General features: G+C 40.8%; 2 protein-coding genes across 4 annotated transcripts; one reads left to right on the forward strand and one right to left on the reverse strand.

The window, feature by feature from the left end:
* Nucleotides 1-14,137: 14,137 nt before the first annotated feature.
* On the forward strand, nucleotides 14,138-17,417 carry rsph9 (radial spoke head component 9). Of its 3 annotated transcripts, none has more exons than XM_085373223.1 (5): nucleotides 14,138-14,364; nucleotides 14,480-14,654; nucleotides 14,859-14,988; nucleotides 15,401-15,544; nucleotides 17,257-17,417. In XM_085373223.1, exons 1-5 carry the CDS (start codon nucleotides 14,138-14,140, stop codon nucleotides 17,415-17,417), a joined length of 837 nt encoding a protein of 278 aa, XP_085229349.1. The 3 variants fall into 3 exon arrangements, with proteins under 3 accessions (XP_085229349.1, XP_085229350.1, XP_085229351.1); XM_085373224.1 differs by having other exon boundaries at nucleotides 14,480-14,648; XM_085373225.1 differs by having other exon boundaries at nucleotides 14,480-14,645.
* A 318-nt stretch (nucleotides 17,418-17,735) lies between these two features.
* On the reverse strand, nucleotides 17,736-23,030 carry mrps18a (mitochondrial ribosomal protein S18A). Its single transcript, XM_085372696.1, has 6 exons — nucleotides 22,808-23,030; nucleotides 21,593-21,624; nucleotides 21,203-21,307; nucleotides 20,988-21,111; nucleotides 18,243-18,315; nucleotides 17,736-18,144 (listed from the first exon to the last, which is right to left on the reverse strand). Exons 1-6 carry the CDS (start codon nucleotides 22,953-22,955, stop codon nucleotides 18,000-18,002), a joined length of 627 nt encoding a protein of 208 aa, XP_085228822.1. The 5' UTR covers nucleotides 22,956-23,030; the 3' UTR covers nucleotides 17,736-17,999.
* Nucleotides 23,031-72,089: the final 49,059 nt, after the last annotated feature.

Here is a 72,089-nt window from a genome sequence, read left to right on the forward strand (position 1 = left end):
AAATGCTTCATTTAAACCTGGGCAAATATTCCTCTTTTTTTCACTTATTATTGGAAACTTATGCTGTGTCTGCGCATTACCGTGTGTCTGTCCTTACACTGTTGTTTTTTTTTTTTTTTCCATGTTTAGCCAACCAGCTTTAAATAGCCCTCAAGGTTTGCTAGTAAACAGCTAAACAGCTTCTATTAGTACCAGCTGGGATGGTGGCTTAGTGGAACCATTTAAGCAGTTAATAAGGATCGTTCAGAAATTATCTGGATGACAAGAAATACTATTTTATTTTAACTGGCATTAAAATGAGATTATTTTAGCTGTCTTGCCAAGACTTAGGAACTTTGATATCACTCCCAAGTATATAAGAAAAAGAATAAGCAAATTTAAGGAGAGTGGGTAAGCCTATTGATTATAGTAATTACTGTGTTTGAGTAGATTCTTGGGGCCCCTCATCAAATGAAAGAGCAGAGACTTAGCTAGTACTTGCATACACAATACAATTTATCCACTGTTAATCCAAACCCTCTCTGGCTGTTTTGTATAGGTGTGTAAAGCGTTGAACTCAGTGCCCTAAATGCATTCTTAGTATTGTTGACGTCTGTGCTTTTGTGTACCACAGATGCTATTATGTCACTTCCCTCCCTCTCTCTCAGTATTCAGTTAATTGTGCACTCCCAGGACACTGAAGTTAAGAAAGAGCCGCTCTGTGTGTTCGGGTGTGTGGATGTATGTGTGTGTGTATCAAATAAGAATTAAGCCCATTTAGTGTTTTGAGGGTTTGGGGTCAGATTTCCTTCATGTCACCACCAAGATCGATGGAAGTGACCTCTGACTGCTGCAATTTGTATATAAACACAGTTCTGGCCAATCACAACATCTCGTGGGATGGTGCCAACCAATGAGAACCCCTGGAAGCATCATGCTCTGTGGCACTCCTATCTTTTGTCCGTCAGGATTAGTGCCATGGCAACGCTGGTCGCCTGGGAGGTGAGTTTCCCAGAGCAGCAGGACAAGCACAGAAGCAGGCCGCTTGAGTCCAAGTCTTAACTTCCTCTCTGGCCAAATGGAAAGCTGGACTGAAGCAGTGTGTATGTGCGTGCGTGTCATTCTGTAAGTCCAAAACTTCCACCAAGACTGCCAACTCTAATGAGGTGCCAATTTGAGCCACAAGCTCAAAGTGTGTTTTGTCTGTGTGGGTGAGTAGGTGGGTTGATGAGGGGCTGTCCTTGTGTGTTCTCTTCTCTGTGGAGCTCTCTGTAGAAAAGTCACCCCACTCTCATTCTCTTGGACTACATTAGCCAGAAGGGCGGAGGGCCAGGCAGCTGAAATCACCGCTGCTGACGAAGCATGTGACTCCAGACCGAGGCCCCTTTGTTTGGATGGTTACAACCAACACACAGTCCTGGAAATGCAGCGTGACAAGGGAATAGACGAGCATGAGAATGAATGGACGGCAGTAATAATTAAAACCTGATTATCCGTTTTGTGATTGCTGAGAGGAAACATCTGCAAGGGTCTGAGAGTTACAGCCCTTTGGCAAATAAGATGTTGACCACAAATGTGATCAGAAATGGGGTGAAAATCCAAAGGCGTTTACATTTTTTGAATGAATCCTCCATGCAGTTGTTTTTATTGTTAGTAAACGAATTCACGATGCTTTCACAGTATTCACAGGGTGCACACACACCCAACCGCTTCTATTTGATATTGAATTAGCTGAATTGGCAGTAATTCTACGCAGCTGTGAAGAGTGAGTGAAGTGTGAGCGCTGAAGCTAGTGTAAGTGAGATACAGTTGCAAACCTTTATGCTGACTTGATTACAGTAAATCTGCTGTAGAGTGAGTGAACTGGACCCCGCAATTAAAATTAAAACTACTGCATGTAGAGAAGGAGGTAATTGAATGATTAGTGCATTAAAAAAAATGATTATAAATGTGACCAAAAATATGGATTTATTTTCTCATTGGTTATGACAGCTGGGTAAGAATAAAATATGTGCAAAGGTGAGAAGTGAAAACAATGCCCTGTATTCTGCTGTGTTGTTTTCGTGTATGTATGTAATTGAGGTTTCTAACTCAGAAACCCTCACATTCTTGGATTGCAAGGGCATACGAGTCATATGGCACAAATTACATAGTGGAAAGCTCAGCTGTCAGGCAATGTAAAGGCCTACAATGGGATCATCATGGCCAAGATTTGCCCAGCAGACTGTCCAGAATCTTTCATTGGACAGTAGCCAATCATGTTTTTCTGTGTAACTTAAGCCAAGTTCATGCTGCTTGTTCTGGCTAAGACTGCTGGATGTGAGCCAGGATAAACCAAACAACCGATGTTCGCTTAGTGTCTCTCAAACAAGATTTGCTTCATACAATACTCAATAAGGAGGCCAACACTGCTGAGTCTCTCTATATACTGTAAATACAGTATATATGCTCAGCCAATGTTTTAGGAACAGCTGTTCAAATTAATACAATAATGGAATCGACCAATCACAAGGCAGCAAAACAATGCATTTAGACATGTAGACATATTCAAGACGATCTGCTGGAGTTCAAACTGAGCATCAGTATGGGGAAGAGAGGTGATTTAAGTGACTTTGAGCATGTTGATTTGAAACAGGTATTTCACAAACTGCTGATGTGCTGAAATTTCCCCAAACAGCCATCTCTAGGGTTTACAGAGAATGGTCTGAAAAAAAGAAATATCCAGTGAGGCCTGTTCTCTTGGTGAAAATGTTTTTGTAAATCCTTGAGGTCAAAGGAGAATGGCCATACTACTTTGCGCTGATGGGAAGGTAGTAAAAGTAACTCAAATAACTATTGGTTACAAAAAAGGTATGCAGAAGAGCAGCTCTGAAGGCACAGCATATCCAACCTTGAAGGAGATGCGCTCAAGCAGCAGAAGACCACACTAAGTACCACTCCTGAAGCTACAGTTCGCACAGGCCCACCAAACGTGAAAAGGAGAAGGCTGAAAATTGCTGCTCATCAATTTGATAAGCCTCGATTCCTGCTGTGACATTCAGAAGGTAGGGTCAGAATTAGTTGTACAACATGAAATTATGGCTGTACCCTTCCTTGAATCACTATGGTGATATAACAGTGTGCAGGATGTTTTCTTGGCACTACACTTTTAATATGCCGATCTCACTATTGTTCCTGACTATATCCAGTCCTTTATGACATGGCTATCCAACTCCAGTCCTCGAGAGCTACTGTCCTGCAGCTTTTAGATGCATCCCTACTCCAACACAGCTGAATCAAATGATTGGATTACCTCGTCAGCATGTCATCAAGTTTGGCAAAGGCCTGGTAAAAAACCACTCATTTGATTCAGGTGTGTCAGAACAAGGATGCATCTAAAAGCTGCAGGACAGTAGCTCTCGGGGACGGGAGTTGGACACCCCTGCTTTATAACAACTCTGATGACTTATTCCGAAAGATACTACACCATGTGAGAAAGCTCAAATATCTGTACCACAAAGAAATAAGGTCCTTCTGAAGCCAAAGGTGGGTCCAACCCAGTGCTTGCAAGGTTTATCTAATAAAGTGACCAGTGAGTGTGTGTATATTGTTAGAAATAAACTGGTATGAATACCAACAAATAAAAGAAGCAACAGACAGAGGCAGAAAGACAGGAAGGGATCATCATTTAGAGTCAAACCCTTTTGGTTGGAAGATGAAGACTCTTTGTTAATTGTTACAAGATGGCTGGGTAATTGTCATGGTGAAAGGGATGGTGGATGGTTGCCCATGTATTTACAAAGACATTTAATGAGCAAACTGGTAAACAGATGACTGATCAGATGTGAATCAGCATGGTAAATGAAAGGAGTTGACAGCATAAGAAAGAGAAACCAGATTTAATTGTTCCATGTAATCTACAAAAGATGTCCAAAAGCTCTATATTACAAATAGAAGACAGAGAGAAAGTAAGTTATTTTTGAACTGGAAAAAGAATAACGGTAGAAACTAAAGAGGAAAAAAGTTTGGTCTCTTCACAAAATTCTGACCTTTAAATACACAGTTTTACAAAAAGTGATTAAACCAAGCCACAGCAGCTTAGCTGATTGGGAGGCATCTCTCTATCAAAATAAAAACCCTTTGTTGCATCATCTTTCAAAAGCAAACAGATTTGACTGTCAAATACAGATAGCACAACTGACTGCAAATATTCAATATGATGGTAAAAATCAGACAGCACACACTGACACATAGCACCCTTTCCCTCCTCTCCTACACTAGATTATGTCATGCCAAGACTGCCTTAACCTTGAAACAGACAAATGAAGAGACTGTTTGTTAACTTTTAAGGCCTTAGATCCTGGTTGTTAAATTGCTTGACACCCATACAAATATATTTTCACAATCCAGTAAACTGCGATGATATATTGTCTGTGAAAGGATGATATCTCATCACTAATTATGCATATTTAGTGAACTGTCATACACAGAAAATGACTGTGAGCCCAGGAAAAGCACACTAAGCTGGTTTGCTAGCATTGCTATTTTCTCCATGTGCAAATCACTCATCGAGTCAGAGAGATCTAAGCTTGCGTCCTACCAGATGTTTACAGTGCTTAACCAATTATATGCATAGTTTGGTCGAAATTGCCAAACCAAAGTCTCTGGTTTGGGTCCTCTGTATGTCTTCCTTTCTTTGAACTTAAAGGGTGAAAGAGAGTCAGTGCCTAAAGCGAGCACAGTCTAAACTAAATTGATTTATTATTAAATTTATTGGACTTCTTATGATTTATTTTATACTTTTTTTCAAGTACTTGTTATTTTATGGATTTTAAAATATAAATATAGTAATATGATATCCTATATTACGCCCTGCATTAGAATCATACCTGTGTCGAACTTCAAAATGATACACATTACTAATAATGTCTGTCTTTGTTTCATTACACATTAATAAAACAAAGATTATGACCCAATAATACAGGGTGGGCCATTTATATGGATACACCGTAATAACATGGGAATGGTTGGTGATATTAAAGTCCTGCTTGTGGCACATTAGTATATGTGAGGGGGCAAACTCCTCAAGATGGGTGGTGATCATGGTGGCCATTTAGAAGTCGGCCATCTTGGATACAACTTTTTCAATAGGAAGATGGCCATGTGACACATCAAACTTATTGGTAATGTCACAAGAAAAACAATGGTGTGCTTGGTTTCAACGTAACTTTATTCTTTCACGAGTTATTTACAAGTTTCTCTTTGTTCACAGCCATTGACATGTCGAAGAGGTTAACACGTGAGGAGCGGATCAAAATTGTGTTGATATCTGGTGAACGCAGTATCCAGGTCACCCTACGAGACCACCCATCTCCCATGCTACAGTTAGCAAACTGCTTGCTAAGTTTCGTGAAAGTGGTTCAGTGTTGGATTTGCCAAAATGTGGACGCAAGAAAACTGTCACTGATTAAGAAACATCAGTGGCTGTCCTAGCTTCATTCAGCAAGAGCCCACAGCGTAGCACTCGCCGCATGTCACTGGAGAGTGGCATTAGTCGAACATCCCTTCGGCAGATATTAGCTACTCACAAATGGCACCCTTACAAACTCCAGCTACTGCAGCATCTCAACAAGAATGACCCAGATAGGCGCACAGAATTTGCAGAATAGGCAAAACAAAAATTGGAACAGGACCCTCAGTTCACGCAGAAGATTTTGTTCAGTGATGAGGCAAACTTTTATGTGAATGGTGAAGTTAACAAACAAAACCACCGCTATTGGTCCAACACTAACCTACATTGGATGGATCCCTCCAAGACTGTTGGAACAACAAAAGTGAGGGTTTGGTGTGGTATATGGGGTACAACGATAGTGGGTCCATTCTTCATCAATGGAAACCTCAAGGCCACTGGATATTTGAAATTGCTACATGATGATTTGTTTCCCTCTTTATGCACTGAAGCTGGCACGTTCCCTGAGTTTTTCCAGCAAGATGGTGCACCACCACATTATGGGTGCCAGGTCCGAGCATTCCTAGATGAACAGTTTCCTGGAAAGTGGATTGGTCGTCGTGGGCCAGTTGAATGGCCCCCAAGGTCTCCCGATCTGATCCCCTTAGACTTTTATCTTTGGGGTCATCTGAAGGCAATTGTCTATGGTGTGAAGATACGAGATGTGCAGCACCTGAAACTACGGGTACTGGATGCCTGTGCTGGCTGAAGAGGGTGAAGAGTGGGAGAAGAGGGTTGCACTGACAATCCAACACAATGGGCAGCACATTGAACACATTTTATAAGTGGTCAGAAACTTGTAAATAACTCATGAAAGAATAAAGTTACGTTGAAACCAAGCACACCATTGTTTTTCTTGTGACATTACCAATAAGTTTGATGTGTCACATGGCCCTCTTCCTATTGAAAAAACAAAAGTCGTATCCAAGATGGCCGACTTCTAAATGGCCACCATGGTCACCACCCATCTTGAGGAGTTTGCCCCCTCACATATACTAATGTGTCACAAACAGGACTTTAATATCACCAACCATTCCCGTGTTATTACAGTGTATCCATATAAATGGCCCACCCTGTATAATGCATACTTTTGTACAATTAAGTAGGAATGTAACCCGAGCCAAAATATAGTAACAGGTCAAAAGGCTAGTTTTGCAAAGCCATGCCACTTTTCATGTAAAATCATCTGTATGAGGGCACTTGAGCCTGAAAATCTAACTGTATTCTTGAACTCTTTGATACACCATTTAGAAAACCTGGAATTGTGCTCGGTCTTTTCCATCGACAGTATAAATAAAGGACATAGCCACCATGACATCAACAGGTTGACAGCAGACCATTTGAACTGAACTAGCAACCAACTTTGACAGGAGGGCTCAAGTCACTTTGCTATTCCAAAAAAGAAATAAATAATGGATTTTCACTGCACGCTTACAACCATCCACACACAGTACATTCGCAGTGAAATGTAGTCACAGTTTTCTCTCTTAGATTGCAGAGGCAAAGCAGAAGACAAACGGGAGAGATTGGTCTGGAACCTTGAAACCCGTCCATGACGCCAACGTTAGACACTTCAGCATTCTGAAGCTTCAGTGTATTCATTTCGCTGCCACCATGTTGCGTTTTCCAGCTAGAGGTTAATTTATACGAATCAGAGGATTGAGTGATAATTCATCAGGATAACTAACTTGGTTAGCAATCTGTATTCAAAGACTGTGCAGGTGCAATGCAGTCATATTGAGTAAGTCAATGTGAGTAGGACTACTAAATGACTAGAATTTCACTCACCAAAGCTGTAGCTTGCACTTCTCAGGCTGCACATCCAGTATAATATAACCAGCAACTTGACCGGGTTTTTTTTATAGATTCATTTTTCATTAATATTTTTAATCCTGCTGTAGGTACATACAGTTAACATGACACAGTGCTAGGTTCTAAACATCTACAGCAGTACTACTAATCAATATAACACTGATGGGGATTTTTTTTTACACAATTTGCCAATAATACAGTTTCATATGTAAAGAGCTGTTTTCAGCATTTTATTACTTCTTTTACTAAAGACACGGCTCTAAAAGAAACACTCCCCATCCCTACTTATATGATAGTAAATATTTAGTAACGTACCAAATATTTATTTAACTATAGAAGCAACAAATTTTACAATTCCTCAGCCAGGAATGAGTGCAGAAAGGTCAAGGTGTCCAGGAATAGTGCTGCAAGCTGCAAGAGGCTGTCAGCATATGTAAAAGAATAAAATATAGTAAAAACCTTTTTCTTTTTTTGTTTAACTAACAAAAAATTGTGTGTTTTAATCTTGCCCAATTTGCCATGTTAAACAGTGGAGGAAATGTGAGGTTAAGACTGTAAATATGCTTTGTAATACTGTTAAATTGAACATTTTAACATCAGACTTTGTGGATCTGATCCATTTTAGAGCCAGCCTCTAGTGCAGAGGACATCAAACTGATTTTACATAATGGACCAAACTGGCTTTTCTGTCTGTGTAAAGAACACTACACATTTAATCCCTTTAGATATCTCAAAATAACAAGAAAGAAGTGTCATTTTACCAGCATCTCTCAGTTTTTCTACATGCTATTGAAAAAGTGCGATGGTAATCTCCAAAAAGTTGATTCTGTTCATCTGGACGTAGCGTAGCGTCATCCAAGTGACTTCTTCAGTCTCAGCTGACTGCAGGTTTCCCCAGTCTTATAAACAGTACATTTGCATAATGACTGAACCCAGCCCACTGAAGGAACGATGGGCTGGGAGGTCAGTTCCTTAATCTTACAGTTTTTTCTGATGGCTTAAGCACATTTTTTGTAACTATTGGCTATTTTTGCAAAACTCTACACACAAATAAGGAAACTCTTCACCCAATTAGCAAAACATTGTAGTTTTCTTGTAAAAGCGAATAACCCTTGCTTAACTCTCCACACCTTTGTAAAAATGGTATTTTGGTATCCAACAGTTAACACAAGCCATCACATTAATAAGCACACATTGCACCAACTACACACTGATGGTATGAATGAAAAACACATCTGGCTTTTGCTTTCTCTGTGCACAAGGTAGGCCATGTCAGATTGAGCTCATACTGTTGTCATAGGTCCATAAACATAGACGGATCCAAACTTCAAGTACTGGTGTTTATTCACACACAACAAAACAAACACAAGTGTTTATTTCCAAGTCAAAACAAAATAGTAATTTCACTGAGGAAAAAAAGAAATCAGTCTACATCGTGTCGTCTCTCTGGGTCCGGTCACAAAGTTTTGTCTACATCACATGCAATGTCCTCTAGTCCAAGCACTGGGGAAAATATCTTCTGGAATTTTACATCTATGGTATTGTTGTGTTTCTCATTGGCATATGGCAGTGCTACAAATCTTAGTGCAAAGTGACTGTACTAACCGACTCTCATTTCAAAATGTCCTTATGATGCTTGCTACAGTGTAGCGGCTCAAGTTAGGTTGAACCCGTTGGCCAGCTTCCCTCAGGGTCACTCCATGGATGATTACATGGTCCACTATTATAGCTCTGATGTCATCAGCAATTCTATTTCTTACTCTTCTTACCCTTCCTCTCCCCCCTCCTCGTCCTCCTCTTGCGCCTCCTTGTCCTTGTCGTCCTCTTTGTCCTATTTCTTCACCTCCACATCCTCTTCCTCGGCCTCCTCTACTTCTCACCCTTCCTGCTCCCTCCATTGTACTCCACACACAGAGCTTAGCTGTATTATAGTGCTTAGGCTGATTGCAAAGTGAACTAATTATCTAAAAAAGTTTTCACATGTGACAGTGTGCCAGACAGTTGGCAAAATAGTGTAAATAATGGCCATAAATGTGTATAATTTTGCTAGAAGTGCGTTGATCATTTGGAAATTGAGTGTAAAGCAGTGAGTTGTGTTTACAGTTCTGCAAAAAGAGTGCCGTGCAGTGGATTGTAGCTACAGGTTTTCAAAGTGTGTTACAAAATGGCAAACTGAGTGCAAAGCAGTGTTTGTGCTTTTAGTTTTGCAAACTCAGTGAGTGGTTTTGCTATAAGTATTAATAGTTTTAGAAATTGTGCTATAAGAATCACAGTTAGGGTTTAAGCATTCAGAAAAAACTGTAATTATGCAAATTCTCATGACCATTGATCAACAACCACTGACCAAAACCCACTGATCAAAGACCACTGATCAATGGCCATGAGTACCATTCACAGAGAGTTGGGGAATGGCTGCAATCACAGCATTGTAAGATGGCGAAAGATGTACCCTTAGGCCCCCTCCTCGATTCAGAGATGGTCTTTCCCTTTTCACGTAAATGGCCTCCTTGACTCCACGCTCAAACCAGTGTTCCTCCCTGTCCAAGATGTGTATTGAAAGAGTGTCCACTGGCCTGTAGGTGTGAATAGACTGCAGAGTCCTGGCCTGACGAGGTAGCTGTTCTGTGTTGTGCCATCCGCTTCGCCAGAGGTTGTTTGGTTTCCCCGATGTATAAATCCTGGCAATCCTCCTGGCACTTAACAGCGTACACTATGTTACTCTGTTTGTGTCGGGGGACCCGATCCTTGGGGTAGACCAGTTTTTGGCGCAGCGTGTTTTGGGGTTTAAAAGCCACAGAGCCCCGGTGTTTAGAAAAAATGCATCTCAACTGCTCTGATACTCCTGACACATATGGGATCACTAGAGGTTTTCGCTTGGGCAGCGGTTGTCCTTCTCCGTCCCAAAGCTCACGCTGAACCCTGGATTACAGACTCTGTTCGTGCTCTCAGGCGCACCTGTAGGTGTGCTGAGAGAAAATGGAAAAAGGACAAGCTGCACATTTCTTTTAATATCCTCAGAGACTCTCTTTCAACCTATCAGAAAGCCGTTAAAGAGGCCAAGTCCTCCTACATATCAAACCTGGTTAGCAGTAGTGTCCATAAACCTCAGACTCTGTTTCGTGTTTTAAATTCCATTGTAAATCCTTACACATCCACCAGCCTCACACCTTCTGCCACCCTCTGTAATGACTTTCTAAAGTTCTTTGTAAACAAGATTTCCTCCCTGCAGTCTGTCATTCCATCTTCACCTTCCAATCCCTGTGTTTTGTCTTTGTGCCATTCTGCCTTTAATCAGTTCGAACCAATCTCTCTCTCTCAGCTGCATGAAATAGTCTGCAAGGTTAAGACTACCAACTGTTCCACCGATGCTATCCCCTGTCGGCTTCTGAAGCAGGTTCTGGACTCAGTCGGACCTTTCCTTCTGGTCCTGATCAATGCCTGCCTCAGTTCTGGTTGTTTTCCAACACCCTTCAAGCACGCTGTTGTTCAACCTCTCCTTAAAAAGCCTAATCTAGATCCATCCCTACTCTCTAACTATAGGCCCATTTCCAACCTCCCTTTTCTGTCTAAAGTACTGGAACGAGCCGCCCTCACGCAGCTCCAGCTATTTCTTGACAATAACAATCTCTATGAGAAGTTCCAGTCTGGTTTTAGAGCTCGGCATAGCACAGAAACCGCCCTTCTGAGAGTTTTTAATGATTTGCTTTTAACTGTTGACTCTGGTTGTGCTGCTGTCTTAGTAACCCTGGACCTGACAGCAGCCTTCGACACTGTTGATCACAACATACTGCTATCCCGCCTTCAACATTGTGTCGGTTTAAAGGGCACTGTCTTAAAGTTTTTCCAGTCCTATTTGAATAATAGGAGTTTTTCTGTTCACCTTGGTGAACTGTCATCTCCCAGAGCTCCTTTAACCTGTGGCGTACCTCAGGGGTCCATACTAGGCCCCCTGTTGTTTATTCTGTACTTGCTCCCTCTGGGCGATGTGCTCCGTAAACATAATGTGTCCTTCCACATCTTTGCCGATGATATTCAGATCTACCTCCCTCTGAGGTTGAACTGCAATGTTTCTTTGCAGCCGCTACTCTCCTGCTTGTCTGACATTAAGACTTGGATGACTCTTAACTTCTTACACCTTAATGAAAGCAAAACTGAAGTCATTGTGTTTGGGCTTCCTAAAGATCCCAACTTCTCTCTTGACTTTTTGGGACCCCTAACCTCCGATTGCACTTCTTCCATTAAGAGTCTTGGTGTTATTTTTGACAATGCTTTTAAACTTGATAAACAAATCAGCTCTGTAGTTAAGGGATCTTTTTATCATTTGCGGATTTTAGCCAAAGTCAAGTCTTACCTTTGCAGGAACGATCTAGAAAGAGTGGTCCATGCTTTTATTACTTCACGGCTAGACTACTGCAATTCCCTCTATGCTGGCCTAGATCGTTCCTGTCTACATCGCCTTCAACTGGTGCAGAACGCTGCCGCTCGCCTGTTGACCGGTTCAAAAAAAAGAGACCACATCACTCCGGTTCTCTGCTCTCTCCACTGGCTCCCAGTTGCCTTTAGGATTGATTTTAAAATCTTATTGCTGGCTTTTAAGGTTTTAAATGGCACTGCACCTTCTTACCTGTCAGAACTCCTTAGTACTTATCGCCCCAGGAGATCTTTGAGGTCAGCCGACCTGATGCTTTTAGATGTTCCCAGGTATAAATTAAAGACAAAGGGAGAGAGGGCGTTTGCTGTGGCTGCACCCAGACTGTGGAACAGTTTACCTCCTCACGTCAGACTCTCCAAAAGCCTAGAAACTTTTAAAACCGCTCTTAAAACTCACCTCTTTTCATTGGCTTTTAGAAAGGTTTAATTTATTTGTTTTATATATTTTTATTTTATTTTTATCAGCGAGGTGTTATTACGAAATTGTGTTCTATTGTATTTTATCTGTATTTACTGTACAGCACTTTGGTCAGCCTTGGTTGTTTTTAAATGTGCTCTATAAATAAACTTGACTTGACTTGACTTGACTCCTGGATTGGCTGGAGCTTTCTTTAGGTGCCTTTCCAGCTTTGACAAACGTCCAGCTGGGATAACCACATTTACTCAGGGCCTTCTTGATGTGCTGCTGTTCTGCCTCCCTGGCCGCTGTGTCAGTGGGGATGGTGTTCGCTCTGTGTTGTACCGTCCTAATGACACCCAGTTTGTGCTCCAGTGGATGATGAGAGTCAAACTTTAAATACTGATCCGTATGTGTAGGTTTACGGTACACATCAGCTTTTAGATGTCCCCCATATTGATGGAAATCTCACATTCCAAGAAGGCTAACCTGCCACTTTTCATATCCTCCCTGGTGAATTTGATGTGCCGGTCCACCGAGTTAATGTGATCCGTGAATTGTGGTACATCCTGAGATTTTATTTTAACCCAGGTGTCATGAATTTGCATAATTATGTTTAAGGAACTGACCTCCCAGCCCATTGTTCCTTCAGTGGGCTGGTTTCAGTCATTATGCAAATATACTGTTTATAAGACTGGAGAAACCTGCAGTCAGCTGAGACTGAAGAAGTCACTTGGATGAGTGACGAAACGTTTCTCCCACAAAACGCTACGTCCAGATGAACAGAATCAACTTTTTGGAGATTTACTTTCCTGGATGATTGAGAATGCATCAAGACTGAGATGGTAAATGTAAGAAATCTGTCAGCACAAATCTTTGGGCTTAAACTGTAAGAAACAAATGTGTAAAATTACAGAAAATATTTCTGTCAGCATATTTCCCAGTCTGTGTTGTAATTAAAGAATAGTTTGATAATTTAGAGAAAATGACCATGAGTTTGCTTTTTATCAGCAGATAAAGCTGTAATATTTATCAAAATAAAGTTAAAAAGTCCAAAATCTATACCCTTCTTCACATTTTCCAACTCTTCAGTGGGCCAGATTGGACTCTTTGCTGGGTGAGTGTTCTAGTGGCACTTTGTCAAACTTCAGTTTTTTGCCCCATTTCCATGTTGGCTTCATGTTTTGTTTTGTTTTGCTTTGTTGTTGTTGTTTTTTTTGGGGGGGGGGGGCAGAAGTTACCTTTTGCACTTTTCCCCAACCAAATGTACCCATTTTACATGTTAATAGTCATATTACAATACTTTTTACAGTACTGCAGCATGACCAGATCTTAATGAAAGCATTCACGCTGACAGGATGTTTTTCTATTTAGGTACAGAGGCCAAGTTAATGTTATTAGTAACACCTGAGTAAAAATGGCTTCTGTGACGCCCTGTGTAAAGTTTCGGTTAAGACACTTTTACTTGCTGCTTGTACAGAAAATAAATCAATCCGCCAGCAGCCAGGACACAGTAGTCTACTTGGCTCTTCTTCCGACATGTTTTTGTGTGTTAATACCTGTCTCAAGAGTTAAGACGGAAAGCTTTCATTAAATCTTCCCTCCGGCACAAACTCGACCATATTCAGACAGGTTGACATTTATAAGTTTATGCACTTTATCCGCCTGCTTCACCCCGAACCGCTGCTAGCACGCACACACTTGAGTTGATGACGTCAGTCGCTCGTGGTCTGGTCTATGGAAACATCATAAGCAAACACGCCCGACATGAACTATGTTTCGTGTCTGTTTTAATCGTTATGTCCCGTAGAGGCACGAAACACTTGGGGGGGGGGGGGGGAGTTATAAATAGTAAATAAACACGATGAGCGAATAACCCTGCGTAACCATGGCAACTGTGTTTGTTGCCATTAGAGTGCAAAGACACGACCTGTAGGGCTTTTTAGCTGTTATTTTAGCTAACAAATAGTCGGAAAAAACACGTTAATTTAATTGAAAACGACTTTGTAAAAGCTTGTAGCTGTTACATAATGGACTCAAATTCGTTGTATTATTCTTTGGAGCTCGTTGCTGGTAGTGGACATATTTTAACCCTCGAGCAAAGAACCGCCCTGGAGTCTTCCTTAGTGCTCCTGAAGAAAAACTACAAGTTCAGTCGAGTGTTGTTTTGGGGTAAAATATTAGGAATTAATGGGGTTTATTTTATTGCTCAGGGGAGAGGAGAAGATGAGATGAAAGACAAAAAGAACCTGTATAGGTAAGACATCCGCTTCAAGTGTCTTTTTTATTTTATTTTTAATTTTAGCCACTGTACATTTATTTAAGATCGTGAGATATACCATTGGGCTGCTATTTTGTGGTGTTAACTCCAGCTTGAACTGCATGGACTGGTTCCTACTTCCCCCTGCCTCAGACGCTATGATAGAGGAAGTGTCCAAAGCTACAAAGGGTCGCTTCATGGGAGACCCGTCATTTGTGTATGAACATCAAGAGATCCACAGGCAAGGAAAGGGAAATGAGCCTGTAAATGAGAAGGCAGTGGTAAGTGTGATCAGTGCTGTTTAGTAAGACAGCGAATTGAATTACAGGATGAAGTGTTTTCCTGTTCCATTCAGTGTTACTGCAGTGTTCGATGATGCAATGAATTCAAACAAGAATCTACATGCAACCAAACTGAACACAATGTAAAAAAAACAAGACAAATGTTTGATTTTGTTTTCTTCTTCTTTTTCTGGCTTATATTGGTTACAGATAACAGTAACTGAGGAAAAAAGACTGGCAGTGTCCGTTCATCAGATCGATGCAGAAGTGTCTGTGGTGCCTCGTGGTGCCTTCATCAAGAGTCCACGTGGTCTTGTCCAGCTCAACCGCAGCTTCTGTGGTAAATATGTATATACTGTGGGGGAAATAACAATTTGATCCCCTTGCTTCACTTCACTTACAAAGAAATGAACAGTCTCTTAATGATCTGAAGGCAGTTGGGAGGACCACGGTCATCAAGAACAGCATTGGTAACGCACTGTAATGGATTGAAACCTTGCAGCACCCATAATGTTCCCCTAGTCAAGAAGGCACATGAAAGGCTTGTCTTAAGTTTGCCAGCCAACAAACTTTTGGCTACTAAAACAAGTGCATTGTTTCTGTTATTCCTTTTCATGTTACCTTTGGGCCAACATGATGGTGAACGTTGATGTCATACAAAATGACATGTTATTGCATTTATCAACAACAAATACAGTATTTTGTTGTATCTTTTGTAAAACATGGGCAAGATTGTGTGATTTTTTCTTCAGGTCTGTCTGAGGCAGAAGCAAGGAAGCTTGACAATTTCCTTCACTTCAGACAATCAAAAAATAAGAAGAAATCTGCCCTGGACATGGGTGATTGGAACCCAGCAATGGACTATCTGGATGCACTCAGTGATGACATTCCGAAAGGTGACACTACAGAGCTTAATCTGTCCTGAACACACAGTCACATTTTTTTCATTGCATAAATTCAACAGTGCAGGTCCTAAGATTTGTTTTTAACAAGTATTTCATTTTCTGCTAATTGCTCTTATTTTATAACTGATCTCAGCAGAATTGGGCGGTGATTTGACGTTAACATGTGTTCCATTTCCTGTGCTACATTACAAGGGGTGATTTTCACAGAAAACGCTTGTGGTGATTCAGCTGTTTGAAAACCATAAGGGTCTTCTTCCAAGTGGAAACAAATTGCATAATTTTACCAGTAAAACGGTGGTTCAAGTGAGGCTACCAATAAACACAAACCTCTAAAACCGTCTGACATTAACATACCAGCCACATGGGAAGGATTTTTGGGAATATATGCTTAGAAGAATTTCCCTGTGTCTACTTACCCAGAGTTTATATGCTTTGGTCTGACACTCAGGCTTTTTGGATTTGGAATATCTGGGCTTTGAGTACAGGATTTGGTGCACATTAATTTGATTTTGGCCTTCTACCATAAACAATTCCTGAGGGGAGAGAGGAAAATGAGAACCAGGAGAGAAACCAGTAAAATAGGACCACCAACCAAACTGATGTTGCATGATTAATGGAATTTTCTCACATTTGGATGGGAGTCAAACTCAAACTATAATATCATCTACGGACTACTACCATCTATCATTATGTGGCAATGTAGCAGAAAGCATGACATGATAATCCTGGCTGCACATTATTGGGGAAAAAAACTATCACACATAGCAGGAAAACATCAACAGTGAACACTGTGCAAAGAATAATGTGAAAGCAGACATGCAAAGTCATGTCTGCGAGGTTAGCGACTGGATATGCTCCAGACCAGAGTGAATGTAAAGAGTGAGTGTCTGGATTTAACAGGGTGTGTGAGGGAGAGAGAGAAAAAAAGGTTTAGCACCCTTAACCAAACATGCAGCAGATGTCTGACAGAGAGCTTCCACATGTGTACAAGTCGGTGTGTGTTCTTTGTGTTGATGCGGATGTCAGCTGCATCATGTCTAAAGCAGACAGCACACAGCTGTTTCAGTGCCACGCTCACTGCAGCGGATTGCATGTTCCTGCCTGAAAGGATAAAGAGTTAACATTTCTTAACGGGACACTAGGGGAAAAACAGGATCATGTATCTCCACCAAAAGACAGGTGCTTTCCTCTGAGACCCAAAGCTGGGCTCTCCCCCTTTTCCTTAACCATCCCTCAAACCGCTTCCAGCTCCTGATTTAAGTTTGTTTCGCCTTCTGCTACGCACATTACATACTGTTGACGTGGGGTTTTTTACTTTTAGTTGCATCATATTTTGAAATCAAATCCAGAAACAGGAAAGTTGCAACTTTTTTTTTTTTTTTTTAAATATTGGCCTTTAAACTCTTTTATGTAATCACGTTTTCATAATAGCAGGTCCAATTAAATCATTGTTTTAATTCCCTAGGTTCTTGGCGTTCATGGTCACACCCCGAACATACTTGGCAAACGGGTTAGACTATAGACATCAAAAGCACAAAAGCGTGATTCATTGGTGTATCCTCTGGCTGAATAGTGTAAGATTTCCAAAGATTAGTGTTTAGCCTTTATTTCAGCTCAGCTTCACGGTTCTGTTGGAGAACATAATTTAGCAGCGTCCTGCTTTTCCTATTAACTGTTTACAAGTCTTGTGTGTTTGTGTCTAGGATCTTGGAGTCTTCAGTTTGAGTTCGCAAGAAAAGTGTGCGTGCTTCGCAGTCTGCTGTGGTTCGGCCTGACCTTCTACCACGTGCCAATGACACCACAGCATGGATACATCTATATAGGTGACGGGACCAAGAATTTGGACCTTCCTTTCATGCTATAAAAGCTTTTTTTCAAGCTGCATACTCTCAGTAATTCACAAAACCAAAATCTGCTAAGATCTTGTTGTATTATAAAACAAATAAAACTAGGTTGGTACAGTCAGTTTAGTGTCTACAGACTTTTTGTTGTGTTTACTTCCAATTCACAAAGGCCGTGCCTACACAGTAAACACATGTTGAGAGGCAGAGTAAACACACATATTTTATTTTCACATCTGTGTTGCATTGAGTATACACAGTCACCATACCACCTACTTTGAAACTGTAACACTGATCAGGTTGTTGCTTGCATTAAGTTGTCAGCAGGTTTCCTTCAAGAGTTTCTTTTTTTTTTGAAAAGCAACAGCCAGAATAGATGGTGTCGGGTGGGTCTGAGTGTGATTCATTAAAAGAGTGACTCAGCTTAATAAACAAAAGTTAGAATAAACACAGATGGATGAAGCTTTTAGGAATTGTTTCCTCCCTTCTCAGAACCGTATGACAACGGTCAAGGTTAGCAGTCAGGGATCTGGTGGTTTCATCCCTGAATAAATGGGTCCACCCACTTTCCTCCAGTTGTACCAATCTTTCAGGCTTTTGGTCCTTCAGTGTTTTATGTACAAGGGCTTGACACCATAACGCACATTGTTCTTTAGTATTGGGTGGCCAACAGGCATACGCTTCTTACACCACTTCAGTCCAGTTTTATAGATGGGTTTCACTGAGTCAATGGACCAGCGAGTCAGGTATCTGTACAACAAACAGAGGTGCAGGGGAATTATTAACAGCACTGCGCTGGATACAAATGCTGAAAAAAAAGCATACGCAGACATAGATACATGCGTCACCTGTTAAGTTTGGGCTTGGGTCTCTTTGGGACATGGTCTTCTGGAAGTTTGGGTTTATGGTCAGGAAGCAGACCTTGAACACACAAAATAACAAGATGCATTTATTAACTTAAATTTCTCAGTACTTGTATTAAAAAAAATAAATACTGTTACAAACTCTCAAAAGACAGTTATAAAAGACAATGTACTGATGACACATTAAGATTTACTTCTCACTGTCATTACAGTCACCAAATTACTGCTCAGTTTTCATTTAATGTAATGTTACAGCTGACAGTGTTTATCGTCTGCGTAGTAGATGATAAACACGTGAAGCAGACAAATTCAGGTTGTTCTAAAATGAATAAAAGACTTGAGGAACAAGCAAGAACAAGTTTACAACCCTACTATCATGTCTTGGTCCAGGTTGCACAATTATTTGCCTTTAGGCAGTGTCAAATTCAAACCTTTCATAACAAGCTGTGATGCTTTGTAAAATGAAGGTATAAACAGAACTCAAAAGTTAAAATTATTTGTGCTTGATTTTGAAAAGTACAAAGAAAATGCAGTGTACTGCCAAAAGTATTCGCTTGTTTGCTTTTACACGCATATGAACTCAAGGATATCTCATTCTTAATCCATAGGCGTTAATATGACGTCAGCCTAACCTTTGCGGCTATAACAGCTTCAAATCTTCTCGGAAGGCTTTCCACAAGGTTTAAGAGCGTTTATGGGAATTTTTGGGCATTTCTTCCAGAAGCACATTTGTGAGGTCAAACACTGATGTTTCACGACCAGGCCTGACTCACAGTCTCCACTCTAATCCCAAAGGTGTTCTGTCGGGTGAGGTGACTCTGCGCAGGCCAGTCAAGTTCTTCCACACTAAACTCACTCATCCATTTCTTTTTGGACCTTGCTTTGTAAACTGGTGAGTAGTCATGTTGGACCAGAAGGGGTCAAATCCAAACTGATCCCACAAAGAAAGAAAGAAAGTGTACTTTATTGATCCCCGTGGGGAAATTCCTCTCTGCATTTAACCCATTCACTCAGTGAAGCAGTGGGCAGCAATTGGGCGCCCGGGGAGCAGTGTGTAGGGATGGTACCTTGCTCAGGGGTACCTCAGGGTAGCTGTTCAGGGGAATCGAACCCCCGACCTTCCGATCACGGGGCCACCACTCCACCTACTGAGCTATCCCTGCCCCGTTGGGGAGTGAAATTGTCCAAAATGTCTTGGGATGCTGAAACATCAAGAGTTTCTCTCACTGGAACTAAGGGTGCAAGCCCAACTCCTAAAAAAAACAACAACTCCCACACCATAATCCTCCCTCCACCAAACTTTACACTTGGCACAATGCAGTCACACAAGTACTGGTTTCATGACAAACACCAAACCCAGACTCATCCATCGGATTGCCAGACAGCATGGTGATTTAAGGCTTGGATGCAGCTGCTCGGCCATGAAAACGCACTCCATGAACCTCTCTACACACTGTTCTTGAGCTTATCTGAAGGCCACATGAAGCTTGGAGGTCTGTAGTGAGTACTCTGCAGAAAGTTGATTTGACCTCAGTGCAGTAAGTGCCTTAGCATCCCATAACCCCACTCTAATTTTACATGGCCTATCAGTTCATATCTGATTTTCTGTCGTTCCAAATCACTTCTACTTTATTGTAATAATACTAACTGTGAAATATTTAGCAGAGAGGAAATTTCATGACCAGACTTGTTTTTAAAACAACTCATCCACCTGAATACTGGAGTTAAGGACACAGTTGCATTTGTTGACACAGGCAGCTAGAGCCATTCAGTGTCTGCTAGGCTCTCCCTCCAATAACAGGACTCACTGAACTGCATCTCTCTGCCGTCTTTTAATGGAATTACCAACAAATATTATATAGTAATGCATGTTGCTAGTATTCATCCATATAAGATAACTGATAGCCCTGAAAAATAGTGGGTTGTATCACAATGACTATATCAATGTTTTATATTAAAACAGGAAAAATGTTGGAAGGGTCCAACAGGTGGAATTTCTCACTCATTAGGAATTCATTAGATTCATTAGCAACAAGTCAGCATGATGACTGGGTATTAACAAAATGCACATAAATCTTTAGCAGAAAGACTTAGGGGGGGTTTCAAAATTGTGTACTCAGGTGAAATCTCTCAAAGCAAGAGAAAAAGCCAAGAATTAACTATGCTGTGATCTTCTGACCCCTCGTGCGTGTTTAATGCAGCAGAAATACTCTGACAGGCTCAGGAAAAGTATGAAAATCATGATCAGTGTACAGTTTGTTCCCTTGCCGTGCTTAAAAAACGACTGACTGCCAAACACTAAATTCTTTTGTTTCTTGTGACCTGTTTTGCAAGTGCTGCATTACTGCACCAACATTATAATCAATTCATTCCTGTCTGGCCTCTTAAAATGTCTATATATAACTGCTATGTTACATTTGTTACAATTTGCTGCCCTCTTGGCTACATCTGTTTTGAAAAAGACCATTTTTATTGTCAAACATTTTTACCTTGCTAAATAAAGGACACATAAAAGTCACTCCGCTGAACCCAAGCTAATTAAAAATAGACTCAGACAAAGTGGCTATTAACCTTTGTATTTATTTTATCTGAGTAAACTAAATAACCCACTTACAGGTGGAAAGAAAGTACAAGGAGGCTTCATGATATATGACACGTGTCTAGAGCTGTGGAGGTGCTACTGATGGGTAACTTAAAAACTTAAAGCGCAACAGCAGGACTTCCACTGACCTGCTCTGTGAGCCATCTGTACACAAATGGCAATCTTGCGGTGCTCTTCTGGACAGAGACCAGTGACTCTCCTGGGCAACATCCCTCCATCTGACCTGATGAACTGACTGAGCAACAAGACATCCTGGGAAGGGAAAATACAAAAAAGAAAGAGAAAATCAGGCTAATACAGTAATATTAATAATAATGTCACTAATAACAGTGAAAGTATTTACTGTGTAGTTGTATTTGTTCTGCAGATTCCATCTGTAGATTGGACACTTGGCTGTGGGATTTGGAGGCTGTGCTCCGACTGGAACTTCCAGAATGTGTCCTTCAATCTAACATAAAAATAAGAGATATGACAGTTACTTTATCAGAATCAAAGCATTTTTATTATACTAATAGCATTTGCTATTTATTTACAAGTGCGGAATAATACTCCTCAACTCCAACATGGTCTCTCACTGCTGGTTACAGAGTTTATTACGTATTTATATTAGGCCTTATTAAAATACATCAAAATGTTTTGTGTAATTATCCAAAACAATGATGATTCAAAAAAAGTTTTGCAATTATTTAACTTCACAACAATAAAATTTTGAATGGTTCTGAGCTTTACTTACATTTGTTGTTTTACCATCTTGCTTCTCCACCACTGCAACAGACATTATGAAACATCAGACTTTACATTAAATTTTAATTTGGCAGTTGAATTTCACTAATTCATGTATTAAATGTTGTTTTATTCCAAAGTAGGATGCTCTGAGGCTGGAGCCCAGCAGTCATGGGGTGAGAGGTCCTAGTACACCCTGGACAGTCTGTCGCAGGGCTAACACCAAGATACAGACCACCAATCACAATCATTGTGAGGTGACAGTGCCAACTACTGCATAGTGGAAACAAAAGTGGTTTCCACACTGACATTGTAATTGACAATAAAAATCCTAGATTCAAGTTTTACTAGTCTGTAATTGTAGATATAAACAGTGCTTTTTCATTTTAGTCAACAATCAATATTACTCGTTCAACTACTAACTCCAAAACTATCAACAGAATTGATCTTTCAAACTATTTTCATTAACTGTTAAAGCTATTCCTGTAGCTTTAACACATCTGGTTAAAGCTACAGAAATCTGCATTTCTTGATTCTAATGTGAGAACAGATGACTACAACTTCTTACAATGCAATATTAAAATCTTTACATTACTAGTTTCAAAGTAATATTTTACTCTGTTTGATCCGTCTTGGGTCTACCAAATTCAAACTAGATATCTATAATTTCCTTTAATTCCGAAAATGAAAGAAGTTCATTCATTTTAACTATCATAAAGTTAGTTGTTAAAGATGAACAACTAATCTTTATATTAATGCATATTATATAATATTTATGCACGTGCTGAATTGTTGAGATTGTTTTGATGAATGTAGTACCTGTATTAGAATATGCTGTTAGGCTTGTTTTTGATTTTGGTAAAATGTGGATTTTTCAACGCAATCTTACTGACATTTTTAAATTATTTTAATGGGTTCTATAACTTTGTTAGAAAGCTGAAAAAAGAAGCTCCTTAAAGGTTTCAGAAGTTCTTGCAGTACATAAGGCATAAGCCTCAGGAAAGTTAACTGAAAAGTCAACACCTTCAGACGCTGCCGACTGACGTTTCACGCAGATGTGGTCGTCATCATTTAACTAATGTATTGTCTCTTTATTGGAAAACACAACAGGAGAATAGCGTGTCCTATAAGTGATAGGAAATGAAAAACATGCGGTGTATTTAGCAAAACATGCTAGTTATCCCACCGACAGGCTAAAGCTGTAACGTTTGCACACATGTCTCACCTTGACGAATCCCCCTTTTCTGGATAGTTAAAGAAGTAAGCTGAGGAACACTTATCGTCCTTAAAGAACTCAAGTTGGTGCCTCTGGATTCAAGTTTTAAGCCCGCAAATGAGGTCCAGAGAGACCTGAACACACTGCGGGCTGCCATGTTTAATTCTTGACTTTCTCCTTCGTTCCTTCCTGTCTTCTTCTTCTTCTTCTCCTACATTTTAATGGCGGTTCCTTCCTGTCTGTTATTCTCGCGAGAATAAAAGAGCGACACCGATGGCGAAAACCGCTTATTACATCTAAGAGGGACAAAAAAAAGGGGGGGAATCCCACAGGTTACACAACTACAGAAATATCATTGTACATTTTTGTTCCCATGTTCGTGTATGACATTTGTTTGTTTTAGTTGTTTTAATAACTGACTTTAAAAAAGCTTTATATGTTGTTACTTTTGGATAACCTTGTTATTTTTTTAATAAGCGACTTTTATAAAAGAGCTTTATATCCAAAAGTAAATAAATTTTCAAGTCCAATGAGATTAATTCCTAGATTTATGAACCTTCATGAAATGTAAGCCTATAGCCTCAAAGGATGACAAAACGCAATCTGAGATTGAAATCTAACTAATAGATTAACCCACAAACAACACAGCAGCAGAATATCAGGCAAAATTAAACACAAGAGAAAAATCAATAAAGACATGCCACGCTGATATGTATGCAATTTATCTAATACACAGGAGAAAACCAGCAAAACGGGGCAGCGTGCTTCAGAGATTTTTTTTTAAACCCAGAGAGAGATCTAGTATAACAGTACAAGTCAATTGCCTTCAAGGAAGATTTAAACTCAATGTCCTAGAGGAAGGACAAATAACGCCTAGTCTAAACCACAGCATGTGTTTTTGGATCCTCTCAATGCTTTTATCCTTTTGATGTTGTTTTTTAGATTTTAGAGATAGGGTCATCTCTATCCAAGCCGTACTCATCAGATGTAGAAGTATGAGAGACACCAACACAAGTATTGTACAGAACATGCCAAACATTTTGAGCAGAAAGCAAAAGATACAGGTAGACTCTTTGGGGACAGATAAAGAGGAAGATAAAGTATCTGATGTTTGATAACGTTAGCATCTGAACACTATGCCATTGTCCACTTTCTTTCTTTCTTTCTTTCTTTCTTTCTTTCTTTCTTTGCTGTTTTCTAAGCATTTAGACTCTCTGCTCTAGGCTTTATCTGTTTAAAAAAACCTTGACCTTGATGAAACCCTTAACTGCTCCTACATCATGAGATAAGTTAAAAAAAAAACTTTCCTCAGGGTAAGTTCTAGCTTTCAAGCCAAGCTAGTAATAAGTGTTACATAAAAAAAATCTGCTGCTTAAATGCACGTTTTCTCTAATAAAATGGGTTTTTTTTTTTTATTATCATTATTATTTAATTATTGGTTTTTCTTAGAGAGGTCAAAATAACCCAACAAATGGCCTGTATTTGTATAGCGCTTAGTCCCAAAGGACCCCAAAGCACATTACACTACATTCAGTCATCCACCCATTCACACACTGGCGATGGCAAACTAAGTTGTAGCCACAGCTGCCCTGGGGCGCACTGACAGAGGCGAGGCTGCCGGACACTGGCGTCACTAGGCCCTCTGACCACCACCAGTAGGCAACGGGTGAAGTGTCTTGCCCAAGGACACAACGACCGAGACTGTCCGAGCCGGGGCTCAAACCGGCAAACCTTCCAATTACAAGACGAACTGCCAACTCTTGAGCCACGATCACCCCGTAATGACAAACTACACTAGCTAGAGTGGCTAATGAGGTACTTTTGGTATTAGTTCTGACCACTAGAAGTCAAGTCCTTGGTTGAACAATTCAAGCATATGTCGCCTTTCTGATAACTCAGAAGAACGATGTTGAGTGTGCAAATTTAAAAAAAGCAAAGAACAACTGGTGAAAGGTACACTACCAGTCAAAAGTTTGAACACACCTCATTTAATGTTTTTTTTTTATTATTATTATTTTTACTACTTCCTATGTTATAGGTACATACTGAAGACATCAAATATATGAAGCAAGATACACTCAACAAAAATATAAACGCAACACCTTTGTTACTGCTCCCATTCCCCATGGGATGGACGTAGAGACCTAAAATTCATTCCAGATACACAATATAACCATCCCTCCCAAACAGTGGTCACAAATCAGTCCAAATGTGTGGTAGTGGGCACATCTGCTATATTGAGATAATCCATCCCACCTCACAGGTGTGCCACATCAGGATGCTGATCTGACATCATGAGTAGTGCACAGGTGTACCTCAGACTGCCCACAACAAAAGGCCACCCTGGAATGTGCAGTTTTTTGCGCTATTGGGGGTCTGGGGACCCAGAACCGGTCAGTATCTGGTGTGACCACCATTTGCCTCATGCAGTGCAACACATCGTCGCATGGAGTCTATCAGATTGTCAATTGTGGCCTGTGGAATGTTGGTCCACTCCACTTCAATGGCTGTGCGAGGTTGTTGGATATTCGTGGGAACTGGTACACGCTGTCGTATACGCCGGTCAAGCACATCTCGAACATGCTCAATGGGTGACATGTCCGGTGAGTATGCTGGCCATGCAAGAACTGGGACATTCTCAGCTGCCATCTGCCCTGAACAATGTGAACCATGATTCATCCGTGAAGCGCACACCTCTCCAACGTGCCAGACGCCATCGAATGTGAGCATTTGCCCACACAAGTCTGTTACGGTGACGAGCTGGAGTCAGGTCAAGACCCAGATGAGGACGACGGGCATGCAGTTGAGCGTCCCTGAGACGGTTTCTGACAGTTTGTGCAGAAATTGTTTGGTTGTGCAAACCAATTGTTCCAGCAGCTGTCTGGGTGGCTGGTCTCAGACGATCTTGGAGGTGAACCTGCTGGATGTGGAGGTCCTGGGCTGGTGTGGTTACACGAGGTCTGCGGTTGTGAGGCCGGTTGGATGTGCTGCCATATTCTCTGAAACGCCTGTGGAGACGGCTTATGGTTGAGAAATGAACATTCAATGCACGGGCGACAGATCTGGTTGACATTCCTGCTGTCAGCATGCCAATTGCACGCTCCCTCATTGCTTGTGGCATCTGTGGCATTTTGCTGTGAGACAAAACTGCACATTCCAGGGTGGCCTTTTGTTGTGGGCAGTCTGAGGTACACCTGTGCACTACTCATGATGTCAGATCAGCATCCTGATGTGGCACACCTGTGAGGTGGGATGGATTATCTCAATATAGCAGATGTGCCCACTACCACACATTTGGACTGATTTGTGACCACTGTTTGGGAGGGATGGTTATAATGTGTATCTGGAATGAATTTTAGGTCTCTACGTCCATCCCATGGGGAATGGGAGCAGTAACAAAGGTGTTGCGTTTATATTTTTGTTGAATGTATATGGAATAATGTAGCAAAGAAAAAAATGCTAAATAACTCTAAATATATCTTATATTTTAGATTTTAGATTAGATATTTTAGATTCCTCAAAGTAGCCATGCTTTTGCCTGACGAGTCCAAATTTGAGATCTTTGGTTCCACCTGTCGTGTTTTTGTGTATTGCAGAAAAGGTAAATGGATCATCTCTACATGCATGGTTCCCACCATGAAGCATGGAGGAGGAGGTGTGATGGTGCGGGTGCTTTGCTGGTGACACTGTTGGGAATTTATTCAAAACTGAAGGCACACTGAAACAGCATGGCTACCATAGCCACTGCAGCGACACACCATCCCACCCATCTGGTTTGCAACTAAATGCAAACCATATGGGTTATTTTTCAATAGGACAATGAGCCCGAACGCACCTCCAGGCTGTGTAAGGGCTATTTGACCAAGAAGGGGAGTGATGATGTGCTGAGCCAGATGGCCTGGCCAACTGGTCACCTGACCTACACCCAGACGAGATGGTGACTGTTGGCAAACCATTTCAGGTGACGACCTCATGGAGCTCATGGAAAGAATGCTAAGAGTGTGCAAAGCAGTAATCAAAGCCAATGATGGCTATTTTAAAGAATCTAAAATATAAAACATGTTTTGACTTATTTCACACTTTTTTGTATACTACATAATTCTGTATTCCGTAATTCCTTCACTGAGAATCTACAATGTAAATAGTCATGAAAACAAAGCAAACACATTGAATGAGAAGGTGTGTCCAAACATTTGACTGGAAGTGTAAGTGACAGTGAAAGTGTGAGTGTAAGTGTGCGTGTTGGCTTTATTGTGCACTGTGTGTAACTTTTGTCTGACTGATGTGATTTGTGAACTTAAGGTACCAATTCTAAACTTAATTAAATCAGGTGTTACAATTTGACATTATATAATCAAGTTGTTCCAACAGCTCTCTTTTTTCAGTGCATTACTTTTTATGGTCACTTCTGCCAAGGCTGGTGAAGCTGCTCCAACTTCCAGACTTGGAAATCTGAGGGGGCATTCGAGTCATTCTGACTGGGAACTTGGAAATTTTGATGTCTGACTTCATGTGAAGTGCATTAACAGGCTCCTGCCATGATCAGCAAATGCCAAGCCTGGCACTTCCACAGTCTTGCAATACCTCATCCTGTTTTGGTCAGTAACTCTTGTTCTTGGGTTAACCAGCACCAAACTATTCTTGAGTCAGCCGAGACTAAATCTGCATCAGTAAGTAAACCAAGCCACTATTCCCACTGAGTTTGTAATTGCCTCTCGCCACCACAAATGAGTCCTCATTCTGACCTATCATGAATCAGAAGTGACTGTCTAATTCAGCCAAAAAAGTCAGCCAATGTCTCATTGCCCCTTGAGTAGGTCATCTTTGATGTACCTTGGTCAGAGACGACTAATGTCTCACATTCTGAGTTGGGCTACAGTTCCTGTGCCTCAGACTTGGCTGACCTGCCAAATATTCCCCAGAGGTGTCCACCTCCGTCGACCCTGCATCCTGTATCTGAATCAGTTTTCCAATCTCTACACCCCTAAGTCTGCCTGTTGTCATCAACCCCATGCCAAGGACAGATCCTGAGGAGCAGGTCTGCTCTGTCTGCAAGGCACTATAGGGTGGCTGGTTTCCAGCCTTCTGCTTATTTAGCATTCTGCCCTGACCTCCAGTTGTCTCCCCTCTGACAACTTTCCTTCCAACTGCTTGCTTTGCCCTCAGAGGGTCTCTGCCTTATGAGGGTTTTTGATTCCTATCCAGCCTCTAGAAGTTTTCTGTCCCCACCACCCTCCACTTGCCTTGGTCCTGAAGGGTCTACACTGTCACTGATTCACTGCCAATTTGGAACATCCTTCGGGCCATCCTTCATATGATCCACCAAGACTTTGGACTCCTTACATGGGACATCTTAGAGTTCTCCCTTAGGGGCACTATCTTGGTTTTGAGTTTTTCTATTATTTATTTTGAAAGATCACTCTTCTTATGTATCAGTTTTCTTCCTTCCTTTCTTTATTTGTGTGTTGTTTTGTTCTTGTTGCCTTCTCTAGCCTCATTCCAGTGTTGCTATTCAAGACATTTAAAAATCCTTATTTATTAATGCAGCATGCCTGTATGATAGTATGTCCTACATTTGGGTCATTTTGAAATTAAACAGGATGTGAATTAAACAGGATGTCACTGTTGCATATTTGTAAAGGTTAAAAAAGTCATCTTTGGGGCTAAATACTTACAGCATTTTGATCAGGAACACTCAATGGAAACTCAAGGTTGCCTCAAGTTTTTGAGAAATATCGGATACTGCAGGCAAAAGACAGCTAAGTTTATATTTAAGATATTAGATGAAGAACTTTTTGTCATAACTTTCAATGTCATTGGACGTGCAGGACAAGCAGAAACGCAAGTGCTTGTGGTTCTTATTAAAATTAGAATGGGAGGCTGAGCATTCACCTTTAAGGGGTCTCTTCTACGGAACCAGCTCCCAGTTTGGATTCAGGAGACAGACATCCTCTCGACTTTTAAAACTTTCCTTTTTGATAAAGCATATAGTTAGGTCTGGATCAGGTGACCCTGAACCATTCCTTAATTGTGCTGCATTAGGCCTAGGCTGCTGGGGGCATCCATTGATTCAATAAGTGTTTCTTCTTCACTCACCTTTTCTCACTCCCTGTGTGCTTACACACCACCTTGTATTTAATCATTAGTTATCACAACTTGTCTTTTGTTTTGTCTCGCTCCCTTCACTCCCAACTGCTCATGGCGGATGGTTGCCCCTCCCTCACCCTGGTTCTGGTAGAGGTTTCTTCCCTTTCATTCCCACTGTCGACAAGCACTTGTTCATTGGGCATCATCTAATTATTGGGGGGTTTTCTGTCTAGTAATTTGGGGTCTTTCTGTCTGTAAAGTGACTGTTGTTGTGATTTACCATCATATATCAATACAAAAAAATTAAGTGAATTGAGTCTAGTAGTTTGTTTTCAGAACAAACACATTAAAAACAAGCTTACGTGCTTGTTTTTAATGTGTTTGCAAAAAAACTGAGTAGCAAACTAACTTTTTTTTTTGTAGAGGATTGTGATTTGGGACCATTGGGACCACTTTAAAGTAGATATGGAGGCGTTTCACTCTACCAGTATTGTGTTTGTGAATGTTATGAGGTTAGCTTTCAAAAATGTCTACCTTTTTCTTCGCATATTCAAAGCAGGTGCAGTCACCCATACACACACACGCACAAATCACACAACGAGACACAGAAGACGTAAGCCCTGTAAATGTTTTATGAGAAGCTAATGAATTTAGCATGTTTGTTAGACTTTGGGAGAATCTAGCGCTGAATATAAACAAGTTTGAAGTGCAATAGAGATCTCAGCAGGGCCTCTCTTGTGCATTTCCTCAACAGTTGGGTTTGTGATCAATGGTGAATGAAGCATGGTGAAGACAAGTAGGTCATGTCGGAAGCATGTACGCCATCGTGGCGCCACCGTTTCATGGACAAAAATGTGAACAATTTCTCAAATGCCATCTAAACTGTGAGGCTTAAAAAAGCCGCACTCTGCGATGCAAATAGACTTCTGTGCTCATCTCATCCACAGAGCTCAGAGTGTAGATAAATAGAGATTACGGTCACACTGACGGCACAAAGGATGCATTGTGTCTGTGATCAGGTCCCTCCGTCGAGGGCACTTAAGCAATCACATTCCTCAAGAGAAGCCCAAAAAATGTCATTTAAAGTGTCTGACCAGCTCCTCACCGGCTTTGATATTCAAATGAAACATGGCCCTGTACAAATAGGCGCCTTAGCTGAGGAAGAAGGGGGAGTAAATCAGATAGGATTTCCCTCACATGAAAAGAGCTTGTCTGACATTTTCACAGCAAGCGCTTAGGGACCCTGAAGCAATGTTGGTTCGATGTCATGGTGGGAAGTTATTGCTGTGTGGAAAAGGTTAGTGTTTTCAGCCCAGCTTTCCTGGATAAACTGCTAAAACACAGCATGGAATAAGCAAACGAGATGAAACCAGAATGAGGAAGAGTGGTACGGTCACTTCTTGCAAAAATAAATCCAACCCAGTCCAATGCTTTCCCCTTTTACTGTCACACTGGACTGTTTGTTTTGCTTTTAATGCTGGAAAGCCCCTGGTGATAGCTTCTGCCGAAGAGTCTAAACAAAAGGAGACCTCAAAGAGGGTCGTATTAGCGATACCGTGGGATCTGAACAGTAGAATTTGAGGTGGCACCTTTAATACAAATCTGACCAGTAAGACTTTCTCATGTTTCATACTGCTCTGTGTATATTTCTCTCAGTGAGAACCAAGGGGTTTTGACAGAATAACTCATTCCCATGCAGATGGAATTTGTGGATTTTGGATTTGCTGCGTCCAAATTGATGGGCTCAGTCTGGTATGCAATTAAGGCATAGCTGTCACTAAGAGGCTTTCCTGGATGATTAACTTGTAAGGCCTGTTGCATCCAAGGAAGTCAACTGAACACAATCAGACCGTTTCGAGGAAATGAGTTTGGTAAGGTCTCTGCAGCTCTAAAATAAGGTAAAGAGAAAAGAAAGCAACTAGAGCAGGCAACTGGAAACAGAAATATAGGCTTTATCAACTAGGGAGCGGAGATCAAAGATTGGATTGGTTTCTTTCTGATGCTATGTAAAGGTTTCGTGCAAGTTACACGAATCTCTGCCCATCCAAGCAGCAACAACCCGCTCTCAGCAATGTTACCTCTTCAAATCGAAACACCCCCCACCCCCCGTGTCTATCCGGGTGTACGTGCTAAACAGCACAAGATTCTTCAACAAATTCCACGCTCGTTGAAGAGGCTCTTTTTCCCATTCTGACACTTGGCCAAATGCAAGAGCTGGCTTCTATCCCCCTCTCTCTCACACACACATAGTCAAACTATCCATAAATACACATGCACGCTCAAACACAATCACACGCTTGAGTGTGCATCTGTCTTTCTCATTCGAGCATACACACTCTATGAAAAACCTGTGGTCTTCTTGGCTTTTGATGCATTTTGCAATGCCGGTGTTACCCCAGCTCCTCGACTCCTTAGGGATCCTCTTGAACTGTTTAAAAACAGTTTCGGCACTCTCCTCCTTTGCATTCATCTTCCTGCTGGGATGCAGAGTTTTTGTTTTAGTTTAGAACTGGTCCTGCACCTTCTGAAGCCAAGTTTCCTCTGGATGAGATGCGTTTGACTTTTTAAAGGGTTCGCCCATGGTGGCTATTAATAAGAAAGTCAGTTAAGAGAATGGGGAGAAGGATTAGTAGAATAAAGAAACAATAAACGTGTTTTCCATCAGGATCGATGCCCAACATTAAACAGAGCCCAGCCCTGGAATCCCTGTTACACCATTTGTTTTAAATAAAAGCAGGATTTTACACCTGTAGGAGCAAGAACAACAACAAAAAAGTAAACCAGTGATTTATTGAACCTCTGAAGGATGTTCTAATGTGATACGGGGTCATCTCATGCTGTGCTGATTTGTGCAGCACTACCCAAATTGGATTCCCACCATGGCTGTCGCTGCCTTTAACTTCCTCCTACTGGTGTCTGTTGCTATGACACCTGCAGCGGCATTCTCGCATGGTTTCCAATCAACGTCTGAGGTTTTTGCTAAGAAGGTTGTCCACACGTTGTCACGTAACAAATGAGGTAAGCAGTACCATTACATGTGCAGCCAAATTTCCTTTCATTAGTTTGCTGGAGTATTTAGCTTTGCCTTCATTATATACTTTTTTTTGTCATAAAGTTGGTATGGCATTTGAAGCAAACATTTAGTGACATATTTGCACATCAATCAGACTTGGAGGGAAGAGCATTTGCATTTGAAGCCATGTTTGTGTCCACACTGTGAACATAGATCAAACTCAATGTTCTTTTTACGCCGTTTTAGCCTGTAGCAGCTCATTAGACCAGCTCATTAAACCTCGGGCCAAAGTTATCCCAAACCTGTGATAACTTTGGCCCGATAGCTTTCCTTTGCTTTATAAACCATTGTCATTTATAAGATGAGTTGCCATGGCGCCTGACTGCTGACTCTGGCAATAGTGACCCATCTAAGCATCAGGGGGTAGAGTCTGGTGAAGTTACACCCCTTTTCATAGAATTTTCACCAGAATGAACACCCAAATGGAAAACCTAGTTCCTGAAATAAAAATATTTTAAGTAATATACCGTAATTGTCGGGCTATAAGCCGTTACTTTTTGCACAAGCTTTGAACCCTGTCAGGTGCAGCTTTTCTATGGATTGTCCGTGATTTTTGTCATATCGTAAGACGATTTGTTTTGTTTGTTCCGCTGTTGTATCGGGGTTCAAGAGTGGTGTGTTGGTCACATGTCCATCCGCCAGGCAACATAGTGCCGTACAAGTAGCGCGAAAAACAAACTTCAAAGTAGCGCTACGCGTTCAGCGGAAGGCGTGAATGACGAGCGGCAATAAACTTGCGAAAAGCAAGTTATGCTCAACTCCACAGGTGGAATCTGACAGCGTGGAAAAGTGTGAAATACCACCACGATCACCGATGGATTTCGAAGGGCTGGACTGCTGCATGATGGAAAGGAGGACACCGCCACGGCCCTTCTGAGGGTGTTCAACTCTGGCACTGACAACGAGGATTTCTTTGGTTTTGAAAGTGACAACGAAGGAAAGAAGCTGAGAGTGGATGACGAGGCCACCCTGAGCCTGTTCGTTTCCGACACTGGAGAAGAGGACTTTGGTGGTTTTAGTGCGCAGGAAGAACAGAAAGATGGTGAATGACTGACTTTTCTTCTTGTTAAAGCCGTGTCACTGCACCTGAGCCTAAAAGGTAGGCTGAATCTATTTTTCTGGTGTGCTGTAGGTTATTGTTATGTACTACATTTGTTACTCGTTTATGAAGCACAGTACATGTTTCGTACTTGTAATTACCAGTACTTGTACATATACCTAAAAAGTTATGCAAATATGTACCCATAACTTGTTTTTCAAAATATTAATAAAAGTGATGTGTCTCCAAACAGCCATCTCTTTCCTGACAGTTCCCTTTGTGCATATTCTCTTACATATGATAAGTCAACATTGAAACACCTGCGGCTTTTAGTCAGGTGCGGCTAATGTATGTACAAAACAGGATTTAACCCTGATTTTAGCTTGTGCGGCTAATATTCACGTGCGCTTTGTAGTCCGGGAAATACGGTAATCAAATGTAAATTATCTATGTACTACATTGTACAGTTTAAAACATTGTGTGCCACTATGTTAAGGATAGAGACATGAAAATAGTAGCCCCCCATTTTATTTTATACTCAAAGACTTTCATTCCACTGTAATGTTAATTTTACTGTTGTATAAGTTTCACTAGAAGAGGGCGCCCAGTCTCGTAGCTGACGCTACACTAGAAGAAGTAGTGTCAGTGGTGAAGAGGCAGCATATGGGCCTCGCGCCAAAAAGAACTGATTGTGGTATTTTTCTGTCTTTACAGGTAAGCTGGGTGGTTGATAATATAAAACAGATGTTATAAAAGTGATAGACAGTGATTGGTCCAGTTGTTAGCCTGTGCTCGTCCAGTTGTGACTGTACCGAATGTCTGTGAGTTCATTGCAGGTATTTTTTGGGTTAAAGCCACACGTGCTCATCCAGTTGTTAGGCTGTACCAAAAGTCTGTGAGTTCATTGCAGGTATTTTTGCTCATCCAGTTGTTAGGCTGTACCGAAAGTCTGTGAGTTCATTGCAGGTATTTTTTGGGTTAAAGCCACACGTGCTCATCCAGTTGTTAGGCTGTACCGAAAGTCTGTGAGTTCATTCCAGTTATTTTTTGGGTTAAAGCCATGCGTGCTCATCCAGTTGTTAGGCTGTACCGAAAGTCTGTGAGTTCATTGCAGGTATTTTTTGGGTTAAAGCCACACTTAATATGTTTGCACAATAAGAAAAAATGTAAACTGCTGTATGTTTAGTTCATGAAGAGTGAATGCTATAGAAATATGTTAAGAAAAGCCTTTTATTTAGAAGAAATCTACTTTAATAAATACAGTTAATAAGACAGGTTCATAAATAGACTAAAACGGTAGTAAAAACAAGATAAAACTGTAATGAGAGTTCACTATGTTATTCATGTGTATAGTAAAATGTATTTTTGTGATTTAAGCAGTTTATAAAAGTGGTGTATGTGAATATGAAACTGTATAAGTTACTTGTATAAAGTAATATTAGCTACACTAGAAGAAGCAGTGTCAGTGGTGAAGAGGCATCGTACAGCCCACGCGCCAAATAGAACTTTCCTGTTTCCTGTAAAAATAAATATGTTGCACGGAGATGAGTTGGCCCATCATTTCAGCAGTGTAACAATTGCATTCAATGGAATCTGGTCAAATGGTCAAAGTTACTTTATACCGCGGATATTTTTCTTCATGATTACGTATTTCAACAAATAAAATTTAGATATTTTATGTATTTCAGTTGCATTTTACTCATTATTATTGGTTCATATTTATGAGTGCATAGAGTGTTTTTTGTAGTGTAGCTACCCTGTATATTTCCCCTGGTTATTCACCTCCTTGCGACAGTGGCTCTGTCGCTTGCAGAGTGTCATGCCTCACAATCTAAGAAACACTGCTTAGAAGAGCCAGAGACATTCCTGTGATGGTAACATACCAACCGCGTTGCCAATCTTAGAAGTTGGTCTTCATTTCGATATCAAACACTCGTCTGTCTGTAAAGCGCTTGATTGTATTTTCAGTGATTGCATGGCTTTAAAAACTCTGTCCACAGACCTATAAACACCTGACAAAGTCATCAAAACAGCCTTTGTGGTAGTTCCTGGCACAGTCGGCATAGCTGTGACCAAATTTCGTCATGATGATATACACATATAGACCAACAGAATCAAGAGGGGGAAACAATACCATCTCTGGTGTACTATTGTGGCTTTGTAAATGCTTTAAGGTTAAATTGTGTTCACCAGCTAGTTCTTGGCACCGCCAAAGGGATTTTTGCTGCTTCAAAACTGAAGGTAGCTGCAAAAACCAAAACAATGAATGTGGGCTTTAAAAAGCTGCATCTGCACGCCTGTGACAGATTTGGCTCTGTAGCTTCCCTCTCCTTCGTAAACCATTGCTATTTCTAAGGTGTGTTGCTATGGTTGCCTGTGCTTAAACAAACTTCTTGGGTGATGTTGACCCTGACTTCTTCAGACAAGGTTGGTCTCCAGAGAATAAGGTTTTGTCAGCCCTATATTAGACTTTGCAAAGTCTTGCACTTGTGTCAAAACTGCATATTTCATCACAGACGTTGTTACTTCAGAGTGCCTTCAACACGTGTCCTTCTTTCACTCTTTGTAAAAGGTGGGAAATTCGGGTCAAGCTCTATTGTGAAAGCAGACATTTTGATGTAACGTCTCTGCACTTATCAGCAAACACATAACCTGACATCACATCTTATTTCAACAAAGCATGAATTGGCTTACCAGCACTGCTTGCATTCCCTCTCAACCGCAAAATACAATGGGATTTGCAGCATTTAAAAGCATACATTTTACTGGAGCTGTGCCGGCTGTAGCCCTCCATTATGTGAGCCACACCTGGCTTGTAAATAAACTGACTGTGACACAAGGTCAGTGCAGCCTTCCTTTAAATCCCTCATTAGTCAGTCGCAGTTTCTGTAAGTGAATGTGTTTAATACTATGGAACAAAAAAGGAGAAAAAAAAAGCAGACTTCATTGTGGACAGGAGTCACCTGACTATCACCATTCCCCAGCAGGGGGCAGTGGTGATTGTCAGGTAAAGCTTTGCACTGCTGAGACTGCATCCTCACCTGATGTTCAGCAGTACAGAGAAGCTGTAAGAGAAACCTTGAGGATTAACCCTTGTATGGTGTTCGGGTCTGTGAGACCCGTGTTCAGTTTTTTTCAAAAGAAAAATTAAACAATTAATTTTTTTTTCACGTGTAAATGTGTTGTGTCTTTCCACTCACTCCACTTGATTATAACTGATTTATTTATAACATTTTATATAAAAGAAAAACGAGAAGCACATTAATTCATAAATGTGATCTAACAAAGGTAAAGGGAAAAAATTAACCATGTTTGCTGTTCATATGTCTTGTAATTGGGATGAAGTAAACATCTGTTGAGTAATTTAACATAAAATTGTTTGATAGTGTTAATTTGGAAAGCCAAAACTCTAGCGGGTCCACCAGACCCATGAACACTGGCTGAGTAACAAAAATACGAACACCACACAAGGGTTAAATAAGAGGCTAAATAAATAAATGAAAGACGTGGTGGTTGTTATGGGGGTATTGACACAGTTTTCAAAACCTACTCGCCAACCTACTATTTTTTTTAAACAAACTATTTCTTAAAAGAGAAGACAGTAATGGGTTGTTGATGTTAACTGTATAAATGTATAAACTGTCATAATGATTTACCTTCAAATATGTTTTCAGCCCATTTCTACCAAAGAGAAAGGTTACGTGGGCTCCTTGATGAGGACCAAGGCTGCTGTTTTGTTTTCTTGTCCTTTCCCAGTTGGGGGTCATTTAAAAAAAAAACAAAAAAAAAAAAACAACTTGAGACTGACTTCTTTTTTTCCTTTTTTCCCTGTTTTTACTGCCACTCTTCTTTGTTGCAATTTTAACACCATCTCCAAATCTATGTTATCCTGTGAGAACGCCAAAACCATTCGTGTGTGTGTGTGCGTGTGTGTGTGTGTGCGTGTGTGTGTGCGTGTGTGTGTGTGTGCGTGTGTGTGTGTGTGCGCGTGTGTGTGTGTGTGCGTGTGTGTGTGCGCGCGCGCGTTCAGTCTGTCTTGCCACAGTGACAAGAAGTCATACAGTGAACTGCAAAGAATCAAGGGTTCCTCCAGTCTTTATGGACTGGGCTTAATGAGGGCACATTCAGTCAAACAAAGAGACATGATGCCACAAAAGACTGGACGTTGAAAAGAAGGCAAATCTGAAGTCCTTCCATCTGCCATTCACAAGTATGTATGAGGGCTGGGCTGTTCAACACAAGGCAAACTCTCCAGTAAAATTCCATCACTGGTAAACACTGGACTATGAAAAGTCACAGAGGAAGAGCTATTTCTTTCCGAGTGCCGCTTTGTCGTCAAGCGGAAAGACACTCACATGTTTAATTATTTCCATTTATATCAAATGATAAGATTAAAGAGAGAATTACACTGAATGTGTGCGTGTTTTCCTGTATGATTCACAGTCACATTTTTTTCACAGGAAGTATCATTCTAATACATTTTTGTTCAGTTCTCATCTATAATTGGATACCTCATCACTGACTGGCTTTTATTTTGTTAGTGTATGTAACTTTTGTGCACTTTGAGCTGACAAGTGGTCATTAATAGGATAACCACACACCAAAAGACCCTTTATTAACCCCAAATTCACAAAGTCGGCTCATTTAAAAACATAAACAAAAAGCAACCTGACTTAACGACTTAGTAAGAGAGAAGATCATCATCCCAGCTCTCTTCTTTATCTATAGATAGACTCTGAACGAATCTGGATGAGATTCTTACATTCATTTTTTTTAGCTCATCTGGCCCAATGAGCTGATGCCATGGCATCTGTTTTCCATCTTCCCTGATTTTACTAACACTAAAACACATGAATCTTCATCCAAACTATGCTCAGCATCTTATTTTCTATTTTACAGGCACTTTTCCATACACAGCATAACCTTCACCAACAGCTGAATACTATTTAAATCAGCTCATTTAGCAGAGTCGTTAACACAAGATTCTCAGTGCTAATACAGCTTGCATGCAGAAAATGATAAAGAAAGAACTTCATTTAATTCCTAGTAATTTGATAGCTCAAAATTATACCAAAAGCTCACCATTGTACCAACATCAGTAATATGGCAAATACTACGGCACACTGATGTGTTCATATATTTACATGCTTTTAAAGGTCCTGATGACAACTGACCTATCCAGTCACTTTCTTTCTCCAGCTGCCACATTCAGGGTACATCCTGGATGTCTCCAGTGTGGCCTGTTTTAAACATCTGCAGGGAACCTATGTAGAGCCGATGACATAGTGTCCAAAATTGTCGCCGACCTTTGTTGGTCTGTTGTAACAACCCCTTATTGTTTTATAGCACCACTAGAGGGGGTTGCCATATTATTGTAGTTGAGGGAGTCTCCTAGTGGGTGTGTGAGTATAGTCTGGCAGCCATTACATGCTGTTCATGTCTGTTCCGAGAGAGACCTCACCATTGTAAAGGGCTGGCACCGGCGCCTACCCATCTATGCACATGTATGTACGGACAGAGTAAAGCTGTGGAGACCTGACTTGTATGGTTTTATGTTGCTAACGTCAAAAAAAGGTCTGTGTTTCGATTTAAGTAACTGGCCTAGAGTTATCTGGCTAACCTCCACATCACATGCCCACTGGACCTGGTAGCCGCTCCTTCCTCACCAGACTGCTATTACACTGTGTTGGGTGTATTACGTGTTATTATTAACACATGATCATGTCCCAATGTTTTTTCCCTTATGGAACCTCACCCTTTGTTGTGGCCAGTTTATTTTGGGGGGGTGGAAACATATTTGTGCCTCTAGTTTTTCCACTTCTTTGTACATTCCCTCACATCCATTCCAATGCTTTCCAAGAATTTGTTGGAATTTGTGAAGTCTTTATTTTGATGCTATGATTATTACTCTTTATAATGAGGCAATGATTGTTATTCTCTTAGTGATTAATTCAAAATCTTTGGTGAAAAACTAGTCAGAAACACACAAGAGGAATTTGCGGTGCTGAATAGGCGAACAGTTCTAACCACTGCAGTGTTAGAAAGAAATATGTAAGACCACATTTGATGACAATGTGGTTTTCCGCATTTGTCATTTACAGTAAGAATACTGGACTCAGGACTTTTATAACTTTTATCATGTTGAAAGAAAGCCGTAACCAGTGTGCCACTTGCAACCATCATCATTCTGACAACCAACCAACCAACCAACCAGTCATAATGCCCCCCGAATGTTTGTGGTGACATGCATGTTTGACTTCTCTTTGAATTTTAATTCTGATCAGTTTGAGCAATGCACTCAGCCACTGACAAGGTGACCTCACTTCCTCCCCCTTTCTTCACACATTACAATAACCTGTTGATTTTTGATGGATCATTAGCAAGATAAGCCATTATGCTGATGTTCTTGGCACTCAGAGGTCTGGTGTTGGACGAATAGTTTTCCTTGAAATATGATAATATATGCTGAAGGCTCTGTTGTAGTATGACATGTTTTGTAGCAACAGTGCCGGAGTCTTGATCCTGTGATACAACCCTTGAATTATTTATCTGTTCAGTCCTAAATCATACAAACCAACAGGAGATGCAGCAAAGAGACATTAGGTCTCAGTTACACAACACAGTTACACAACAGTTTTAGCATTGCAGTGTGTGTACGTGTCGCAAGTTTGCTCTTCATTTTACACGATATTGCAAACTAATAGACAGGATTTCAGAAGAACCGAGTGCCCTTTGGACTGCACCGAGGTGGTGAACATTTCTTTCTGTCATCCTCTTTTAGCTCACTCATTTTCCATTGCCCACTCTTTTAGTCATAACAACCACATCATGAGGTACTCCAGATGAGTTCGGATCACAAGTTTCCGAGGCGTCCTCCAGATGGTTCGAATACATGAAATGAATCTCCACATTTAACCACATGCATGATATTTATGGTTAGTTTTGGAATGGGTTCTTTTGCAGACACCAGCTCTTCATCCCTAACACCTCCACATGCAGCACCTCAGTTCCTTTATAATCCATTTGACTAATAGCAAATGTGTCAGTGACCTCTGGAGTGCAGAGCTGCTCTATGTATTTCATAGTCTCTTATAATTCTAGATGCCGTTAGCACATTTTCTGTTTCTTTATACTTTTTTTTGGTCATTTTTGAATTTATTTGGCCCTTCAAATAGGCTTAAACATCCGCCTGACTTAGAAATAACACAATAATTCCCACAACGGAAAGGCAGACAACGCGTTACTGTCCGAGGGAAGATCCTGGAACAGGAACAAGTCAATGTTATGATTAATAAATCCCCCACAGCTTACAAAAATCACAGCGATGATGAAAGAACTTTTCCTAATCTTGCACATGTTTCAACATCGGTAAATAAGCACAGAGCTTAAAAGAAGGTGTGAGTTGTGTAAATCTAATTAGATTTGACTGGATCACACATTTTGTCCTCAATTAATGTTGCTGACATTCACAACAGCGGACTTTTTTTTCCCCACTGAAATGCTTGTTTAAAAAACCCGTCCAACTGGCAGGAACCCATTTTCAAATGCGGGATGTTGTCTCTTTGTTGTGGTAAGCATTCTCCCAAGCACCGGGAGCGCACAAGGGACCTACATGGAGGACTGAAAGAAAAGGATTAAAGAGAAACAGTAAAGTGCAAGAACAAACAAAGTAGTCTCGGCTGATTTAAGTCTCTTTATATCTGATGAACACCCTGTTGTCAGGTTCTCCCCATATACTCGTACATAAGAAAGAAAATAACACACAAGCATCAAAGAACCAGAACCCACATGTACCAAACATTTGTGTTTCATCTGCTCTTTTATGTCTTTGACCCTACAGCTGTTGGAGAGATGGGAGACAGTCTGTTGGGCTTTTTAAAGTGAGGATAATCGGCGGGGTCTTTTTCACTGTCCAGTAATAATATGTTCTGAGTGTCCATGGATAATAACACAATTACCGTATGAAAACAAGGGTGATACCAGAAATGAAGTGAGGATGAATCGTGCTTTTTCTGATCTGAATGTCCACATTAAAAAATTACAATCACTCCATGTTAACTCCATGTTCCCAAAATAATTATTTCTATTTAATGAACCTCCTCACATTAGTTCAAATAAGTTTAGACTTTAAAGTTTAGAACAGTCCCTAAATAACAAAGCTTGTCACTGGATAATATCTATATCTGCTGCACATTTACCATGATGAGTTAGTTTTCCATCAATCACTCTACCTGTTACATGTTAAGGAAATGTATCTGTTGGCTTAAGTGTCAGAGTTCGTCTGCTGCGGAACCACAGGAAATCTGAAAGATATTTGATCAGGGGAATATCTCTTTAAAAGACCAAGAAGAACTACTCCACACAGAGCCAAGCTTCAAATGAAAGCCACATAAAACACATGTCACTAATTTATATCAAATTTACATCCATGTGGACTTCCTTGACAGTGGGCCTGTGATTATAATTATTTGTACAATAATTAGAAAAATTATCCGTACCATCCATTTTCTGCTGCTTATCCATATCCAGGTTAGTGGTTGCAGCAGTCGAAGCACAAATACCCAGACCTCGCTCTACGCAGTCACTTCCTCTGTGGGGGTACCAAAGTGTTCCCAGACCAGCAGAGAGATTCTCCAGTGTGTCTTAGGTCTGAGATCTTCTCCCAGTTTGACATGCCCAAAACAACTCCAAGTAAGCATCATGGTCAGGCAACTTTCTCATTTGTACTATGAGTAACTCCTGAATGTCCACATTCCTCATCCTCTTTAATGAAGAAAACTCATTTTCACCACTTGTATCCACCATATTTTTCTTTCAGTCACTATTCTATACTTGTCATGGGTGGGGGTAGGACCAGGTCGACCAGCAAATGGAGAGCTTTGGCTTACTGCTCAACTTTCCAATCACCATAAATCACTGCAGATGCTGCCACAATCCATCCCTCCATCTCCCCTCACTTAGTCCTAAAAAATTTGAACTCCTCCACTTAGGGCAGAACTTCTAGTGTGAGCTGGAGGTCACCACTTGATGACATGAACAGAACCACATCATCCTCAAAACGCAGACCAAAGGTGACACCCTCAGCTCCTTTTTCTTCACCTAGAAATTCTGTTCATAAAAGTCCAATTCCCAAAGGGAACAAATCTGACTTATTGCTGCTAAGCTGCTGCTGCAGTTGTACACCTGATACCCCACACCCCTGACACAACCTTGCAGGACACCCCCAGAGGACACCCCCACAGGACATGTGAGGGACACGGTCGAATACCTTCCCCGAGTCCACAAAGCACATACGAGCCAAACTCCCACGCCCCCTTGAGTATCCTCAGGAGGGTAAAAGAGCTGGTCCAGCATTCCACGGCCAAGACGAAGACAGCATTGTTCTTCCTCAATAACTTCGACTAATGGGCAGACTCTTTTCTCCAACACCCTGGCATAGATGTTCCCGGGCAGGCTGGGGAGAGAAATCTAATTTTGAAGATGGAACACACCCTCTGGTCCCCTTTTCTTGAAAAGAGGGACCATGACCCCAGCTTGTCAAAGGAACTCAGGGAAGAATCCACCCCCAGGACCCGACCACCAAAGAGTTTTGACTACCTCAGTGACCTCAGCCACAGAGCTGCGTCAGTTCTCCTCCTCATCCTTTGGCTCTGTCAACAACTCTCACTGAGGACAACTCTAGAGTGGAATAAAATTCAGCCCCTATCCAGGAGACTGGTTCAAGAGCCCATGATGTGCACTGAAGCGAGACCAACTATATCTAGCCAGCATTTCTCAAGCTCGTGCAAGCTCCCTAGCTTGGGCGATTTCTTCATGAGTGAGGTGAAATTCCATGTCCCCAAATCCATACGCAGATAGGGATAAGACTGTCAAAGCCTTCATCCTAGATACCTGCCAATCAACAATGCACTCCAAGCATAGTTTTTTTGTTTTTGTTTTTGTTTTTTGCTTTTTAAAGAAAATGTAAAATCCTTTTGGAGCCTTAGGTAAGTTTACATGTAGTAAACTAAAGCAGATGATTACCAATGTGAAGGAAAACTGCCATATCAAAACTACGAAAAAAATTAAAATACATCAATGATAAAAAGAAGAGTGAGTAAATGTGATGCATCTTTTAATTGCAAGTTAAAATAGTTTAGCAGAATGTCCTGAAAAAAGTGATCTACACCCATCCATCTAAAGCTTACTATATATAAGTATATTGATTCTCTGGGACATTTCCATTCTTAGTTAAGATCTGAGTTAGCAGACCCTGAATAAAACGAGTTTACCCTTCAAACTGTCACTTTTACAGGTTGTTTCTAGTGAGACTTGGAGGTTTGGATAGAAATAGCCTAGGAACAGGATCTGATCTTTATGCTAAGTCAGACTAACCAGCTGTCTCCAGCTACTTATTACAGACATTAGAGAGGCTTTGAGCTACTCATTTCCCAGCAACACAGCCAACGTGTATTCTTTCAAAATGTCAATCTGTTCTTGCTGGAACAACTGCAGAGCTTTTATAAGTCAAGCGTATTTGTTATTGCATGTACTTGGATTTGTCCACTGCAGTTTGACAGTATGATTACTACATGGACCTCATATATATCCCAGTCCAAAGGAACTCCCAAAACGCTGCCTCCCTGCAGCAGAAATGTGGCTCTCATCATTGGCCCGAAATGAGTTGGAGTGTAAACCTCGGGAGGCAGAGCATAATGTGAAACAGCTCTACTATATGTCTAATGTAACTTACAAGGAAGACATACCGTTGTCATCAACTAGAAAATCATGTTTAACTTATGTGCTCTGGGCTGTGAATGCTGCTGTTCAAACCCGGACAGCAGACATTAGTCTCCGAGGACACTGGGAGAGTATTACCTGCTAGTCGAAGGAGATTTTTTTCCCCCAATGTAATATCTGCTTTGCCTGAGGCAACAATGTATGTGCTACCATAGGCCTCCCATGCCATTAATAATAGCATCATCAAAAATTTATTTGGTGAAAATAGTTGCAGGTATATAGACTAACATGTAATATATAATATGTTTATAGTTATACTGGGTATGGTTATTGACGCATATACGGCAGTTTATTCTATGTGCTTAAAGCATTTTATCTACAAACAGACACTGGACAACCATCAGGGCCAAACTGAGGCTTCAGTACCTTACCCAAGGACAGGAGTTGGGAATGAACCATCAAGCTCCGGAGCCACAACCAAATAAATGAAGGCTCTTCTGTATCTTTTCAGTATCTTTCAAAAATTAAAAAAAAAAAAAAACTCCAATCAAAAATCTGTATATGTGTCTCTGTTTGTGTGTTTTCCCTTTTGCCTTTTTTGACTTGGCTTGTGAAGCAGACATATTGGTCTATAAATCCAGTTCAGTTCACCGCTGGTCAATAAATTCAGTTCAGTTCAATAAACACTTGAAATGGCCCACCTGTCCTCCTCCAGTGAGAAGTGTTAATGAAAATGAGCTCAGAAATAAAACATCTGGTATGGGTGCTCTGTTTTAGGTCACATTTAGTCCCGCTATGATATCTGACAGGCTACATTCAATGTTTCCAAATAGTTTTGCAGATAATTCAACAGAAAACTGTCAGTCAGTGAGGTTTTTTTGTTCGCTGAAGACACCTCAGACAGCCTCCAGACTATATAAAGCATATAAAACTGGGGTCTGAACAATGCCCTGGGATTTCAGCCAGACTGCAATCACCTTTACTGTCAGTCAAATGCAAGAACCTGGGAGTCTGTCCTTTGAGAGAACTGTTTGCTAGATATTTTTGTGTTTTTAAATACATTTTCTTCAGAGACACACTTTAAACAGAACTGCTTACTTTATCATACTAAAGCTTTACAATAGCCAAAAATCCTTGTAATATGTTTATACTGAATCCCGCATACAACAGCCTGTTAGCAGCAGTACAACCTCAGTTATCTTTTGGCCCACACAGGGTTATGATTTTCTTACCTCATCCACAAGCCACGGCTGATTCCCAGCAGTGAACTAAGGGTTAATGAAACTCACAATATCCCTTATCCCTACTGACTTATTAAGACATGCATGCAAGAATGTTTATGTTGTATTAAGTCAGTATCATTGAATCAGTTTGGGACGTAGTAAAAGTTTAGAGGGACCTCACAGGGCCTGTGTCTAGGGGCTCAGCCTTCACAATTAGCCTTTAAACATGGACCCTGCATAGGTCTGTGATCTTTTCATGCAGATGGGGGATCCTCGCTCCGAGCAGAGTGCGCCTCTGTGGACTGGGGCCCTGCTGGAAATTAAATTACCTCTTTTGGAGAGGGGCATGTTGGTTGCTTTAAAAAAAACTGTAAGAATAATATTACTTTTCTGAAAGCCAGCGATAATGCTGATTAATAGACATGCTCGCTGTGGCTGTCGTAGTTCACGTTACATGCTTACTGAAACATATCACACGGACATTTTGTCTGCATGGTATGGAAGAGAACATAGATTTTCACGGCTATTGCTATAAGTTCGTGCCTGTTGCATAGCGGTGCCCGTTTGACCCCATTAAATCACAGGAGTCTGTCTTTTCCTTGAACACATGTACTGTATAATAAATGTGCAGTCATGCGTCAAGTTTGTAGCATGTGGGTCTTAACATGCATTGTCAATGCTGATTTTGGCAGTTTGGAAACCAAAACACTGCTTTGTTGCTTGGGAAAATCTTTGATATAATTTATGTGTTTTGAGCTACAGTAGGAATACGCTTCAGTCCGTCTGTCAGTCTACCATTCTGGATCATGCTGAAACACTTCAAACAATCATGGATTGTCAAGAAATTTGGTTCAAACATTTGTGGTGGATCCTAATGAATCCTGTCATATAATCAATTTTCCTCCGTGTGGATGAGACTTTAAATATGGTGACAACATCAATCTTCAATTAGATTAGAAAGTTTTGAGCCACCTCTCTCTCTTTTTTTGTAAATCTGATAAAGTGGTCTTGAGCAAGACCACTTCAGCGTTCTTCTTTGGAAGTTGACTCGTATGTAACTGTTTTCAGAGGAATTTGTTTTTTCTTGTTAAGTAACTTAACAATGACCTGTGAATCATTAACTGTCAAAATGTGTGTGTCCAGACATAACAAAATAAAATAGACAACTTACCAAAGAACCAGTTTTAAATTGTAACTTTAAATGTAAAGCATATGATTTTATCCCATTCATTTAGCTGAATCAAAAGTTATTAGCTGAAAACTATCCCACAATAGTGTGCAGTGTATCCTTACAAAACTGGAGAGTACTGGACATGTGACGGACAAAAAAACCCCCAAAAGACAAGATGAGGCACGCCTAAAGAACTAACTACAGCAGATGAACAGAATCAAAAAGTCATGTTCTTAAGAAATATGAAGAAAAAATGACCACAAAGACCTGACATAGGACCTGACACATCAGTTGATTCAACTACTGTTCATTGGAGCTGCATCAGAAATGGTCTCAGTTAAAGGATGGCTGTCAAGAAGCCATTATTAAGGAAGGAAAACAGGGAGAAAAGGCTGAGGTATACCAAATTACACAAGAACTGGACTCAAAATCAATGGTAACAGTTCTCATGGAGTGATCACTGTTGGAGTGGATACTCAAAACAGTAATGTACGACGCATTATTCATTGCCTTTCTGATAAGTAATGCAATAAGTTACTTAATGACTTCCTGGACAAAGTAACTCGTTACACTATTTTTACATTATTTTCTACCTGGAAAATCTAAAAATAAAACTTCAACAACAACAAAAAAAACATTGTCTCATAAAAACCGATTAAAAATATGAACGTTAGGCTCCACGCATAATCCATGCAATCTTTCTTTTAGTTTATACATATAAAACACACCCACAGTGATTCTACAATAGAAACATATACAGGTGGAAAGGGAGGCTAGTCTACAATGCTGACAGCTCATCACTTTGCCAGTTGAAGTTCACACTCTGGTCTGGGGTGTGGGGTGTGGGGCCTCCCTGCTGCTACGGAGTCGGGGTGGTCTGCCTCTCCCCACCGCAGGGAAAAGGGTAACACCACCTGGGTCTGGGTGCAGTTCCCCCCTCCAGGGGCAAGGGTACCTAGACCCGGTTTGTAGAGTACGCTTGGGGAGTGTGATCGTGTGTACAGCGTCTCTTTATGTCTGTCTCCACGTTGGTTGAGTGTGGAGTGAGTGCATATGAGAGCATGAGGGGGGGAATGGATGTTTGTGTCTGTGTGTGCCTGTATGTCTGTGCCTATATGTCAGGCTGGGTATCAGACGCCACCTCTCTGGGGACACCTCAGGCCCTCCAAGGTTTGGAGGCCTATCTCCACCTACCACCACTTCCCCTGCCGGTGGCGGACTCCCTCAGGTGTCGGTGCGTTGGTGGTTCTTTGTGTCTGGGGGTGGGCGTCCAGGTACACTCCTTGGCGGCCGCTTATCGGGGCCTGGAGCCTGGGGCTCGCTCGGGCCCCTTCGGGGGTGGGGTGCCCCCGGCCTCTCGGCCTGGGGCTCGGTCACTCAGGCACAGCTGGCGGCCGGCGGAGCTCACGGGCGCGTCACTGCAACTCCCCCTGGCTTCTGCTCTGCGGCTGCTGAGTGAACCCTCATCTGGGACTCTCCTCAGCTCTTACTGGAACAGTGGCGCGGCTGCCCCTCTGTTGGTCTTCCATGGTCTCTTGTGTTCTGGGGGCCTCTGGATGTCTGGAGTTTTGATCTCCTCCATACCTGCTTCACACCCTGGAGGACGGGGCTGTGGCCCCCCCCACACTCCCTAGCAGATCGTTACATGGAGAAACCTTTGGAATACAAGCGCGCTGATCCACACAGGTATGCACACGGGTGTTCACTGCTCGTAGACCCAAATTACACCTTTCTTGGCTGCTACTTCGAAGCACATCTGTCCTGCGTGCTGCACAACAACATTGAATATTTAGTATTTACTGCTGTTTACACTTAGCTAGATTAATGCGATGGTGTTGTGTTTAGTATGTTGCTTTGTTTTTTTTTTTGTCTTTTTTTGCTTGTTTTCTATTCTTCTCTCAACAGGTGATCCAGGAGATTTTTATTTTTTTTTCTCCCCCCCTTTCTCACTGTCCCTCTCCCCTTCTGTTTTTCCTTTCCTTCCTCTTTCTTTCTCCCTTTCCTATCATGTCTGTCCCGTCTGTAACATCTGAAAATAAAATATAATAAATAATAAAAACAAAGATCGACCAAATGGACCAATACGGCAATGCCACGATGATCCATTTGGCAAAGTAAATCCATTGGGTATCCTTGTTGGTCTTCAGACAACAATTCTGATGGCTAAAGAACCAAATGGGACAGGCGAGAAAAAAAAAAAAAAAAAAAAAAAGACGTTCACACTCTGGCTGCTGGGCTGGGGCATCGTTCACTCAGCTTTAACATCATTCTAGGATCTTAGCTCATTTTATGTTAGCAGCTTGTCTTTATCGATTCTTTTGCACAATAAAAATACATATAATATCCATATCTCAAGTAAATTTGTAAAGTAAATTTGCATCCAACACTGGGAGTGATGAATCGATATTTCTGGCTCAAACTGTCATCAATATTTACAGAGGAGGTCAGAAGAAAGGCACAACAGAGAACGTCTACAACCATTGTTAAAACACGGTGGAGGCTCTGTCGTGGTTTGGACTGCATATCAGCCACTGGTGTTGGGAATCTTATCAAAAGTTTGGAAGTATGACATCCTATACTATCTGAAAAACATCTGATTGCCAAAGGCTTCATTTTTCATCATGATAATGATACCAAGCACACTGCCAGTGCGGTAAAATGATGTCTGGATAGATAAACACACAATGAAACACGGTCATGGATTGGCCTCACTGGAGGGCTCAACATCAACGAATGAGTGTGGGATCATCTTGACAGAGAATGAAACAAAAGGCAGCCAACATCCAAAGAACAGCTTTGAATGTCCTTCGAGAAGCCTGGAGAACTATTTCTGAAGACCACTGAAATTACAAGAAAGTTGTATAAGAGAGTACAGACTGGGTTGAAAAGTAAAGGTGATCATTAGAATTGTACAAACTGTTTTGTCTTATCAAATCTATTTCTATTTATTGTTGTATATTTCAATAAATCAAAGCACCTATTTCCAATTTTTTTAGTAAGACAAAGAAATGGGTGGTGACTCGTGACTTTTGCACAGTACCGTGCATAGGATTTTCTTGAAATTTGAAAGTCAATTACCTGACCCTCCTCAGGCACCGACAGGAGATCACTTCTGTGTGAAAGACAGTGAATTAACAAGACTTATCCACTAATTGCCGGGTAAAAGATAAAATGAAATAAAAATAGCTATCGATGATGTTTTCTGTTCTGTTTCGGTTTTGTTTGAAATGTCAGTTTTGACGATTGGGTGTTACTGATGATAACAATCTTAAGGTCTCTATGCGGTTGACATATTGATAACTGGCGCGATGTTAAACATAATTAGTCACAGTCTCCAGAAGATAAACTCTCTGACAAAGAGACAATAATGTCTCTTGTAACCCCTGTCATTATATCTCTGTCAGGGAGCAATACACCAGATCTGTTTGAAATGCAGAAAAAAAGTTAAAAGCATGGGGTAGAGGTTTGGATGGATGGAACCAGACAAGCATTTAGATAAACAGTGAAAGGTCTTCAATCAAAACAACGACCACGTGATTTGGATTTGCCAGACATCAAACCAGCTGCAGTGAAACCTTCTGGGAAGGAGGCAAGCAAGAAGATTCTGGTTCCTTAAAACCTTAATCTTTATCTTCATTTCGACACACAAATGTGCTGCATTTGTGTAAAACTTACTCATACTGTGAATTAAATGAAACAATTTCCCTCAATTTATCCATTTATCTTGATTTCCTTTTCACAAACAGCTCTGCTGTCTGTGTGTTTGGAAGCAGGACAGGAAGCATTACAATTTGTATGACTGATGCCTTGATCCGCAGGCCAGGAAGCATTAGCACGGTCATTTGCTCTCATTATGGAAGAGTCACTGAATGACAAAACCACATCAATGCGTCTTCAGTACGAAGCTACAAAGAGATTGCAGATTTCACGTCCAGACGTTTAAGCCAGTAAAATTGTGAAGGCAGCCAGATAATGATTCGGTTTCCCTGTCTGAAGCTAATTAGACATTTTTCTGTAATTGTATTTTGGCCTTCTTTCTGTTACGTGTTACACAGAAGAATGGCAGGAAAGCCAAAACTGCGTGGACAAAAAAGCGCCCCAACATCACGTCCCCAGCAGAATGAGAAAAATGCTCTTTCGTGTTATGTTTCGACTGTGTCAGGCGCAGTGCTGTGACACGTTCCAGCTGTTTGTTTGTGTTGCTTAGGGATCCCAAGGACACTTAAGCTGAAAACTCCTGACAATGACACATAAAAGGAAGATTCATCAAAGTCACTGCTGTCCTGTTTATTTTGGCTCGTCGCAGCCTCTATGTTTTTTTCCCTTTGTCATCTCAAATGTCCTTTAACAAATGACACAGCGGATAGATGACCCAAACCCACTGGAGCTTCTGAGGGTACCCGGTGGTTTTCTGTGCTCCATCTGTTAATCAACACATGCACATGCATACCCAACAAGATGGAGCATAACCCACATAGTGACATCCCAAGAACCTCAACACACAAGACCAGAATGATATAATTGAGTTATTTACAAAGAGAACGGTCTCTAATTAACAGGTTTTGTCATATGGACAGAAATAAATGAAATGAAGAAACCTATGAGGATATCTCAAGATGGGAATATTTGTATATGCCTTCTGGAAAAGATAAATTATTTACTTTAAGTCTGAGCAGAAGAGGTCATGAATCCTCCAGTGCAGCACTCCATGAAAAGTTTTCTTAACCCATACATAGCAAAGTTTATTGTAGTTTTCAACTATGTCTGCCTGCCTGCCTGGTGGCGATACTACCCACGTTGTATTTATCTCCTGTCAGATGCGCCTCCTAATAATTCTGCCATTCCCTGGGGTCCCACCACCCAGACAGCATAGACCACCATTTCTTTCACCTCTACCCCCCCCTGCTCAACCTCAGAGACAGGGACAGCCTCTTTCCCCTCCTTACTCACCCGACTATATTCTCCTTCTCTTCTTTTCATCACCCACCACAACCCCCATGTGTTTGCCGCACCTCCTTCATCCACACCCTTTTCCCTCTGCTAATTCACACATCTAGGAAAGGTTAAGCATGTAGAAATGTTGGTGTTTGCTGCCATTTAGGTTGCGATGCTTTGTAAAGCCAATGCCAGAATTTTTTTCTAGACACAGGAGGATCCATTAGCCTCAGAAAAATGTCTGTTTCAGCTCCACCGGAGCCAGAACTTAACTTATCACAGGAGTCTTGCGGAGAAGTCAAGCCAATTTGTCTTGTAATCCTTACCATTAACCAGTTAAAAATGGCCACATTTGTGAGTTCTTAAAGGCTTAATGAAGCGTGACCATCAGGTCAGGAACTATAAGGAAGCTGTTGGAGACACACTGCAGTAATAGAATATATAGTTAGAGCCTCAAGTTTTGAAGTTTTGGCCAGGCTGGATTGTAGTTTGTGAGTCAGAACTGTTTGTTTGAAGACAATAGTGTTTTTAGTATTACTCTGTGTAGTCAGGGGCAGGCCCTCCAAGTTACATGCACTGTTTAAAAATCTGAGGATTTATTTTGAAGCCTGCAGAGACTTAAAAAAAATAGTTTGGCAAGTTGGGAAAAGTGGCTATTTGCGTTCTTTCCGAGAGTCACATGAGAAGATTGGTGTCATTCTTATGTCTGTTCTTTAAATATGGAGCTCTGGCCAATAAGTCACCATCACAGCTGGGAGGACAGGTAGGTCAAAGATAAGAGAAAGATCTGCCAAGACAAACGTCTAAAGGCATGTTGCCTGTTCATGTTTTTGATTTAATATAATGATTAATGAGTTTAGCCATTTGCCAATTTTAGTTTTGGGTGCAAGTTAAGCTAAGCATGCCTTGGCTGCATGCTAATATTTAAAGACAAGAAAAGCCACCTCAATCTTGGAAGGCAGTACATAACCACATATTCCCCACTTGTCAAACTATATTCCCGGAATTTCATGGGAAATATATAAATCCTTGGCTGCAGATATTGCCACAACTAAACTTGATACCTGAGGTTTGAAGCACTGGTTTTAGTTTACACTTTAAAGAACTGTGAAATCTAAGTCATCAAAAAATTACCTTATCGGCACATCTGTGTGCTTTTGGGTTCCAAGTTTTAAGGGTGGAAAAGCTGTGAGGAAAGGCAAGAGGCTGTATGTCAGGTGAGGTACAGGACTGGAAAGTTATGGGTAATTAAGAGGTGTATCCTGGACCTCCAGGTAAGCTTTACCTGGGTAAAAACAGGGGACCACCTAAGAGGAAATAAAGTCACGATGCTTAGCGATCTAACCTGAGGCTGCCGAGCACATCTGGTGAGAGCTGTGATAAAAAAAAGTACCTGTTAAATCCATTATCATTGCAGAGTAGCTTAAATTACAGCTAGAGTACAAGAAAAAGCAGCTGTGAGAGTGAGAACCTGTGAGAAAACTCCCAATAACACATACTAACACAGGCCGGCAGGTTTACAAGGTGAGAGATTGACTACCAGTTGTAAAACACTATCAGGAAGGGGGCAATGCTGTGTCAGTCAGAGTAAGGCAATCCTTATGTCACTAGGTACAAGAGGAAAGTGGGCAGTGACCCTCTGGAGATTTTCCTTAAAAGAAGAAAAAAATGGTCTGTGTGAGATGTAGCAAAGGCAGGAAGATTTGCAATATGTGCTCAGTTCCATTCACCAAATATCTTTGTCTGTCTTCCAGTATTTCTATTATTGTGGATGTGAGGCAGAGAAGAAAAGGTCTGAACTTGCACTCAGTAAAAGCTCCCTCTCTGGGGACGTGCTTTCCAGGAGAGAAATCATGGGGCCTGACAAGAGGCCAGCTCTGGGACCACACTAAAGGGGGCCCTTTGGCATTTGAAGGATGGAGTGATGACAGTGGGACGTTGTTTGTGTATAAAAAGGAAACAAAGTGAAACAGCTCTGAACTTGTCAGCCCCTCTGCTTGTCACCTCAGAAAGAAATGTGCATTGACCCGGCACAGACAACTACAAGCCTGGTACCGCCAAACAACACTGTTCATTTATATTGTGTTTATTTAAATAGCAGTAAATAAAAGAACCTCTGGAAACCCACTTTGCCATCAAAAAGTATTTGCCCCCTTCCTGATTTCTTCATTTTCTTCATTTTCTCACACTTAAATCAAACGAAGACAAATTAATTGGAATAAATACAAAAACTAGTTTTTAAATGATGATTTTTTTAAGAAAAAGCAAACTATCCAAACTCGCCTTGTTCAGTGTAGAAAAAAAATATTGCTCCCTAAACCTAATAACTGGTTGTGCAACTCTTGGCAGCAAAAACTGCAAACAAGCATTTGCGATAACTGGCAATAATTCTATCAAAGCTTCTGAGCCATTCAGAGATGGACTTTAGGATTATTGTCCTGCTGCATAAGCTGAGTGCACTTCAGGGCATGAACTTTAACTTTCCGGTAAAGAGCAGAATTTCTGGTTTCGTCAATTACAACAAGTCATCCAGGAAGCAGCAAAGCAGTTTCAGACCATCACACTACTACCACCATGTCTGACTGTTGGTATGATTTCCTCTTTGTGAACTACTGTGTTAGTTTTACACAAGATGTCACAGGACTCAAACCTTCCAAAAAGTTAAACTTATCGCTCCTCGGTCTGCAGACTATTTTCCCAAACGCCTTGGGGATCATCAAGATTTCTTTGGCAAATGTGAGGCCTGGAATTCATTAGATGCTGTTTTGGATTCTTTCATGACCTCCTGAATAAGTCTTCGCAGTCTTCAAAGGTTCAACTCAAACTCTCATTGTGGTTCGCTGGATTCCCAAGGGCCTTAGACATTGATTTGTAACCCTTTACAGTGTGATAGATATCAATGACTTTGTTTCTCATCTGTCTCTTTAGATTGTGGCATTATGTGTTGCTTTTTGAGAGCTTTTAGCTTTCTTCATTTTGTCAGACAGGTTTTGTCTAAGTGATTTCTTGATTCAGCAGGTCTAGCAGTAATCAGGACTGGGTGTGGCTAGTAAAACTGAATTCAGTTACTTTTACACACAGGGCCCAGGTACTTGTGGATAATTTACTGCCTTAATAAGTAAAATCACCATTTTAAAACATTATTTTTTATTTACTTTATCCTATTTACATTATCTTTGTTTATTAATATTTGTTTAATATTTGTTTGATGAAAGTGTGTGACACGTGGAAAAAAATGTAAAAGTCAGGAAGGGGAAAAGTAAGTTTTTCACAGCATTGTAGTTTACCACCTGACAACAGTGTGACATCAAACAGTCTTAATATAGTTTATGTTTTAAGCAAAATTAATTATAAAACAAATTTTAACAAAGTTTAAAAGCTGTAATGTGAAGATATAAATTTTAAAAGAAGCCATTTTTCAATATTTTTCTTTCTTATACTCATCATTCATATTCTATGAATAACCTGATGCAACTATAGCTGGTAGAGGTTGGTTCAATTTATGCAGAAGATTAACTCTGGCTGTGCTTTTAGTTTTTTAAATCCAGCTAATCAGCTCAGATATGTTGAATTTGCTTTGTAGTACACCCCTCTGCAGGCTTTCCTTGGCCTTTTCTTGGAGCTTTGATAAGCCCAGCTTCAGCTATCTTCATGTCTAGTGTTTTGGCCCACCAGCTACTGGAATCCCCCTTCATCTTTCTCCTTATCGTTATCTTCATCAGTTCATGTACCGGTTTATCACCAACTTATCACAATTAGGTTGTGAGCAATAAAGTGTTGCACACACTTTTATATTTCTTTCTTTTTCTTGTTTTACAAGTGAAAGAGTCACAAAGTTGAAGGCCAAATGCAACCATTGAAACAGTACTACAACAGTTAAAACCGTTAAAAGGGAAATGAATGTCACAACTTACTGTTGTGTGGATTGTAGAGGTGTAAAGGGAAGATTAATACAGGAGGTACAGTTCACAAATAAATAGTGAACTTTAATGCTGAAACACAATTAAACAAAGTTCAAAGAGCATTAGCACAAGGACACAACAAGAACATATCCTGAACTTAGCAGACAAAAGAATGTGACAGATCAAAGACAAAGAGAAGGACTGGACTATTTATACACAAGGAATTCATTGGGGATTAGACACAAGGAGGGTAACTAGAAACAGGTGCAGAAAATCAAGACAATCAGACAGGAAGGAAGTCAAACAAGACACTAACTATCAAAAGAAACCAGGAAATAAACACACAAGTTTCTGCCTGTATAGTGAGTTAAGACTTGATAAAATAAGGAAATTAAAACCAATGACAATATTTTTACTTTTACTACACTGCTTGCACGCAGCAAGGATATTATTGCACTGGAAGTCAAAAAAGCCACCCAAAGCGTCTTTGTGATTTAGTGACCTGACACAATTTATACAGTTGGAAAAAATAAAGGGGTCGAAGGAGAGATTTTTTGCCGTTTGGGATACATTGCTAAAACACTTTGAGAAAATTAGAACGATACCCACCTAATAGATGCTTGACAGCTGCCGTACATCCTTTTTCTGTGTGATTGTGATTAACTTTGTGCAAACTATTGCCCTTTAAGTGCACATCTTCAAATATGGTGAATTTCCTTGTACCTCATTTAAATTCACTTTATTCATTTATTTATTTTAATTTTTTCCCCTCTGGATCGGTGCCCAATATGTTTTTGGGGTGGGGTAAATATATAAAAAGGAGCATTGTGGCCTTGCTCCATGTATATCTTTGTACTACAGTGTTGATGCTAATAAAAAAAACATTGACAATATTCAATAAGTCATACACACATTTCTAAAAAACTAAATATGTGTAATTTCAATTTTATTACTATTGAAAGTACCATAACTTAATAACTCTTTTTAAATCTTTTCTTAATCTTAAGTCCAGTCTTCAGTTCTTTATCATTTATTAGCATTGTGTTAGCCTCTTAATAACAGTTTCATTTTTGCTATTCTCATTTTGGACAAAGATAATATATCAACAGCCACAGAGGCCAAGAGTTAAATATAAATCAGCCTGTCCCTTATTCACAAAGAGGTTAGCATAGTGGGCATCTCTGCATGTTTGTAATTGGGGATTTATGTTCACTCCTTGGATCAAACTGAGAATCTTTCAGTTGTTAGGTGAATGTGTAAATCAGCACAAACACCCAATAACACATATATCTGGATAACAAACCTGCAGCTTCCCCAGACCTCATCCAGAAAGATACTGAGATGTTCCAAGCAAGCAAAGAAACCCCCTCGTTCTTTATATTCAGTTTGACAGCAATATGGTGACAGCAAAGTCACCCACCTTGAGGTTTAACTGTGGAACTTCACTAACTAGCAGGTGATGTCAGATGTTAGCTATATCTGTCTTATATACAGTCTACGGTCTCCCACAGTGTCTCCTGCTGGTTGGACATGCCTGAAACACCTCCCCAAGTAAGGCATCCAGGAGGCATCCAGGTCAAATGCCTAAACCACCTCAACGGGCTATTTTCAGTGTGGAGGAGCATCAGCTCTACTGTGAGTCCCTCCTGAACAACAAAGGTTAACTTATTTCTAAAGTCGCCTCGATATTCTTCATAGAGCGCTAATTTCTGGTGTTTTTGTGTGCAATCTCTTGGTCATCACATACAGAAAAGTGTATGTATGTTGTTAGACCATTGAATAGACAACTTCACCTTCATGGTCAGCTCTCTTTTTTACTTGTAGAAAATGTGAAACTGAAGAAAATTGAACAGATTTCATATGTTTTTGTATGTTTGAAGTCAGCATGTGTATTTTTCTGTGTTTAACAACATGATATATGTCACTGTCCTATAAACACCACCCTCCTGGACCCATGTTGTTAAAGTCAAATGACCCAGTCTGGCTGGATGTCCTTGGGTGACCATTCAGCTGCATTTCCAGCAACCTGTTCCAGCCATGTCACGGCACCATGGATACATAAACACGCAGCTCATTTAGCACTGTTTAGCACCAGAACCATCCTATCACCTTGCAGGGGCCAGTCCCATGACACATCTTTTGATCACACATCCCTGACGTTTGTTGTGATAATTATCGGCCCAGTGGTGTTGGTCATGGTCTGACAAGGTTAGAACTGTGCGACCCTGCTGGTTTTGGCAGACACATGTCGCACAGTCCACTGAAATGTCACAATGCCTTAAAAGTACTTGTGGCATCCGCCAGTCACCTCCGTCTCTCATTCCTCACAGGAACACATCATGCACACAGGTGCACACACATACACACACTCACAGAAACACTGTACAAAAACCGTTCTCAGTTACAGTTTGTGTTATGGTGTTGACTACAGAGTCACCTGCGTGGTGAGGGTCCTGGCCAGGTGGAGCAGACAGCTGCCAGGATCTATTTCAGTTTGATATTAAATAGAACAACCTAATAAGGCATGAAAACAGGGTCTGCTACTTCAGCTTCTCTGCAAGGACTCACAATGAAGAATAGCTTTTTGATATTTAGCAACCCAATAGGATAGGTAGCACACACAAACATACAGGCCACGGTGTACTCATTCAACTCTCCAGTCCTTCATCTTACACCTACTGGTTTATTGGCCTGACAGTCAGCTGCTGAACTCATGTGAGCTTCCCTCGAACATGCTGACTCATCCCTGCATCAAAAGAAAGGTTTGTATGTGAGCTCTTGTGTGGGGATATCATAATCCTTTACAGAGGGCTTTCCAAAATACTTTTCAGGATATTGTCCAAATGAGGTGTCGTTTAACCTCCTTGTGCTTGTAAGCGGCCCACCTGTGCTGGCATGGGAATCTACCCCTCCTCCTCATTTCTGTGAGGGACAGCAAAGGCCAAGCCAGGGCTGCATTTGTTTCGTACTAATCCTTCTTATGAGGGAGCTAGAGAGAGCTCTTATAGCAGGAGCCAGCTTTGATCCCCAGCAGATGAAGACAAAAAACACTTAAGCTACTTAGACAGCCTCCTTGTTCTTTCACTTCCTTCTTCATCTCTTGGTTCATCCCTCGCCTCACTACCCCCAAACATGTGTCAGAGGAGGGGGTCACTGAGGTTGTGCAGGGCAAGGCCCCAACAGATAGCACGCTGCAGATGTGAACGACCGATCTGACAAACTTTTCACGACACAGCCGCACTTATCTTATTTGTTAAGACTGTTAAAAATAATGAACACGCACGCATGTCTGCATAAACATCAAGCAAGAGAATCCCCCTGCAGTAGTCCGACACTCAACGTGTTTCCAAAGTCTGTGTACTAAATTAGCCTTTAGACTAAATAAGAAACAGCTGTGTTGAAAGTACTTACATATGACCGTCGGGCTCAGTGAAAGAAATCAGGCAGCTTGTTTAATTAATTTGTCTTTGCTGTGATAAATATCAGAGAAAGCACATTTGAATTTAAGTGTGTTATCACTGTTTAGACTCTGCCTTTGTCTGGGCACAGTCTTTACAGTCACTTAACTTTTGTTTGTAACTGCCACAGCACACACAGAGTGCTCTGATAACTATCGCAATCATGTGACCAATGCCAGAACCTGCTGACAAGGAAATTATCGTGTGTCTGTTGATGTTTGTTTTCCAACTCCAGTGACATGAAGGACCTTTGCAATGACCCTGGAACTAAAGCGCATACAGACACAAACATCTGTAACATTTTATTCAAACTCCAGGTGTCCAGTGCACGCATGCCCACACACACACACACAGAGAAAAAGCAGTTCTTTAATAATTTACACCCACTAAGCTCTGAATAGATTTATGTCCTTAATCTTTAAATCATTTTATTATACACACAATAAAGTTACCATTGATACAAATCTCTAGTTATCTTTTGGAATCTCGCTGTCTCTTACAAACACTGACACAAACACACACACATTTTTGAAGGAGTGCAGCTTCTGCTAGATCCCCCTCCTCTGTCACTCTCAGTAATCAGTCTGTCAGTGTGGTAATTAACCTACTGAGTAAAGTAAGCATGACTACCGAACTGCCCCTTCTCCGTCTGACATTGCTCTCCTCCTCTCTTGGATTTTTTAACCTCCAATCAGAGTTAGCACAAGTTGCTCATTTGCTCAGTGTGAGGGGTTTTGATGTCTTTAAGGCCTGGGGGTAAAATAATTACTTCACCAGAAATACTGGATTGTAACAAAACTAAATGTTTCATCTTGGTCGTGTTAGCTTAAACTCACAAAAGCATTCTTTGGCCACAACTTTTTATTACTTCTGATGTCATCATGTTCTCTAAAGTAGCTGATGCCAGCTTGAAACAAAGCAGCATTGCTGAAATGAGCAGTCACATAATCTTACATTTTTTATCTTCTTCAGAGATGTAAAACCCCATATCTGAACCAGGCTGTGTCTGTTATAAGGATATAAGCTCCAATACTCAAACGTTGCATAATGTGTCACATTCACAAACGAGACTTTGATACTCTGATGTTACAAGCACTCTGCTATGCAAGCATCAAGGTCTTGTATTTATCCCAGCTGATGTTTTTTACAGAAAGCCCCAACAGCCATCCTGTTGGTGCTTGGTGTATGGCGGTAACCATGCCATTGCCATTTAAAGGATGTGGTCAACCAGTTGAAGTCATCTGCATGATGTTGTTTGCACAAGCCATTTTTTATAGAATCCTGTGCTGGTCATGTGATCATTGTATCAAGCTGAAAACCATCAGGCCTCTAGCTGATAGTTCCAGGTTTCACTGGCACAGAGCTTGATCTTCAAGTAGATGGATATCAAGGATCAGATCTTGTTCAACCTCCGGATTGACTGTTGTCACCATTCCAGTTTGACACTTGACATTTCTTTCCACGTCTCTTTGCCTTAACTGCACTGACCCTGACACCATTCTTTGTGGCTTTTCACTCAAGGTCAGTCATTACAACAGCTTCATCTCATCCTAGGACTATTAGAACTTAAACAGATAGCAACATATCAGTTGCATAACATTTGTTAGTGCTGCAAGTATTAAAAAGTTTTAAAACAGGTTCAAAGACATTAGTGTCGACTTCATCATTGTGAGGATTGTACACAGTTTTCCTTAGCTGACAATAGATGTCTTAGAGGATGATAACATGTAAAGGGTGATCACTCTTCTAAAAATTAAAATCAATGCACCTGTTACCTAATTTGACAGAAATCTAGGCACTTTTCTGGCCATTTGACAAAGAAAAAGTGACTCTATAGTGAAGTGGTTTACATTTTCACCTAAAAAAGCAAAGATTCACTGGATTAATCTGGGGTGGACACAAATCCCATTGGGGTTTTTAGGTTGTGTCTGATTTTGGCTTCTCCTCACCTGTAGACGAGCAAAAGTGGGATTGCATTTTCTGACAATCAAATGGTATTTTAGCCTATTTGCGTCTCATTAAAATGTATCTACATTTTTAAACATTGACAGACAGCCGGAAGACGATATCTTGAACCTGATATCAGTCGTATCTTGGCATTCCAAGATATCCTGGCAACACATTAAAATTGGCCTTTGCCCCCAGAGGCTTAGCCAACAGACTAGCAGATGGATTTCTAGGATTCCAGGGTTATCTGTTTATCTATTAACATTTTGAATAGGAATAGTTAAAGGGTCATATTTACTTCTTTTTTTTTAGATCTTCCTTTGGCCTGGGGGGTACAGTTACAGTTGACGCTGCTGGACGCTTAGCAGGTGGAAACTAGCTAAAGGCTAAGGTTTAGCTTTTCACCTAACGGCTTGGATTTCATGGCTCATAGCTTTAGAGTTTTGATTTACACACACTGTTCTCGTCAGCATCACTTCCAGCAGTAGTAGCAGCAGTAGTGCAAAAAGCTGCAATAAACCTACCGTTTACTACTTACCAAGCGACAAATGACAACTTAGCAACTAGCTGATGGTGGAGCATGGTGGAACACTGAGCTGGTAAAGAGCCACATATTTCCCAAAGGAGGTGGTGGAGATTATAACCAGCATTCATCAAGTGGACACGTAACATGACACCGACTGAATGCCGGTCAGTCCGCTGGACATATAAAAACAAAACTGCATGCTAACAAGTTCGTAATATCATCTTACAAGGTGATGATGTTTTATGTACACAGTTTTGTTCCTGCGGTTTCTCAAGTGGAAGCAAAATCTGTTCATGTCAGGTTAAGGATTTTATTCTTTATTATTTGCTGACATTGCAAGTTTAATGACATGACTGTCATGGCTTATCAGTATCAGAGTCCTACATATCATTTGAATAATGGGGATATTTATGACTCATATTTTTGTGTCATATTTACTTTAAAACTGGCATATCCATGTGCCTCTCAGCCTATGAAGGCAAACTATGAATAATAACAAGATGCACCGTTTTTGGATATGTTTTTATATGGGGGGGCTGTAGCTCAGGAGATAGAGGACAATCAGAAGGTTGGTGGTTTGATCCCTGGCTGCTCCAGTCTGCATGCCAAATATCCCTGGGCAGTATAATTTGAGACTTGACCAATAACAAATTGGTTTTCTTTTCTTTCTTATTTCCCAGTCACACAAGCCTATAGACAGCTGCAAACATCTGGCAACTAAAGGTCTCTCGGGAAAAATGAGCATCACTTGATTGGTTGATGAAATTGGTTTTTACTGCAGCACTGAAACTCTGCTTGTGGTTGCTTTTACTGCTTTGACTGCCAAAGTTATCTATAGTTTCCACGAAAGACGTCAACGTGTCAGCAAACACTTTACAACTACTTGCCAAGTGGTTTTAAAACAGTAAAAAAGTGCAATACAAACAGCAAATGGTGAATGATCACCTCTTGAAACGTGTTGGTTTCATCAGCCAGCCAGCCACAACTTTTGAAGACTAACATTATTAACATTCGGTTTGAGTCTGAGTTTTTCAAGTTTGCAGACAGTTTGTCTTCTGTGAAAACTATGGGTGGCTGCTGCAGCCAGCAATTTTTGGTGCAGCACTCTCTTTGAGGCAGTTTTTATGCAGTGAACCTCCTGCAACTACCGTTTTTCACTTGCTACCGGAGCTTACCAGGTGGTCGCCGATCGGTCTTTAGGCTTGTGTGACTAGAGCCTAACAGTGTACAAAATATTCACAACAGATTTAACTTATCAGCTGTCGCCATTCTGGCTTAAGTGCTCTTTGCAATTTATGTCTATACTCAGCTTATTTCTCTTGTATAATCTCCACCATTCTCCTAGTTAAACTCTCACTCATATCATATCAGCAATTTAAACATATCAGCTGACTTTAAACAATCTGCCAGGTCTGTTATTTGGACTATTCTGACAGAAAGCAGGTGGTGCAGAGATGTTCCTCCTAACCACAGGATGATTAATATTCTGAAAGACACACTGCAGTAATTAGGAATCAGAAGATTGTAGGATTCTTACAGATTTATTTCAAACCCTCTGAGTTGTTGGCAAGGCTTGTTAGAAAAAAGCTTGTAGTAAGTTGTCCTTGAAGGAAGAGTCATTTTTACAGCATAGGTATTCATTGCAACCACTCGCCCCTAATGGACACGTAAGCATAGCCTCCCTGTGTAAATGAAGGTAAGAAAGAAAGAACTCACAGACACACTGTGGGCTTCTTGCCTGTGGAAAATACAGAATGGAAAATGGACTGTCTTCACAGAGCAGTGAGGTTGTTCTTGGACCTGGCAGTGAGGCTCAGGTATAACGGGAAAGGATTCCTCAAGCATGTCTAAACACCAACCATAAGGAAACTTAGGGAGAGCCTGTGACAGATGAATGTGATGTGTTTCAGCATAATACAGTATGATGTTGAAAGTATTGAGTACCATAAAATGTATAGTCAAAATCTTCATGTAATACCTAACACTAGAAATACCTCCATAAAGGTCCTTACACCACACCTTTTTTTACAGTTATGATATATTGTAAATGATTGTCCTGCTACATACTGTATCGTGTATTGTAGAAATGCTGTATTGTAATGCTACTGTTATCATGTTATCACATCATCGGTGTAGATGATTACACATGCAACTATTTTGCTGGTAATACCTGAAATGAGTAAAGAAATCAACAGCCTATTTATGCAAGATAATTCATAATTTTATTGGGAGGGTTATATTGATTGGGTCTGATTATTGGGGGGGTCATAACCCCCCTAACCCCTCTGGAAATTACGCCCCTGTATCACGTGCAGTATTTTTATGTTTCCCCGCCCTTAACTTGTACTAGTTTATACTTGTACCACATGTACCACTGATTTCATCTGGTCTACGTGTTTAACACTTTGCAGATGAACAAATATTACAATATGAAATACATCAATCTTTTTTCCCACCAAAAAACGCAAATTATAGTGGCAGCTGTTCTTTGTGTTTGCTGCTTATGGCATTAATGGATGTTTCCATGATGACCACGGGCACATTAGTCCAAATTTAGCAAGCTGGGATGCTGACAGTAGCATTTGGCTCAAGACTTAGTGGCACCCATGTCAGAAATGTGGCTGTGTACTCTGTATTCCTGGTTTCGTTTTAACATATTTTTTTAGTGATGTTTTCCAGACAGACTGAGCAAATGTCCTCAGTTAAACCAGGAATAATGTTACATATTCTCTGCATTAAATCCTTTGGTCGCCCCGTCAGGCTGACCCATTTCACAGGCCTTTTCCCACCACTTTAAAATTAGATAATTGCTTGAAAGTATGAATTTTTAAATGAGCCAGACTAAATATTTCATGCCCAAAATAAATTCTCTTGGCTGAATCCTATTCTAGGTTAATAATGTGAGCACACAGTCTGAAACTGTAACAACTTTGTCTGACCAGAGAGATCGAAATTTTATTTCTGTCCCCCTGTGGTTGCCTCCTATCCAAGTAGCACGGTGGCTTGTAGCCAGTGCCACATGGGTACTTGAGAAGAGCGATGACAAGATTTACTGTAATTGGAAAATGGCTTTTGCTAGCGTTTCCCGAGGACCTGCCAGTAACTGCAGCCAACAGAGTCATTCCCTCTACAGGAGCACTATTTATACGCTTACCATGGAAACTGATTAAATATCCCAAAACTGATATCTCCCATTATTTGATTTTAGTGCTTATGTAATGGTGCCGTCTAAAGACTGGTGATGGGAAGCCACACAGGAAGTTCCCATGTCAATTTGAGAGGAAAGGTGAAGAGGCAGATTCCACAATAAACAGTCACATTCATTCATTTCCCTGTGTTTATACGTGCAGTGACGTGCTCCACTGGCTGTTCAGGATGCCCTGCACTGCTGTTTAGAAATATTATCTCTACTGCCTCCTACGGGGGTTGTGGGGGGTTCTTTGAACTGTTTGTAGTGATTCCCGCTGACCTGTTTTTACAAGTTATTCTCCTCAGATCCTCATCCAGGTTAAAGTATACAAGCAGCTTATCTGAAACCTTCCTCTACATAGAGTTGGAGAAAGTTTCTTGAATTCCATAAAATTAAACCTCGCTGAATGGAATGAAGATGAGGGCTGGTGATTCTTATCCTTTTTTAAATGGGAAACCATCCAAGGCCCTTCTTGGAGGGAGAAATTTAGCAAAAAGTCAAAATTCCTGAGTCGTGTTCAGACCTACATATCAGCACAGTCACAATGACTGCAGTGCAGTGGCTGATAACATGTGCATGCTACAATTCTCTAATTCAGGAAAGGGGATAAAATGATTGCTATCATGGTGACATTTCAGAAAACGTGCACACACCAGTGCTCACCTTGCAACACAGCTGTTCAGTTTCTACAGTAAATATATATTTTAGCAGATAATATTAACACACCCACAAGAGGGCCGCTGGGTAATGGGTAATGTAAATTTTCTATGCTGTCAAGTTCCACTGGGATTTGCATACGTGCACTATCAGCATATATCCCAAAATTTATAACCGTGTAAAATGCATGACCCAAGCTCACATGGCCACAGTATGGTCGCAAAGATTGCAAAGATTTAATCACTGGGTTATTTACTGCAATCTTTATATTTTCTGGAACATATTTTGTGTAAGAATTATGGGTATAAACAGTAACTTGAGCACAGCTGCTTGTATGCTTGCTACATGCACGAACAACCACAGTTCTTCTTGCATGACTGTTTTTTTGGGGGGGAGATGTCTTTTTCAGTCATGTAACAAATACTGGTTTTACATTTAATTTTGTTTTTCTGGTTCATTTTTTCTGTCTTTACACAGCACTGGCACTTTTATAATGTTTATGTTATTTTTGGCTTTAGCATGTTTCCCCTCTAAAGGGCTTTTCTAACTGCTACAGGAGGCTAATGGAGGAACACCAAAAAGCTCTTTGGTCTTTAAAGTAAACAGAAAAAAAATCTTTAAAAATGTATATATTAGAAGCCAAAAACCTTAACACATTAAATGTTGTTTCACTTCCATTACATGTGTTTAGACTAAAACCAAATACACAAATGTAAACATTTACAGTACTGTTGTGTACTCCATGAGTCATTTAGGTGACTTGTGTAGCTCCAGTATTTCCTTCACAGGTCGATTTACTCCAAAGATGCATTGATACGTCTTTTTAGGAAGAAAGTTGCTGCAGTGATACAGCTTACTGGAATACATTTGTAAAATTGTTTCACGCACGTCATTTGATAACGACAACCAGTCTTTCCCATGCCTTTTCAAAGGTTTGACCTTGAGCACTTGTGGCCCGGTCCAGTCAGAACTCTAAGGAACATCTGAAGCTGTTCAGGAGTGCTACAGTCGAAAGAAGAGATTTCAATCTGTATCAATTTATATTTGGCAGAATAGCTCAGTTCTGGGACCTCCTAGGAATTACACAGAACAGAGATTCCTTAAAGCAGCTTGAAGATTTGCATCAAATGTAGAAAGGCTAGAGCTAGTTAAATAGTGTGACCTATGGACTGTGCTAATGGACAGTGTAGATGTTGGCTGGCATTGAGATCAGCTGATCTGATGGGATTGTGGCTGAGCTTGACTTCGTGGGTCCTCTCAGTTATGCTCCGCTCCTGGAGGAGGCTGCCAAAGTGTGTGCTTAAGGACACAAAGTAAGTGGCAGACAAATACAACACTGACTAAAACATTTCCTAAGGTCATGCTATGTCCAGTGGTTACCCTTTCTAAAGGACAACAGCTGGACGATTGCCCGAATCAAAACAAGAATATTTATAGATGTAACACATGTGTCGTGTCTCTGAGTGTTTAATACATACAACAGGTGGTCAGATGTCAGCATTTTATTATTTGACGGAGCTGTCAGAGACATGCAGGAATTACCCATGGTCTTTACGCAAGCACAAAAACATCAATTGCTGCGGCCTGCTGGAATCAAATGTCAAGGCATTGTTGCTTTTACGTACGGTGGCCCTGAAAGGTCAAATGCACTGCAACCTAAACAATCACCAGCAAAAAGAAAAATGCTGCAAAATCAGAACAAAAACCAAAAGAAAGTGAATTAAAGAAAATTTTGCATAGTGAGACAATAACATGATGGAACAGCTGCAGAAGGGACAGAAACCAAAACATGTAAAGGGTTGCATTGAGACATGCTTGAAAAAGACATGCTTAAAAGTAGCGCATGTGATCTGAGTGAGAAAAAGATGCAGGTGTGCGTGAACTGATGATTAATATAATACTGTAATATCAGCATTGTATCAGACCAGTGGCAGCTTGCCTCGTACTCTGGTCTCCCATCATTTTAGTGTCACAGACCAGTGGTTTATCTCCAGTGCACACTAGAAATAAGATGCTGGCATCTCAGCTTACCCAGTTTGAGTCATTGTTAACAGGAGATGGACACACCCTTAGTGGCAGACGTGACTACACTTCGCTATGAGGTAGAAATCAGCGACAATTGCCAACAGCAAGTTGGCAGTAACATTAAGGCTGGATGCACTTAGTAATTCACAGGCGAGGAGCTTTATGACAGCACAGTCTGAGATGAAAGGAGAGAGCTCACTTTACTTCGGCACATTTTAATTTATCTCTATGTTTAGATTTGACAAAGCAAGCACTGCTAGCCTTGCTTGTCCCGATGGAATGCCACTGCTATAGGTATATGCTTGCCATTAGTCGTTTGCTGTTAGCATGTTAGCACAGTTCTTCTGTGAGCTTTTGCATAGTTTTATGTATTTCCATTGTATTTCATTCAACGTTTTTTTATGTGCTTTTGCTGCATTTTGCTATTTGCTGGTGTTTTTATAAGTTGACGTGCGTTTGACTTTCCAGGGCCACCGTACTTAAGTGATGTTAATTTGCTTCTTTTTTCTTTTCTTTTTTTTAAGGAAAATGGAAAGCAGCAATGATGTAATTTATAAAAGGCCAACTTCCCTCCCTGTTGTCCTCCCATAGCTATGAAAACAAATGCTGGAATTACAAGTCACTTTTTATTCATTTTACCACACTATTTTTATTCATTTTACCACACTATGCCACTTGTTGTAATGGAGCTACTTCAGAGAGGAAAAAAAACAAACAAATTTTCACACTTGTTTCCTAAAGTTGGCCTCCTTTCAGTCAGCTTCCTTTTTTCTGTCTTGCAGAGTGAGAAGGAGAGGAGGGTGTCAAGCCAGCCTCACATTTTCACTGCTAAAAGCACAGCAAACAGTGAAAGGAGAGAGACTGCTGTCGACTCTGTTTGTTTTACCAAGTCATCGCCTCCAGTAGATGACTTTGTCAATGCTTTATTTTTTGTGTCATATTTAAAACTCACATAAACATGCACCAGGATTCTTTTTGGTCCGTGTAAACAAACAGTGCTAAATATAAAGGGTTGGTGGTGTCTGCTTCTCTGGAATAGGAACATGACTTTATCTTTGCCCACTAAGCAAGTGCTGACAGTTAGGAGTAATTAACCTATGCCCCCAGGAGGAAACAAGAGAAAAATAGGCCTGGTTCAGGGTTTTTTTTGTAAAGCTCTCTGGAAACATTAAGCTGACGGCGTGGGAGGCCTCACTGGCAGCGTAGCCAACCACATCTGTAATCTGTCACTGATAATGATTCCTTAACTGCTCTAAGTGTCTACACAGAATGTTCAAATTTTCCTGAGTCAATTGCATCCCATATTATTCCCAATACTGTATTTCCCTCCATTAAAAGCTCTTGCAGACTTTTTTTTTCCTGAAATGCAGAGCAGGAGGGGAGGCATGCCAGGTATAAACACGTGAATACAGGAGACAGACACACACACACAAAGACAGAGAGCGCTTCATCCACTTTACCCAGCTTTGATCTCTTTAATGGGGTGCTGGCCTCGCTCCAGGTGGGATGTGTCGCCAGGGGCAACAGGACAAGAGGAGGCTGATAAGGCAGCCAGTTCAGACAAAACACACTCTGCATTGGCTTCCTTAAAGAGTAGTGCTCGGTATACTTAAGAAATGTCAATGTGAAATTGCAATAAACGGTTAATGTTTGGCATAACAAAATATTTCCAGTTGCAAATTTGGCAATGCACATGATTGTAACTGCTGCTGGATACTCATTTTTCCCAGCAGCATGAATTATTTGGAAAATGGTTGAGTCACTGACAACTTTTAATATTACAAAGACACTGTGGAAGTCTTAAAAACAGCTCCTGTGGTGGTAACTAATTTCAGAGATCTGGCAAGCACTGCACTAACCAGCGGTTACAAAAGGGTCTTATTCTCACAATTTTTCAACTGAACTCTCCTGGACCCTGCCTTTTTCCTTTTCTTTTTCTCCATCTTTGAACTCCCTGCCTGTTTCCTAACATCTCTCCTTCTATCTTTTCTTTCCATGGTCCCTCCCTTTATCTATCTCATGAGGCTTTGAAATTCTGCAGGATTAGCTCAAAGCTGTCTGTCTTCTTTATTGGCTGTGTGTGATATAGGGGCTTTTCTGTTCAATCTAATCACTGCCTATGCCTGAACACACACATTCACACATAAACACACTTAAACAAACACATGGGGAAGCCCTGAGGTTGATTAACTATGTGACATTTTTAAACATTTCAAGAATTTTTAATAATAAGTTTGGACCATGGTGACATGTCGTTTAAGGATATGAAATGTCAGACTTGCGACTATCCACCTGCTAAAACTCGCTGTCCTATTAAAATGTGAATCCCAATTGGGTCTTGATTGAAAAGAAAAAAAAACAGAAGATCAAAGAGAGCATGTAGATTAATACATTTTGACAATAACAGAATAAATACCAGGATTACAGATTGTCACCTTTAACCTCTCGTTTCTTTTCTATTGTTCTCACTTTCTCAGTTGATTCCTGCTGGCCACTGACAGGTGGCGAGTGTCCATAGCTAACCTAACCTATATTTCCTCATAAAACACTTCTGAGCAAATTTAAATTTTGATAGTGCTGGATGATGGACGATGCACTAAATCTAAGAGTTAAAAGTGACAATAGCGTGCCACTGACAGAGCGATGAGACTGAGTGGCGACTTCCAGGGCTGTAACTAACTTTTTTCTAATTTTAAAACGTCATAGTTTACAGTTACCAGTGTAGCCAGGTGGATGCCAACACAAGAAGCTGGTCTGCTGGGCTGACTGAAGTGAACCTTGTGACCATGTCTGTGACTATGTTTTTTGGAGTATTTTTATCTGGCAAATAATATGGCTTGCTGTGTGGTTAACTGCACTGAAAGCAAGTCCAAAAAGCCTGTGCTCAAGTTTTGGTGAGTAAAACTCTAGTATTTTATTTCAGCACTGCTTAGTCCTAATTATGTGAGTAAGTTCATGTATTTAGCAGTTTTCACGACATAAAAGTCCCAAAGAGAGGTACAACAATTCAAACATTATACATCAAAAGAGATCCATCCACGCAGACAGAATAAAAAAATTTTTTTAAAAGAGTATCAGCAGAAGGCCTGATTAAATTGAAGGCCCCAGTCTTCAGTCTCGTATGAGGGACAGCTAATAGATTTTGAGTTTGTGAGTGAAAACGGCGAGCAGCAATGTGTTTAACAAGAAGTTCAGATAAATAGTCTGGAGTTTTTTTATTCTATGGTCTTTATGTAAGTTTGGAAATTGTAAAAGAAATTTTAAAATCAGTTGGAGCCAGTGTAAAGAGAATAAAAAGGATAATGTCAGATTGCTTGCAAGCATGAGTGAGGCATCTGGCTGGAGCATTTTGTATTGCTTGGAGGCGTGACAAACATGATTTGTCTAAGCCAGTAAACAGGGTGTTACAATAATCTGTGCACGATGACACAAATGCCTGAACAATTTCCTCTAGTTCAGAGGGGAGACTAAGGCTTGCAATTTAGAAATGTTCCTTGAAAGAAAGAAACATGAGATAGATTTTACATGTGAGTGAAAGTCCAGAGAAGACTCAAAAATTACATCAAGATTGCTAACACTGGTCTTTGCTTGACTGATTCTTGAACGTATAGAGATGCTGTAAGGCCTCAGTCTTGTTGGAGTTTAAAACAAGGTAATTATTGGAGAACAGTAAACTGGGGTGAAGTGAGGCTTAAAATACATATACAGCTGTAGCATAGGAATAACAAGAAATGCTAGAAAAACATTGAATGATGTTGGATGAAAGGAAAATAACAAAGGACCCAAGACTGAACCTTGTGGAACCCCACAAGTTAGACAAGCGTGTTAGACAAGCAAAGAAGAAGAATTTGCTCGTCTTAACAGAGAATCTCCTTCCAGATAAACAGGAGGATCCAAATTAATTATCAATGTAGCACTTGGTAAAGTGTAAAGCTAAAATATGTCCAAAACATTGCATAAATCTGTTGGTATTTGTGTTATTCAACTATATGTTTGGATTTTTGGCTGCTACATGTTTTTCCACCAGTAGGGGGCAGTCACGAAAAAAGAAAAAACTATGTTCGAAAAAGGAAAAGAAGAAGAGTGTATTTTTGGGCTCTGTATGTGAAAGCCACGGTTCTGAAGTACCCAAATAAACTCGGTTCTGCTGTTTACACCAAGTTGTCCTGGAGTGGTGTAACATTTTGGAGGTCCCACCGAGATAGTTTTTGGGACTACTTCACACAGAGGAACACAGTAAAGGAGCGTGACAGAGCAAAGGAGCTAATGCTAACGGATTGCGACAGTCTAGCTAATGCCACGGAAACTGTGTTTTCTCCGGTCGGATACACTGAGAGAGTTTTACTCGTCTTAGTTATCTTTCAAGCATGTCTGTGAACCGTGAAGATTTTTTGTTGGAATTGGAGCAGAAGTTATGTGGACTTTCTTTGGAAGAACTGCTCAGAGTATGTGAACTATGTAATATTACAGAAAAGGGCAGCAAAGAAATACAAAGCAAATCTCGCAGAGCTCTCGTTAAGCTTATTAGCCAGTTTTGTGAACGAGAAGAGCTTTTACAGCGAGAGGATGAAGGCATGTCGGTGCTTCTGGAGCTAAATGATGTGCTGGTTTTGCTGGTGGAGGCGCGGTCAGCGGCTGTCGGCGCAGGAGCGGTGGTCCGGTCTTCATCTTCAGACAGAGCGGAGATGACGGTGGAGGCTGTGCACGAGGAGCAACTGGCAGCGGCGCGGGCACCTCCGGAGCAGCGGACAGGGCCGATGACATCGCTAGAGCATCAGGCGGCTCAAGGGACATCAGCGGAGCAGCAGGTGGCCATGAGGACGTCGCTGGACGGCGAAACACAGCGCAAGGGGAGAGACTGTATTGGCAACAGCTGCTGTAATGTTTCATCAGGTGGATTCAGAAAAGACTTCAGGATAAGTGGACATGTGGGTGAGTCTACAGCTAAAGACACGCTGAGTTTCAGTAGCTTAGAGCACCAGATGGAAAGCGGCTTAAAAACGGGCTACTCTGAAGCTGAGATTGTGGAGGCTGTCATACGTGCCATCAGTCCTGGGTTAAAACTAAGGAGCTATTTGGAAGGGAAAGAAGATCTCACATTGACCAGCCTGAGACAAGTTCTAAAAGCCCATTATGCAGAAACGGATGCAACAGTACTGTACCAGCAATTAACCAAAGCTACACAGGGGGCAAATGAAACACCACTTGAGTTCCTGATTAGAGTGCTGGATTTGCGTCAAAAAATCCTTTTCGCATCTGAGCGCACCCAGTCTAGCCTAAAGTATAACAAAGAACTTGTTCAAAGTCAATGTTTTCAGTCCATTAGAACGGGTCTTCTA

The sequence above is a fragment of the Diplotaxodon limnothrissa genome, linkage group LG15 (assembly GCF_057381915.1).
Source record: "Diplotaxodon limnothrissa isolate DT_005_m linkage group LG15, D_limnothrissa_male_GT1.1, whole genome shotgun sequence".
Classification (NCBI taxonomy): Eukaryota; Metazoa; Chordata; class Actinopteri; order Cichliformes; family Cichlidae; genus Diplotaxodon; species Diplotaxodon limnothrissa.

Bases quoted from the DNA above. Each gene is read 5' to 3' on its own strand.
- rsph9 (XM_085373223.1), top strand. From the start codon at position 14,138: ATGGACTCAAATTCGTTGTATTATTCTTTGGAGCTCGTTGCTGGTAGT. The intron at 14,365-14,479 runs GTAAGACATCCG...TGTTAACTCCAG, and splicing joins GACAAAAAGAACCTGTATAG to CTTGAACTGCATGGACTGGT. The intron at 14,989-15,400 runs GTAAATATGTAT...TTTTTTCTTCAG, and splicing joins GCTCAACCGCAGCTTCTGTG to GTCTGTCTGAGGCAGAAGCA.
- mrps18a (XM_085372696.1), bottom strand. From the start codon at position 22,955: ATGGCAGCCCGCAGTGTGTTCAGGTCTCTCTGGACCTCATTTGCGGGC. The intron at 18,316-20,987 runs GTCAGTGGAAGT...TGTGTGTTCAAG, and splicing joins ACAGATGGCTCACAGAGCAG to GTCTGCTTCCTGACCATAAA. The intron at 18,145-18,242 runs GTGACGCATGTA...TTTGTTGTACAG, and splicing joins CCCAAGCCCAAACTTAACAG to ATACCTGACTCGCTGGTCCA.